The 72,089-nt window shown below is 25.4% G+C and overlaps 1 protein-coding gene across 5 annotated transcripts; it reads left to right on the top strand.

Moving 5' to 3' along the window:
* The first annotated feature begins 31,341 nt into the window (after positions 1–31,341).
* On the top strand, positions 31,342–70,547 carry LOC145841978 (rho guanine nucleotide exchange factor 10-like). Of its 5 annotated transcripts, none has more exons than XM_082949302.1 (29): positions 31,342–31,640; positions 33,088–33,173; positions 34,660–34,867; positions 40,922–41,031; positions 42,461–42,602; positions 44,921–45,045; positions 48,840–48,884; positions 52,065–52,172; positions 56,311–56,460; positions 57,593–57,653; positions 59,729–59,993; positions 60,282–60,447; positions 60,691–60,900; positions 61,308–61,393; positions 61,538–61,653; positions 62,041–62,149; positions 62,389–62,555; positions 63,045–63,198; positions 64,112–64,203; positions 64,807–64,916; positions 65,363–65,497; positions 66,131–66,213; positions 66,359–66,513; positions 66,881–67,022; positions 67,332–67,564; positions 67,790–67,945; positions 68,279–68,408; positions 68,770–68,938; positions 69,545–70,547. In XM_082949302.1, the coding sequence occupies exons 1-29, from the start codon at positions 31,370–31,372 to the stop codon at positions 69,692–69,694; spliced, it is 4,134 nt and encodes a 1,377-aa protein (XP_082805428.1). In that variant the 5' UTR covers positions 31,342–31,369; the 3' UTR covers positions 69,695–70,547. The 5 variants fall into 5 exon arrangements, with proteins under 5 accessions (XP_082805428.1, XP_082805429.1, XP_082805425.1 ...); XM_082949303.1 differs by having other exon boundaries at positions 33,085–33,173; positions 68,773–68,938; XM_082949299.1 differs by having other exon boundaries at positions 33,085–33,173.
* The last annotated feature ends 1,542 nt before the right edge of the window (positions 70,548–72,089 follow it).

The following is a 72,089-nucleotide window of genomic DNA, read 5'->3' as shown; positions in this document are numbered from 1 at the left end:
AATCTATTAATTTGCAATAATTTTGGTCTAGATAGACTTTTCCATTGACAAACACGTGTGACAATAACTTGATTTCATTTAAAATTAAAATTCAAAGTCAAAAAGTTTTAAGTGCTAAAAAAGATACATTTGAAAAAGAACATCAATGATAACTTGTCAAAAAATAGTTGGACCTCATTATTTATCAAGTCAAAAAATCTCTAACATTTTGCTGATCAAATTATCAGCTCAATTCAAACCTCAATTAAACTTTTTACACCATTTTATTCTAAAAATATTTAAAATCAAGAAATATCAATCTCTCATTAAAACATTATTAAAATAAAAAAACTATTATGTACAAAAAAGTAAGATTACTAAATCATATTCGAGATATTATGAAAAAAGTCAAAAAAATATCAATTAGCCGTAAAAAAAATACAACCTTGAATATGAAGAAAAATTCTGCAAAACCCCTAATTCAAAAAACTTCCACAGTAACGTTTAGTCTAAACTTAAATAAAGTACTGCAATAGTTTAGACAAAAAAGTAAGCTCAGATTTTGAAAAAGCCTCACTTTTTAACAGAAGTTTTCAAAATGTATTTAAAAAAGATGATAGCTACAAAAGTTTTAAACTAGCTCAAAAAATTGTAGTAAAATGCAAAGCTATTTTATAATTTATGAAGACATTAAAAATTCAATTAACCACCTAAAAGATAAAATAATTAGAACCCCAGAAAATATCCTGACGTTATTATAAACTATGTATTCTATTAATAATTTTACTTCTTTTATTGATTTTCAATTGCTCGATAGAAATAGCTGAAGTACTAAAACAATGGAAAATATCTTTTGTCATTCCATTTTATAAGAAAGGCAACAAACGCAACGCGTTAAACTATAAGTCAACTTCTTTCTCTAGTGGATTCTCACGACCTTGAACACATTGTATCTGAAAACTTTTAATTCACTTTTTTGACTGTTGTTGCACTTATATGATGCATCTCATTTCGTATCCTTAATGTTTGGTGTTACTATTATTGCACTTTGAAGAATAACAAATAAAAGAAATAAAATTTTTTTTCAATGAACTACATTTACAATTTTAGCTTCTTAAAGAAAAAGATTACTAATAAAACAATGAACTTGAAGTTTTAGACATTCTTATAAAGGTGCTTCAATAAGTATGTAAGTTGCTATTTTTGATACATTACTTTCCAATACAACATTATAGGAACTTAATACAAGTAATGTTGAAAAACAGTCAAAAAACTATCCTAATTAACCATTCTTTTACAAAAAATATATACCAGCTCATGTCAGTATTAATTTTAAAAAAATACTAACTAGTCTTAGTTATCATAAGTGTGTTACAAAACCGTTAGGTAAATAAAGTACATATCATTACCTACTTAAAACCTAATTTAACAAGTTCATAAAAATTGCTAGGTTTAAACCTAGCAGTAGTAAAGTTGTGCATTAACTTAGTTAAACTTATTTTTCTAGTTTAACTTTTAATTAATTAATCACAATTAACTTATATTACTAAAATATTATTAATAGACAAGAAAATATTATTAATATTATTACCAGACAAGAAAAGCAGTTTATAAATGTCTTTAAAACCATAATCAGTAAAAAATTTATGCTTGGTACTTGCAACAATTTTAAAAAAAGTTAAATATTAAAACATTTTCAACTGAGATTTAAAACCATGTTTTTATACCAGACTGTTTTTTTAAGAAGTAATCATAAAAGTAGTACTAAAAGATAAAAACTGAAACAAAACATTTTTATATAAAATTGAATAACTATACTATTTCCGATAAAACAAAATAAACTGATACAATAACTTGGAACCTCAGTTTACTACAGACAAAAACTATTATGCAATTTAAAAAATATCAGTTTGAACTTTAAAAATGAGTTTAAACTTGCAAAAAAAATTTAAAGTTTTCCTATCCAGCTTCGGTTAATTATTATTTCAAAATCTTTTAACTGTCATGGACCTGAGTTTACTCAATCACGGAATAAATTTATAATATAGCTTTTAATATCTGAAAAAATGTCAACTAACAAATACATATTAATTAGAAATGTTTAGCTTAAATAAAAGAGAAAAGAAATTCAAAAATTTTTTAAATTTAAATCAAAAGTAACGTTTTTTAACTAAATATACGTGCTTCATAGGAAACTTAGGTTCCACAGTTGATTTATATTTTCATATAACACTTTTTTAAAGTTTAATCCATTACAACCTACAAAATACTAAGTCTTGTATGGTCCTTTTCTTTTTGCGATTATGATGAAAGTATATAAGACAATAGATACTACTATAAATTGTGTGTGAACATAGTGTTAAGTTAAAAATACTAAATACTGGAATTTTTAAAGCTTCTCTATTTTAAAAGTTATAACTAAATGTAATTTAAAGATTCTGTAATGTTCCAATGAAACAAAAACTTTTATTTAGCTAAAGAAACGTGTAAAATATCCAGTTCTGAATATTTTGAGTTTTGTATTAGTAACTAAATGCTTTTCTTTTTAAAATAACATTAACTTAAATTTTGAACTATTCATATAACTAAAAGTATATAACAATTATACACAAAAAAAAACTTTGCAATTCTAAAGCTAATTTAACGGACTTATCAATTTAAAGTACTGAACAAAAAAACATAAAACAAATTAGCGATTGTTAGTTTTTAAATGACATTTCCAATCTATAGAGGTATGATACTTTTTACCGCACTTTGCAAAAAAATAAGTAAGTTTAAAATGATACTTCATGTGTTTGTTCAAATCTCCTAAAGCATGAAACTTTTTGTTACAATGTAAGCAAGAGTGTTTTGGTTCATAATGAAATGCCATGTGGTTAGTCAATTGATTTTTAGTTTTGAAATATCTGTTATCTGGGCATATATTGCGCTTAAATTTTCTCTCATCACTGTGAGTTGCCTGATGGATTTGTAAATTACTCTTACGAGCAAATTTGTTATCGTAAACAGAACACACAAAAGTTTTTTCTCCAGTGTGTGTTCTCATATGTCTAGCAAGATGTTGCTTTGTACCAAAACCTTTCAGGCAAACTTTACACTGATGAGTTGTACCTTCTTGTGATTACGTAAACTGCTTTTACTAGCAAATTTCTTTTTGCAAGTAGTACATTTAAAAAGTTTTTCATTCCTTTTTTGGTCAGGTCTACTGTCTGAGTTTTGCATGTAATTTTAACACATTGAATAAGTAAGTTACCTTTAGTACTTTTTAGATTGATATAAAACTTTTACTTTGTAACATTTTTCTAATGATCTGTTAATTATATTAAATCTAAATTGAAATTAAATGCAAGTAAGCTTAAAAAAAAACTTAGATTAAAAACTCTAGAACAAAAACAAAAACGATTGAAAATACAATAAGTTGAATGTAAACCACACACAAAGTTTATATTAAAACCTTAGAAGAAAGTAAATTAATTAGTTATTAAATTTCTAGTAATATCTAAAAGACGAAATAAGTATAAAACTAAATAAGTGAAACCTAAAGATACTTGAAAATATTTTTATCATTAGTATTTGTACTATTTTAACTATTAACAAATAATTTTAAAATGATTTAACGCTTTGGTCAGGCTTTTCAATAAGCTAAACTTTTCGCTTATCTTATTTACAGTCACTATTTATAAAATTTTTTTGTCATGTCCTGGGCATGACGTTAAACTGTTTTGGTGTACGACTTGATAACCCAAAGGTTTGTGTACACCGGGTTCTAAGTTCAAACATTTTGAGCTTTATTTTTTGTTGTTAAATAAATAAACAATAAACAACATCAAATCTGGCACTCCATAGTATGCCAACATTTTATAGCAGTCTTGTAACAAGTTGTACTTCTCGTAATCAAGTATGTTTTTTTTCTTTATTTTTAATAAATAATATTTGATTAAACTAGCTGTACTAAAAGGTCAATCTGATATTTCCATGTTACTTTCAATTTTATTGATTAAAGTTTCTATATTAATTAACTTTTAGTTTGCTTGGGTAAAGTGGGTTAGGCAAGAGCATGAAAAAAAACCTTTAAAAATTGCTGACTCTGCAAATATGCAAATCTGACTGACATTTAAGTATACTTTCTATTAAAAGTAAAACTTTAATAATTTAACATGGTAATAACATGGTTAAAATTAACAAACGAACTTGAAGAGTTTAAAAATGAAATATTTAATTTAGTTAAACAAGTAAAATTTAGAAAAACTTATGACGATTTCCAAAACAAACTAACAAATGATTTAAAATTGGTAAATAAAACTAAAAACATAATAGTACCTGCAGATAAAACCACAATTTTTTACAAAATCCCTAAAAATAAAATGTAACAATTTATTCTTAAAATCTATAAGAAAAGAATACAAAAAAAGTGATAAAAATATAGTAAATAACATAAACAAAGAAGCAAAAGAAATTGTAAGTAATCCTAAACTTGAAAATAAAATACTAAACTACTTACCAAACAAACAATGCTACACAACTTTGAAAGACCACAAAGTAGACTTTAACAATAACCCAAAAAACAGAAAAATAAATCCATTTTATTCTGACATAGGACAAATAGGTAAAATTATCATAGACAATATCAACAACAACTTAAGAAAAACAAAAAGAATAGAAAACCAAAGGAAAAGTACACAAGAAGTAATCAAATGGTACAAACACCTAGAAATGCACAAGTACAAATTAATGAAATTTGATATAGAAAATTTTTATCCATTAATAACAGAAAGGTTATTAAAAGATTATCTAAATTTTGCTAACGAAGCCACACAAATTACAACGCAAGAAAAAAAGATAATCTTTAATGCAACAAAATCAGTTTTATATAACCAAGAAGAAGCATGGTTGAAAAAAAATAACAAAAATGAAAACAAACTTTTTGACATCACAATGGGTGGAAAGCACGGGGCAAAAGTTTGTGAGCTAATTGGGCTATACATTTGCAGGGATTAAAAGATATCTTACCAAACTTAATAATTTGATTATATAGAGATGATTGACTTATAGCTATAGAAAAAAAAGCTATCTAAAAATAGAAAAATTTAAGAAAACTTACACAAATTACTAAAAGCAGAGGCATAAATATAATTATAGAAAACCCCTCTTGGAAGACTGACTACTTAGATCAAAACTTCAACTTACTGAACCATACATTCTACCCATATAAAAAAGACAACAGCAAAATAAGTTATATAAATTCAACATCAAACCACCCACCAACAATACTAAAACAACCCCTGAAAATAGTAGAGACCAGACTTTCTTATAATTCAAGTATTATGATTATTTACTCTATTTATTTTGATTTTTTAACTTTAACCAACAATAAGCTCAACTACTATTTTTACTAGTACTTTTTTTTTCTTTTTTACATTTTAAAGCATTATAACACATTAAATCAAACACATCAAAGTTTAACAATTTAATTTCAATTAGTCTTAGATTTGATTTTATTTCTTTTTTTTTTCATTTAGTTTTTGCGAGTTTAAACTAGAGATACTAATAAGATTTACTATTTGAAAAACTTTTCAAATTTTCAAAGCCAGGAATTTTAAAACAAAGTTTACTTTTTTACTTGATTTATAATTACGTCATGATATACTTTTTTAAAACTTTTTATATGCAAGAAAATTTTGAATTACTTTAGTTCTAATATAATTGCCTACTGAAGACGAATTTTTTGAAAGTACTTTAGGAAATGTAACGAGTACTTATAACTTTGTATATTTTTTTGTAAAATAAAAAATACTTTTTATTTAAATCGATTTTGATAAAGACAAAAAAATCACGAAGAACAACACACAACCAAGGTAAGATTTGAGACACTTAAAACTGTAACATTCTTACTGTAATTGATAAAGACTACAAATCCCCTATATAATAGATGTGTTAAACCATCAAGAAATATCTCGTTATTGCAAACTGAAAGAACTCAAAGTTTTCTTGCATCGAAAAATCGAAAAGAAAATTGTACTTATAAAGATAATAATAATAATCTAATAATAAAAAGGGAATAGACCGTGGTTTACTTTTAATACAACAAAGTAGGGAATTAAAGACTAAACTTCACAACATAAAAAATGAAACAAGAAACTACGAATTAAAACTGAAAAAGAAAACAAGCAATCGAGGACTAAAAAAGGTAAACTAATTTTAAGATTTTTGCGAAACAAATACAAAGAACATTATATAAACAGGTTTAACTTTTTATTTAAAAAACAAAAAGATGAAGTTCATTTTATAAACATAAAAAAAGAAAAAACAAACAAAAAGTTAAAAACAAAAAAGCTATCAAAAATACAAAAACCGTAGAAAGATAAATAAATCAGTTTTGGAAAAAATATTTTAGAACAAACTAAAACAACAATAATCAACATATCTAATTATAATCTAAACAATAACCATAAAACTTTACTAATGCATGGTTTAAATTTTGTACCTACACCTAAATGGAATAACAGAATTAAAGATAAAAATGGCCTAGATTTATGAGACATATTAGATCTGTTGAATGGCAAAATGTTTTAAGTAAAGATAACCAAGAAATTGATTTAAACTATATTCACTTACCTAAAAAATTAAAAATAGAAAGATTTGATCGACCCATAAATGCTCTAGTTAATTAAAAAATTGAAACTTGTTCCAGTATAACTACAAATAAAATAAGAAACTTAGAAGTACAAGTTAAACAACAATACATTAAAAGAAACAACTTAAATATTAAACTCAAAATGGCGTTAACTGAATTAAATGAACAAGTAAGAAACAAAAATATAGTAATATGCTGATCAAATAAAGATGGTAAATTAGTAGTTCTGAACTTTAATGACTACAATAAAATAATGGGTCGAGAGCTTGAAATGTTCAAAAAGTTAGACACACTAAATAAAAATAATATTAAAAAGCACTTTGAAAACATACGTGAAAAATTTAATGACTCGTTTATAAATTTACATGAGCTAAATTGCACAGATGATAAAATTTTAAAACGTACAATCGGAATAAAACAAAAAAAAACGGTATTTACTCAAAACTTAAAGGAACAATGACCAAACACTTTCACTGTAACGAACCTGCATATGCTTAGCCACTGTTTAAAACACATAAATTAAATAAATCAGAAGTTTTGAATACAAAAATTTTTGAAATACCAACTCGATTAGTACAAACTGCAGGTAACATAACCACCTCAAGAGTAACAAGCTTTTTATAAATGTTATTTAAACCAATAAGTATTAAATTTGTAAATATGATTTAAATGAATACTATAAGGACAGCAAAAATTATTTAGAAGATTTAGATTTATGAAAAAAAAATTTACCACAAAATTGTTTGAATAGACAAAAAACATTTTTAGTCGCTGCAGATGTACAAGGCTTATACCCTAACATAAGTCGTCGCGAATTAGTTAAAATTAGTTTGTCAAATGCAATCGAAAAGTGCACAAACTATTCAAAACAAGTAAATAAAACTTTAGTCGATCTTACAATGTTTTGTTTATAAAATGTAATAGTGCAAAACGGAACATCATTCTATTCGCAAGTAAACGGAATTATTACCGGAGATAACAATTCTGTTTCAATTGCCAATATTGCGCTACATCATATAATATTACAAGTTAAAACAACTTTAAAAACATCAATACTTTTCAAGCGTTATATCGATGACACTATCTTTTTTACCCAAACAAGAACAGCCACAGATAATATCAAAGACAAAATTAAATTTGTGTTTCAAAAGTATGATTTAAAACTTATTTTTAAAGAAATTTCTCGGCCAAAGTAAAAACAAAGAGTCGGAGTTTTTAGATGTCAATCACATCATAGATGAAAAAGAAAAAGGTGGGTTTTATGAAAGAAACTACATAAAGCCTACCGAATCACTTCTATTATAAAATATACTTTTTCATATTTTTAATACTTGTCAAAGTCTAAAACTGTAATAAAGGAAGGCAAAAAAACTTTTTTAACAAAAAAAAAAGAAGTTTTCTTTTTTTTGCTTTCTCAGTAAACCGTTAATAAGAAACTTTATATAAAATAACATAAGTTTGCTTGTAACAGTTATCTCAGCTTACTATATAAATACTGAATTTTCTGTTAAATTATATGCATCTATAACTTTTTTTTTTATTGACATGCTAAAAAAGACAAATGGTTTGTCAGTATTCTAAGCTTAATTTATATTAGTAATCTTAAAAACTAATCTAAAGAATGATCAGATAGAAAATGCTACAATCTAGACTAAACCACTGATATCGTAACCAAACAAATCAACTTTTGAACAAAAAATCAAATGTTTGATTTGATTGTATTTAAGTTTTTACTTATTATTTTTTTACAAAATACTAAGTATAGAAACTATCCATTATCTTAGATTAGGTCTGGTCACTACTTTTTTAAGTTTACAATAAATAAGCTATATATATATGTACTTATAAATCAAACAATTGGTTTATGTGTGTTTAAATTTTTATTATTTTTTTTGTTTATGAGATCTTGACTATAAAAACTATCCATAATAGTTTACAAGGCCTGGCCAACATTTCATTTTACATTTGTTGCAACAACCTCTTAGTTTTACCAATAATTTAAATTGCATCACATCAAATTATGGACAGATGTAATTGCAGAAATACTACCCATAAAATAGTACCCATAAAAAGTCCTACTGTCAAACATGTGCACTTCTTTATGACGTTGACCATGACGTATGTACAAAAAAAATTGTGTGAGACAACTGAAGCTGTTGGATATTTCTCGTGTGCTAAATTGCCGTAACTATAAGAGAATGAAAACTATATATTTGAGGTGTTTCAAAAAAAAAATAGTTGTTAAGAAAGTTTAAAGTTTTAAAGAAGGCTTTATTACTTTAACAACTTAGATTTAAATCTTCGTTACGATTTGAAATATTATTTTTTAAGTTAAGAAAACATCTTCTTAAAAGAAATATTTTTTTTATGAAAAATACTAAATTTCGTTTATTATTGTGAAAGACTAAACGAAAAGAAGCCTTTCCTTTGTTTTTTACATAAACACCATGAATGTTTAACAATTCAAAGTATTTTAGCGTTTTGTGTAGCTTAAAAATATTAGTTTTACAATTTTCCTATATAAAGATTACTCTTTAATAAATGCATAAAGACTATCATTACACTTTTAATGTGTTAAATTAAGTTTTAACTATCTTCAATAAACTGTTAGATGAAAACTTATAACCATATTTTTTTTTAAACTTAAATTTTAAGTTATTGTAATTAAAACATTGATTAATTTTTTTTTTGTTCTTTCATATATCGCAAGTTAATTTTTGTGTTTTATTATACGTAGCAGGTAAAGGTTTTAAAACTATAACTTCCCTGAAGAGCTCATCTTTTTTATAAAGTTATAAATATATAATTTGTAAGGAAGCAATCTGTATGAAATTGGTTAATCCAATTTTTTTTAAATTAATTCCAGGCAGACTGTTTCGTGGTCAACAAAATTAAAAACTTTGTAACTCGTGTAAAAATTCTACGCTCAAACGTTATAAAAATCGCAAACTACCTCTCAAAGTTAAAGATATAGGAAAATAAATTAATAATTGAAAATACTTTTATTCATAATTTTTTTTTTGATACTGAAGTAGAGATATTATAAGTATTTTTTACAGTTGCTGTATTTAAGTCAAAAGAAAAATCTTAAACGACTTCAAACAGTCCCGACTCCTGAGTAATTAAACACCATTAAATAAGTTTTAAAAATAAAACATAAATTCAGAAGTTAATAAAAATTGTAAATTTTTCACAAAACTAGTTAGAAAATATTTTAAATTTGAACAAGAAAAACTAATTCTCATCAAAGATCCAGGACTAAAAAACCATTTCGATATTTAAAAAATCCTAAAGGTATCTTGAGTTATCAAATAACTAAGCTTGCTTAAGTCATTCAGACTGACTTTGTTGATACCCTAATTTATGATCTTAAAATATTAAAGCCGTTCTTTCTTTTTTTTGTTTATTAGAAATCTAAAAATTTATCTATAGTAGAATTTATAAAAAAAATATATTGGTTTTTTATATTGCAATATCCTTGCTATACTTACTTACATCCATTATTGTTATTACAACACTTAAAACTTTCTTGTTTTAAATACACCCGAGAAAATTTTTTTTCAGTTGAAAAAGGTTAAAAATTAAATTCAAACAATTTTTTAGAAACGGTTAACGAAGTTTTATGTAGTTAAAAATTTAAAATTTAAACATGAATTATAAAATATTTTCATTTTTGTGAAACTTCTATAACAATTAGTTGAAATAACTAGCAAGCTTTTTAAAAACTAGCTCGTCTATTGTTTAAAGTATACTAAATGAAAAAAAAAACACTAGACAAAAGTAAAATAAATACAATCTGCAACGAGTTTAATATCATAAAACATTAATACAATCAACTTTTAGAGAAATAAGTTACCATTTAATATATTGTAAACACAAACAAGACTCAGCAATGTTTTCAGTATTATTCTATATTAAAGAACATTTAAAACTTGCTAACTGCTGACTTATATATAATACTTTAACAGTTTTACTTCAGCTGCTGTTTGTAAAAAACAAGTTTCTAAATAGAAATAATAATACTAACAAAAAACCTATTTACAATTTTAAAATAAATAAAACCTGTGGAACTCAATTTAGTACTTAAAAATTTTAATAGAGAAATTTATAGCTTTAACATTGAACAATATATAAGATAGGAACTACTTGGAAAAAATAAAAGTTAATAAAACTTGACCTTTGATACAAAATAAGCTTTTAAAGCGCTCAAGTTATTTTAAAATTCAAATCGTAAATTTGTAGAGATAGAATAGTTCTTTTTAATATTTAAGGCAAAATTAAAGACTATAAAATACTCGTATTCGTATCATAAAAACATGAAACAAAAAAAAACTATTTAAACGTATGCCTACAAATAGGGCAGGTATTATGTTTAGCAAACCATTCTTCAATGCATTCCTGGCAAAAAGAATGCCGACCATCGCAAGTAAGACGCATCATTTTTCTACCAACATCTATGTCTTCCATACAAATACTACATTGATCACCAACATGTGTTTCATCAGTGGTGAAAAGAGAAAATCTCTGAATGCTTGCTGATGGCAGACCACTGTTTATGCCAGTAAAATTAAGTAGTTGATAGTGTCTATAAACTCTTACAGCTTGTTGTCGAATTTCATCACTTTTCTGACGAAATTTGTTTCTATGTTGGTCTAAAGTTTCTTTATTTTTAAGCCACACTGCTCCACGTTTTTCAAGGTCTTCTATTTCGCTTTTTAACTCTCTTTTAAAATTATCATTGTCATTACGTTGTAACATATTCCTATATTCTTTGAGATGTTTCTCAGAGTAATCAATAGAGTCTTGCAATATATCGTAAATATCCTCAAATGTAGAACAGTATTGACGAAACTTTCTTGTAAAAGCCACAATAAATCTTCTAGCTTGGTCTAATCCTACCACGCTTTGGAGACCACCTTGCCATTTCTGGTAAACTTCTTCGAGTTCTCGTTCTAACACTTTGTAAGAAATCTGTTAAGTTTTTTAATTTAACTACATGATATATTTTAGTTGTTTTCAAATCTGTTTGATTATCTACATCACTTTTTTATGTTTACATAAGAGTCTACCACCACTATATAAAAACTTTCTTTTAGTAAAGTCTATAAACTTGATTAATATTCGAAGTGATCTTTCTTATTGCAAACACAATCGTTATTTACTGACCTAATGGGAAATATTGGTTTGAAAGGTTCATGTTATAGTGTTTGAATGAAAAAGTTTCAGTTTCTTACTCAAATATAGTACGCATTAATTGCAATTAACACAGAGACTCTTTGCATTTTATTTATGTGTCATTTTATAGTAACATGGTTCTTAACTGCAATAATACGCAACTCATGTTAAACAAAGAAAATATTAACCGACCGTAGGTAAGGGTTAAGGGTAACAGTTGAAAGAAAAAGAAAATCAGAGGTTTGGAATTATGCTCGGATAGGAATTACGAACTACCGTCTGCTAAAAACCTTTTCAAAAAACAGCATGATTCAGAGGGTGCACGACTATTAAAATTCTGACAATTCAAATTCCTACAATTAAAATTCCGACAATTCAAATTCCTACAATTCAAATTCCGACAATTCAAATTCCTACAATTCAAATTCGGACAATTCAAATTCCGACAACTCAAATTCAGACATTTCTAATTCCGATAACTCAAGTTTGGACAACTCTAATTCGGATAATTAAAATTTCGAAAACTCAAATTCAGACAACTCAAATACGACAATTCAAGTTCCGACAACTCAAATTCAGATATTCCTAATTCCGATAACTCAAATTTGGACAACTCTAATTCGGATAATTAAAATTTCGACAACTCAAATTCAGACAACTCAAATACGACGATTCAAATTGCGACAACTCAAATTCCGACAATTTAAAAATTCCGACAACTCAAATTTCGACAATTCAAATTCCGACAACTCAAATTTGGACAACTCAAACTTCAACAATTCAAAATTGGACAACTTAAATTCCGACAACTTAAACTTGGAAAATTTAAACTACGACAATTGAACTATTTAAATAAGACGATTAAATTGTACACATATGTTACAATAAATTATGTAATGAGAATAATAAAATTTATCAAGTGTTGGTTTTTAGATTTGAAATTTTAAATTTTTTATACAACTTTTTTTTACTTAAAAAAAAAGCTTTTCTAGAAAATAAATAAACAAATTATCAGATATAATAATATGTAATAGAAATAAATGACTAAACAGATAGTATTTAAAAATTTTTGAATAATTTAAGACATAAAAATTAAGTAATCTTAAATATGTATGACTTTTTTTGTAAGTAAATAAGTTATCATTGTTAATCTTTTTTATTGAACGATAAAAAAAAGCGCTAAAGAGTTTGGTCTAAGGACCTGGTGTACAAAGGAACCTTTCGGTTATCGAGTCGTACACTACATGCTTAAAAAGTTTTTTACGAGCTATTACACATATTTTTTTAATATTTAAGTATCTAAATCTTTAGTAATAAAACAATCAGTAAAACGAAATGAAAGAAAAGCAAACTAAAAGAATATTAACTAAATGTTTTGTTTAAAAATGTACTCAAAGACTTTTTTAGTTAGTTACACAAGAACTAATAAGCTTGTTTAATTAATTTATAAAAAGAGAATACTATACTTATAGCAAACATGTGCTTATTTGAACGATAGATTACAACCTCTATCAAAAAAAGTAAAAATGTAAAACGCAGAAAAACTTAAACGTTTAAATTTATCAGTATTTTGTGCTAAAAGTGTAACTTTTATTTTATCTAACAATTTTACCTGAACAGTAAAAAAAAACTTTACATTTGAATAGATAAATAAACTGTTGTATAGTTTTTAAATAATTTCAAAGAAGTAAATTCTATTATAACTGAACTTAACTTTCATAAATAAAAACATAAATAAAAGTATTGAAATATTTTAGCTTTTGATAAGCAAAAATAATAAATAAATAAAAACAATAATAATAGTAACAACATTAGCATTGGATAAGTATTTACCTAGTTTTAATTATGTTTTGGATTACAGACTTTATCATTCTTGTAATTAGTTTGTTAAAAACTCAACCAAGAAAGATATATTTGTTTATGATAAAGTCTAGCTAAATTGAATTAACAATGCCTAAGATTAAATGCCCTCTTGAGAGTTGCACATATGAAACACCAGAAGTCAATGCTTCTGTAGTTGCCTCTTTGCTTATCTTTCACAACAATATTCACATTAATGCAAATTCTTTAAAACCAAAGCCTCCAAAGATGGATTGTCCTCGAATAGGAACAGACTGCAATGAAAAGGGTTAGAACATATTTGTACAAAAGTGGACTATTTTTAAAGATAGCATGGAGATGACAGAGGTAGAAAAAGGCCGTTAACTGTACCAGTGCTGTGAGGAAAATCTAGTTGATGTTATTCTGAAGGGACATGAAGGTGAAGTAAATTTAAATGAGCAAGAGCTTTTAAGGATGATCAAGCAGCTTGCAGTTATCCCTGTTTCAGTTGATGTACGACGATCAGACTTCCTTAGTGCAAGACAGGGTTTGACTGAAAACACTAGATCCTTTGCTGCACGTTTAAAGGGAAAAGCCAGTACATGCTCGTACACATGTAAATGCCCAAAGGATGGCTGTAATCAAATGATAGATTTTACAGACATAATCCTAAAAGATGTCGTGGTAACAGGTTTAGCTGATGAGATTATCCGTAAAGAGGTGTTAGGATGGGAAAATCTAGATGAGAAAAATGTTAATGAGACAATCGGTTTTATTGAAGGAAAAGAGATGGCACGTGATGCAATGTCAAAACCCGCTGTCACAGTCTCGGTTTTCTCATACAAATCTTCAAAGAAAACCACACAAAAACCAAGTGGTAAAATAACTTGTGGCATATGTAATAATTCAACTGGTAAATTTATTTAGAGCAGTAAAAGTATGAGGTATATTGAGTGCTCTGCCTGTAAACAATGCTGGATAAAGTCCTGTAAAAAACTTAATCAAAATCACTAAAATTATGCTGATGAGTCAAATGCACTTCTAGTTGGTGGATTGTATACACAAAACTTAAATGGCTTTTGCAGTCGAGGTCGTAGGAAAAACATGTTCGAGCGGAAATACGCGAAGAAGAAAAAGTACAGGGACAGAAAAACGTACTTTTACACACTGGTACGCGACGAAAATTAAAGAAGTCATTACCTTATGTCAGAAAGAGTGTTATGACTTACAATAAACCCGCAGATCTCAAAAATGTGGCTTGACGTATGGAGTAAAAAGGAAGAATCTCGTAGTATTCGTTATGTAAAGTCTTTGGAAAATATAGGTGAGAACCCAAAATTGTTGCCACCACCGAATTGTGGTGATCATGTCGTGATACTAAATCAAACAGGCAACTTTCCTAGCAAGTGGGGAAAAAGTGGAGTGGTGGTGGAAGTGAAGGACTGCCATCAATGTGTTGATCAGGTCGCTTTACTGTTCAAAATCTTAAGTTTCTAAGAAGATTTACCCCTCCTGTTTGCAAATTTTATAGTAGCATCTCTTATCTGAGAAAAGCAAACATACCACTGTAAAAGTTTGTCTTTTCTGGCAAAGTTGAGAAAAAAGATGTCAAACAAAGTTTTAATGTTCTGTGTTTCCAAAAGGAAAATTCTTTTTAAATAAGCATTGTGTTATTTAGCTCTGTACTAATGACTTTCTTCAAAATCGATGTTGAACTGGAATGGCTCGGATTTGCTTTGATCTATATTTTCTTGACTTATATTTTCTACAGAAAAGCAAACAGACCACCAAAGTTTACTTGCGAACAAAAATGTGTCCTGAATGAGTGTGTGAAATTATCAGAATATTTGCAGTGTTTCCGTGTAAGACTTTATGATTCTTCGTGACACCGATGTTGTTGATATTCATTTATTGTTAAGTTGAAATGTTCACTGTAAATTAATGTTTTATGGTCTAATGAATGAGTTTTAGTCCAAAGGTGACGTCATAAAGTTTGTAGTTGACTTTGCAGCAGACTTGTCTAACAGCCATCTGTTTAAAGTGATCTTTGATGAGGACGCAGAGATTTACTTTCAAAAATTCTAACTGAAGGTCGGAATTCGGATTGTCGGAATTTAAGTTGTCCGAATTTGAATTATCGTAGTTTGAATTGTCCGAATTTGAGTTTGTTGCTATCCACGAGGCTGTTCTATTTATATACTATTATTGGCCTGGTTTATAAAGCAACGTGCGCTCTAACTTATATAGTAGATGCCCCAAGATAACGCTTAAATTATAGTTGGCTTAAATAAACTAATATGACTTACTTACTATTTACTAAAGGTTTAATAAATCAGTTACTTATACTAATTTAAACTTAGTTCGAATCTGTGATAATGATTATATTTACAATGAATTTGCGAAACGAAAAGATGATAAAATACTGCACAACATTACACTAATAAATCAAATTATCAATTCTTTTAAAAGACAACAATACTCGAATCAAAGAAACTAAAAACTAAACGTTTAAAGCAAGCTCAAAAAGTGTTTTAAAATCGAAATAAACTCGACAACAAGATTGAAACCATTAAAACTTAAGTGCAGCGAAGAGCTGCACTGACTTCAGTCCGCTGCAACGAAGCAGAAACTAAAAAGAACTCTAAATTACTAGAGATTATTGAATTTTTACTCGCTTGAGAAAAAAGAAGAAAGTAAAAAAGAGACAATTACCGCGTAAGCGGCATAAGTTGTCGGAATTTGAATAGTCACGTAACCGTTGCAGAGTATTAGCACATGTAAGTTGGTGTAAAACTTGCCAACTAAAGCTAAACAAGAAGATTTTCAACGTTTTACTTTAGTTCACAACTACTTACCATCATGGTTGTAAATGTACTTTTAAAAACATTAAAATCGAATACAGTTTAAATAAACAATTTATATAATATTCGTAAGAAAATACTCTTTTGCGAAAATTTCATAATAAGTTTTGTTTTTTGTGCAAGTAAACCTGCATTATTCTTAAAATGATTCATATTTAATTTTTCGTTAATAGAAATTAGCTTGTTAATAAGGCAAATGTTAAACAATCTATATATTTTCGAACCGAAGTAACTATAGTCTAAAAACTTTAATCAATACCAATTTTTTTTTTACGATTCATACTTTGTAGTTAGATTTCACGTGAGACAAAATAAAACTGAAATAATTTTATTGTTAGCAATTAAATTTATTTATTTTTTTAGTTAAGTTTACTTTTGAATAAGGCAATACGCTCAACTCATTGTGACTTTTGTGCGTGGTTGTTGTAGGTTTCGAGTAAGGGAACTTTACACTAAGGGACACTTATACACTAAGAGACACTTTTGCTCGAAGGAACTTTTTTGCTTTTAATGCTTTTACACAAAGGGTCATCTATGCGCGAAGGTTAATTTTAGCACGAGAGTAAAATAAATGATAAATTATAATAAAAAAATAAAAAAACAACAAAGATTAAGTAACTGAACAAAGGTAAGTGTTAAGAATGACAGTGATAATTAAAAAAGTACTAATTTATGAATACCAACAAAAAAAAATGGACGGATAAAAAATAAATAAAATAAAAACAAAAAAAAGACTTACCGACGGACAGTAAGGGTTAAGAGTAACAGTGATAGTAAAAACAAAAAGCAAAAAATTACTAATGAAATTCATTAAAAAAAAACAACAAGAAAATTTAAATAAAATTGAGTAATTAATAAACGAAGAAAAAGAAAGAAATAATTACTGATGAAGGGTGAGGCTTAGGACTGAGGATTAAAACTGACAATAAGAGTAAAATCAATAATAATTAACAATTTATTTATCCAAAAGTGTCTTTGAGCAAAAATGACCCATTATGCACTTTTTACACTTACCTATTAAATTAATTTCAATTCAAAAGTTAAGAGTTAGTCTGAGTAGACTAAAAATATAATTTTTATATTTTGACCCCAAATAATGTGTAATTGTTTACTTTTAAATTTAAAAAGTATCATTGTTTTTACATTTTGTTTAAAAACATACTATATTCGTTAGCTTCAAGTGATATATAGTTTTACCTGCTTTTCTAGGAGTTTTTACTTAGGTTTATTTCTACAATGTGTTAAATGTTTAAAATTGTTCCCCATAGTAATTTTTATACTTTATATTATTTAAGTACTATCACATTGCAGTAGTTTATAATAAAATTAACTGTTATCTACTTATACCAACACTAACAATGTAAATCAATAATATTTTGCATACCTCATTGTCCTGACTCTTATCTGTTGAAGGTTTTACAATATTTTGTGCTTGGTTGTCCATGACTTTTATAGTGATTACAAAAGTTTAAAAATAACTGTGAACAAAAAAAACATTTTTATTAGTAAAATATTTCATTAAAAGAAAATCAGTTACAAAAAATGGTAATTAAAACATACATACATTTTGAAAAATTAAAATTAAATATTTATTAAATATACCATTATAAAAACGGTTCTCTTTACTTTTGCTTGTAAAATTAACAAAGCTAAAATTTTTTCTAGTAAAAGTACATACTTTAAGCTAATTCTTTCAAGTTTTTTCAAGGAATTTTTTTTTCTTCAAGTACTTTCATTATTCTAAAAATTCCTAGTTATTTTATAATATCAGAATAATTAGCTTGCCTGTCAGAGTGGCCAAAAGTTTTTTATAGGTTTTTCCATATATTTTGATATTTTTGCAAGATTTTATTGGTGCAAATTTGCTTGTCAGTTGTGAATATAAAATTAAATTTCAGATAAAAACACTATTTCAAATAGTAGAAAAATATCAAAAAACATAGTGTATTACTACTTTACAAGTGTTTTTTAATAGTAAAGTTTTCAATGAGAAAAATGTGTAAAATGGAGTTTTTTTGTTTGATATGAATTTCACATTTTTCTATTTAAAATATACTAAAGATTTCATGTTTTACCAGGATTCCAGGTCAAATGGTCCTGATGATAATTTTTTCATTTCCATTGTTATTTGAAAATTTATCAAGATTTTAGATAGGTATAATTTGCATCAAATTGAAAATTTAAAAGTTAAATGCATCAAATTTAAAAAAACAATGTAAGAACTTAAAAATATGTATTGTTTGTGTTCTAAAAATTTATTAAAAAGCTTATAAATAACAAATAAAATTTGATAAAAAAATTAAAATTAATACTTTTAAGTTTTTTCAAAAAATTTTTAATTTTTAAAAACCAGTTTTAAATGATAAGTTGCAATAATTAATTCTGTGTTTAAATACAGTAAAATAAACCATTATAAAATAAAACTGAAGTTTTTAGACTTCATAAAAAAGTACACTTTTCTAAACAAAAACCAAGATAAACTAATATTTAATCTTTCATGGAATTTAACTTTTATATCCTGTGGTTATTTTAATATTCACTATTAAAAATATCATTATAAAACTACAAGTATTTAAAATAACACAGGGTTGCCACTGACCTAAAGCATTTTTCTCCAGGTATTCGAAATCCTTCCATGTTTTAAAGATAATTTTTTTTGGGTCTACTTTTAGATTAAACTTTAGTTTAAAGTAAAAAAACTGTGTTAAATAGTATAAAATTATAAAAAAGATATTGGAAAATATTTCAAATGTGTTTTTTGTTAGAAAAATTTTGATGATGACACGAAATATTTATATACATATTAAATTTTTTGTGTCAAATCAATTTTTTTTACTTAACATGTAAAAACTGTCTAAAATTAAAGGTTTTTGAGTTATTTTTGTTCAAAATTCCAGTTTTTCCTATTTCTTTTTCAAAATTTCCCAGGTTCCAGGTTTTTACAGATTGATTGTGCCTAAATTGTAAAATTACAGGTGTTTCCAGGTTTTCAGGAAAAGTTGCAATCCTGGTAACATAGGTATAGTTTGTTTATAAACTATTTATTTTGTGTCTATTTTCAGTTTTTTCTTAAATGATAGAAACTAATAATGACTCAAGATAAACAAAATAAAATCACAATTTAAGCATTAGGTAAACTTAAATATCATTAATAACAACTTATTTTGAAGATACTATACCTAACTATTTCTAAGAGTCTTTTATTCCTAATCAGTTTTGAAATTAACAGTATTGTTATTAATTATATCCAAAAACTACCCTTACAGACCAAATTTATACTGAGATATCTTTTTTTTTTTGGCAATCTCACTTAAATCTGTCTTGAGTGACTTTGGACAATATTAAACAACACTTAGTTATCCTGAGTTTTTTAATCCTTTAACATTTAAAAAAAAAAAGTTTATATCTATAGAATATTTTATAAAAATAAAAATTTTGTTTTGAACAAATATGGTTATATAATATCTTTTCAATGAATATTGAACAACAGTATCTTATTAATAATTAAGAGAATTAAAAATGAAATATGGTTTTTTTAAATATCTAAAATTACTCTAATATATTTTTTGATAACTTCATAATGGCTTGAATCATCCTGAAAATAAACAAACTAGCTGGAGTTGCACTAAACTTTAAAATTTTTACATATCTCTAGAGTATCTAACTTTTAATCAACCCTATTTCAGAATAATTACTTCAAGGTTTACCAGTTTAAATTGATTTTAGTAAAATGAGATTAAAATGTTATATCCTGTGGTTTTTCATTATTCACTGTTCAAAAAATCAGTTAAAAACCATATTTAATCTAACACAGGGTTGCCACTGACTTTAGGCAACTTTTCTTCAGGTTTTCTAAATGTTTCCAGGTTTTTTGAAGTACTTGTTTTTGGGTCTACTTTTAGTTTAAACTTATGTTTAAGGTAAAAAACTGTGTTAAATAGTATAAAAACATTAAAAAGGTATTGTTAAGGTATTCTGAATGTGTTTTTTAAACATAAACTATTTTTATTATCTAAAAGAGTCTTTAGTCCTTTTTAAGTATTACAACTAACAGAATTACCATGTTTTAGTCTAAAGTTTACCAATAAAGACCAATTTTATTATGACTTATCTTATGTGTATGGCAATCTTACTTTGAGCTGTCCTGAGTGACCTCAAACTGTCCTGAGTCATCCTGAATTTATTAAATCTTTTATATAAATCTAGAATAATTTTAACTTTTAGTTTTTTTAAAGGTAGACTCCAGTAAAGACTTAAGTAAAATTACAAGCTTAGCTTATATTTAATATTGAGTTTCTAGTTGCTTGAGCTTATATTTGAAAAATACACTTAAATATAAAATGTTTATAAATAATAATAATTCTGGCATAAACTTCAGAAACATGAATAAATAAAATGCATATTTTATTTTTTACTTTTGAAAATTTACACAACATTGTGAAATTTCACAACATTAATAACCTGATCAGTAAAAATCAGTTAATTTAATAATTAATAATTCTAGCATAAACTTAAGTACTAAAAATTTATGTTTTTATTCATTCTGTTAAGATCAAATGGTTTATACTAAATCATAATCACAAGGTCTTATAGTTACTTAATTATTGATCATGTTATTATTATTGTGAAATTTCAAAATAATGTTTAAATTTTTTAAAGTAAAATTTTTTTTTTATTATTTCTGAAATTTATGCCAGACTTATTATTATTTATAAACATATTCTATTTTAAGTGTTTTTTTAAGTTTTTTTCATGTCTTTGAAATTCACTTAAAAAATAATCTAAAAGAGGTTTTTCCAAGAAAAAAGATCAGAACAAATTAGGCTGTTATATATCTCAACATTGGATAGTGAACAACAACATATCATTCATGATTTAGAGATTTTTTAAATTAATAAGGTTTTTAAAAATATCTATAATTACCCTTTTTTTCTGAATAACACCATAGTTGCTTTAATTGTCCTGAATTAAAAAAACTAGCCTGAGTTGCACTGAGACCTTAAAATTTAAATTAAACTGAATATCTAAATTTTAATTAAAGCTATTCCAAAATTATTGCTTCAAGCTGTACCAGCTAAAATTATTTTTACTGAAATGAGATTAAACTTCATATCCTGTGGTTATTTTAATATTCACTAATCAAAAAATCATTGAAAACCACAAGCATTTTATTTAACACAGGGTTGCCACTGACTTTAGGCAATTTTTTCCAGGTTTTAAATTCTTCCAGGTATTTTGAAGTACTTGTATTTGGGTCTACTTTGAGTTTAAACTTATGTTTAAGGTAAAAAACAATGCTAAATACTATAAAAACTAAAAAGATATTGTAAAGTTTCTTTTAGTAGACAAAATTTTGATGATGCAGAAATTTTCATCAATATGGTAAATTTTATGTGTCAAATCAAGTTTTCCTACTTAATATATTAAAATTGAATAAAATTCCAGGTTTTTCAAGGTCTTTTTAAAAATTTCATAAATTCTTTTGTCAAATTACAGGTTTTCCAGGTTTCTAGGTAAAGTAGCAAAGCAACCCTGTTTAAATATATGTAGTTTTTTGTTGAAGAACTTATTTTGTAAGTATTATCTTTTTTTTAATGGTAGTAACTTAAGAGAAAACTTATAGTTACTATAAAATATGTGCATTTCAATATTTTTAACATTTATTTGTAAACAACTATAGTACTTATGTTAATGATTTTATTAATACTTGAAAAATGGTTCACAGAGTAAATTCTTTTCCACAATTTTTGTGTCATGGAACTAATTAAAACATTGTCAATTTAAATCATCGTTTGGACATAAACTTTAGATATATTTTTATAAATAAACTTCATTATTTAAAAGAGTCTTTAATCAGTATTAAAATTAACAGAATTACCATTTTTTAATCCTAAATTTACCAAAAGAGACCAAGTTAACTATGATTTATCTTTTGTGCCTGGCAATCTTACTTAAATCTGTCCTGAGTGACTTTACACTGTCCTGAGTCATTTAGTTGAACTTGCTAAATCTTTTGGATAGTTCAAAAATGATTTTAATTTGTTTTTTTTTTTTTTCAAAGGTAGACTCTATAAAACTCTAGGATGTCAATTTCAAAAACACAAGCTAAGCTTTAGGTAAACTTGAAAAAAAACCACTTAAAAAAACCACTCTTTATAAAAAATAATATCTCTGGCATAAATTAAGAAATAAAAATAAATGATAAAAAATTATATTACTTTGAAAAAAATTTAAACAATGTTTTGAAATGTCACAATTTTAATAACATGGTCAGTAATTAGAAAATTACAAGACCTTATAAATATGATATAGTATTAATCAATTAATCTAACAAAAAAAAAACAATCTTTAAATTAAAAAATATATATCATTTGTTTTTATTACTTAAAGTTGTGCTAAAATTATTATTTTTTATAGATATTTTTAAACTTTCTAAAATAAAATTTTTAAAATGTTCTACTAAACAAACAAAAAATTTTTATTGGAAAGAAGTCAGAACTCTTACTTGGTAGAAGTTGCATTGTTCACAAACTTTGTTGAAAAGGAATTTGAGACTTACATTTGATTATTTATACTTCTCAATAGAACTTTCTAGAACTTTTATCTACAATATGGCTCTAAAAATTTTAAGAACGTTCAAGATTCATTTAAAAATTCACAACTATCTTCTTATCAGGTCCAAAAATTAAGGTTTAACGAAGCTACTTAATTAATTCAAACCAGTAGTCGTCAAGGTATACATAGGTGCAAACTACTGTACGTAATTGTTTTTTGTTTTTTGGAGTGCATGAATTATTTAGGTATCGTCAAAAAATATTAATCTAGTTTAATAATGAAATTTAGTATTGCAGCTAATTCTAGCCCTGATAAAAATATTTGGACTGTTTTATTGAAAAACGACCATTTTTGTACTTCTAATACATTCAGTAGTTTAATACATTGTAGTTTAATCAATAATGTGAGGTCTGTTTTCTTGGAAAAGCATCTTTTAGAATCTTATTAAAGTAAATTTCAAAGACATAAAAATGGTTAGTTTAGAGCTTATATTTAACTTTATTAAGTTTCTAGTTTAAACTTTGTGCTACAATTGAAATTAATAAATATAGTAATAATGAAATATATTGTATATAATCATTGTTCAAATACTTTTTCAACATACATAATGATTTTAATGAAATAAATACGAATAATAATATTTTTAATATGTTTAATGTTAAGAAATTAATAACACAGTCAAAATTTTCCTATACTCAAATCTCTTTGGATAACTCAGTCTAGTCTTAATTTATTTAGGGTTGTAGCACCTTCAAATATCAGGGTTGCTTAATAACTTTGAAACCTGAAAATATTTAGAAACAAAACTTTGGGCAAAAAACTTGAAAATCCTAGAATTTAGGAAATTAAAAAAAAATCTTTAATTTTTAACAAAAATCACTAAAAAACCTTGAATAACCTAAAAATTTTAAAAATTATAACATTTAAAAAATTCAAATTAAGATTGACATAAATCTATCATAGAAAGTTTTCTTTTCTATTCCATATCAATAAAATATTCTTTTACAAACAACATATGATTGTTAACTTTACAGTGTCTTATCCCAATCTTTTATTATTTAAGTTAGTTATTTACTTAAAACTTTAATTCAAACATGAAGTAGACTCAATAATTTGTAATTTCACAAACCTGAAATAAAACATGCCTGGAAGAAACTCCTTAAAATCATATGGCAACTTTTGGTCACTTAATGTACTAGTACTAACTCAAAACTTTAAAATTTGGAAAAAATCAGTATGACTCTGGCCAGTGTGATTTTTTTTTAAACTCTGGTAGTTTTGTTTAGGTTTTTAAATTCTAATTTTATAAATCTTAAATAAAATTTAGCTATTCAAGTTTCAACAATTTGATACTATAGAACCAATAGTTTTGAAGGTTGACTTAATTTATTTGTTAGTTTATTTAAAAGTTATTAAAGGACTTCTAAAATCTTAGGATTATCGGAGCGTTCTTTCAGGACAGTTTTTTGACCAAAAGAAAAGCAGTCTTTTGTTTTTCAAAATTACAGGTCAACACAAGCTCAGGGTTGTATCTCATTCACGATACTCCGGATACTAAGAAAATTTGAAAACTTCAGGATGATTTAGTATAAGTCAGGATATTAGAATATGTCTATTATACTCTGGATGGTTTTGATTTTTTAAACAATTAGGGTAGCTTTAAGATTTCTAAAAGCCTCAAGTTTCAATGTTTTCTTATTTTATAGAAAAACTTGTTGAAAACTTCATTTTCATTGATTTCGAAAAGCTTTTAGTTTTTATTTTAAATTTCTTGGTAATTAAAAAACTATGAAGGACAACATACGGTCACCTAGAACAGTATTCTTTTAAATTAGGTTAGTTAACATTGTTTTGAAGTTTTAGGTTTTTTTTTCATTCTAATTGTGTTTTTATAAAGTAAATATTGTCAAACATTTTTACAGATTACCTACACCATGGTCAAAAAATTCTACCAGGGATCAGAACGCCTGGCAACTCAGTAGGATAAGAAGGACCTTTGATGAGAGTTTCCCTTCAATGAAATGTGAAATTTTATCTGATGGAGGTCACTTGTTTGAATTTAAGGTAAGTTTCTATTAAACAAATTAAAAAGTAATCAGTCATTGTGGAGTTTTTAATTTTGTAATCTATTGTTGTTTATCATAAGTTATATTTAAAGTGTACATACGCTAAGGGCTTTCAGGTAATTTTTTTTAAATTAGGTCAACTAAGACTAGTTTTTTTACCAAGTTCACCTTGAGTAAGAGTAGGTTTTTTTTTGTAAAAACTAAGCTAGTTTAGAATTTCATTTGATATTTTTTTATTAAGTCATTATGGTATTATTTATATTTAATTTTAGGTATTTTAGGTAACATTGTTGTTAGTTTTTTAAATCAAATATTAATTAAAAGTCATTTTAAGGCTTCCTTGATTAACTTGGTATATTCTGTAGTCACCCAGGGTAGCTTTTTTTCGCTTGTAGCCCTGCTCTACATAAATACTTCTTTTTATCATGGGTCTTAATTAATATTTAAAATTAAGATTTATCAATATTAAATAATTTAGATAATGCATCTATGTAATATCTAGTGTTAGAGGCTTAAATATATTATTTTTTTTAACCTTGTACATATATATATATATATGTTCAGTTTTTTTTTGTAAAACACCGGGTAATTTGATAAATTTGCTAAAACCATATTTAGTTTTTTCATAACTACTTATTAATTTTTTTGTATTTAAACCTGATATATTGTATTGGAATGCTATCCATCATTTTAGTAGTAGCTTACCTAATTATTTATGTACTTATTAAAAAATTATAAAACTTTATAAGTTAATTATTTTACAAGTAATCCTCTTCATCATATGCTTAAGTCTTAACTTCATTCCGTTTAGAAACATTAACTTTAATTAGTTTTTAACTTTTTATTCTTTAAAATCAAATATTTAAAATACTTAAAATTTAGGAAAGAGAATAAGAAATATCATATGAGCTCGTAATCACACAAGCAGACCAGGGCAGTAGGCAAAAGTTTAGTAAAAAGATGACAAAGAAATATAGCTTTTAATGGACTAAATTAATTATTATTTTTTTTTTTTAATCTATTTACCAATAAAATAATAATAGATTACAAATAAAGTAAAAACAAATCAAATTCTTAGTAGTTACTTAACAATTTATACTAATATGAATAAGTATCATTAAGGTTGTTGTTTTAGTATTCATTTATACTTATTTATGCACTACTGAGAGATAAATTTGACATGTATGTACTCTTCAGAATTTTTAGTGTCTTAAAAATTAAACAAATAAAATACATCCATCCAATTTGTAACATTTAGCGCGTTAAAGCTTTAAATTGTCAAAACGCTGCATTGCAAAATTGATTCTAATGGAAGCTGTAGCTTCAATAATCAAAATCATACAATTTTATGTTACAAAAATTTGCATAATCTGTAGTAACTATTGACTACGTTAAATTTTTAATTTTGAAAACAGCATTAATTGTTTTTGAGCTAAACTGATTTTTTTATACTTTTTTTTAATGAATGTTTTCTGAGTGTACACAAGTGGCATAACATAAAGAGTCATATGGGGTGGGAGCAAAAAAATTGCCTTGTATACAGTTATCACTCGTACTTCAACATTCCATTTTTGATGTATTAACATAACTGCATATTTTCAGATTAAAATTTATAACATTAGAGGTAGTTTAAATTGCTGTGTTCCCGCTAGGACGTTATTATGCGTTACTTCAGATGTTTTAACTTTTGCAGATTCGTAACTTTTTATAGCTAGCTACGTCCCTGTTACGAACTAATAATGAAAAAATGCTGTTACAATGATAAAATTAATTTTGAAACAACGGAGCAAAAAAACAAAACGACCAATAAAAGTAAAAGAAAGCGAAATATAATTTGGTATAATCCCCCATTCTGTACTTCAGTTAAAACAACCATCGGCAGAGAATTTATAAATCTGGTAAAAAAACATTTCAACAAAAATAACCGATTATCAAAGATAATTAACAAACATAATATGCGAATCAGTTATTCATGTATAGCAAATTTGGAGAGATTAATTAAGTCACTTAATCAAAGGATTTTAAACAAAAGTAATTTAATCAAAAATCAATGTAATTGCGCTGGTAGCAGTAAATATAATTTGAAGGGGGGTAATTGCCGTTCATAGAACATTATTTACAAGGCAACAGTTAACTCTGACCTTGAAAAAATGTTCTACATCGGCTTATGCTCCACTCAATTCAGATTTCGGTATGCCAACCATAAAAATCCTTAGAAGGTGGTGTATACGAAAATGAAACTGAGCTTTCGAAGTATGTTTGCGGCCTTAAGCGCAAAAACATTGATTTTAAATTAACTTGGGAGGTGATAAAAAGAGCACAGCCAATAGCAGATGGTAATAACCCTGTTTGTAGGCTGTGCTTAAAAGAATCATCAGCCATTATGTATGCGTTAAAAAAGGAAGGTTGTTTAAATAATAGAAGCGAATTTATATCGTCTAGTCGACATATGAAAAAGCGCCTATTAAAATACAACAAATTTTGAACTATTTTATAGTCAATTAACTGTCGTTTTCGTTAACTTTAGTTGTTTGATTAGTTAGATGGTAGATCGATTTTTGTACTGAATATTTGTAATGTACAATGTTCAATTCTTACGTCATATTGTTTTTGTTTTTTTTTGTAAAATTTTGTATCTTTGTTTACCAAAGTGTTTTTTATTTTAAATTTGAACTAACTAAAGATTAGAAACAATCTTTTTTGTCTTTATGAAACATATGTTCCAGTATTTTTAAAATCGTCATTTCAATAAATTCTTTAAAAGACCTTCATGTGGGCTCAGAAGGAGGTGTTCAAGTTTGAATATTAACCTTATTAAAAATATATATATATAATAAGGTTAATAAACTTGTTAAACTTTAAAAGCGACTTTTTTATATGTCTACAAGACGATACAAACTCGCTTCTTTTGTTTAAACATCTCTTGTCTTTCAGTGCATATACAACGGCTGATGCTTCTTTGAGACACAGCCTACATATTGGGCTATTGCCGTCGGCTATAGGCTGTGCTCTTTTTATAACTTCCCAGGATATTTCGTAGTCAATGCCGCTGCGCTTTATCATAAAAAATCTTTTAAAGGCGGCATATATGAAAATGACACTGAACTTTCGAAGTATGTTTGTGGCTTACAGCGCAGCGGCATTGACTACGAAATATCCTGGGAAGTTATAAAAAGAGCACAGCCTATAGCCGACGGCAATAGCCCAATATGTAGGCTGTGTCTCAAAGAAGCATCAGCCGTTGTTTATGCACTGAAAGACAAGAGATGTTTAAACAAAAGAGGCGAGTTTGTATCGTCTTGTAGACATATAAAAAAGTCGCTTTTAAAGTTTAACAAGTTTTAATTTCATCTTAAAATAACCTAAATTTCAATTTGCATCTTAATTTTATTTTATCTCTTTCAATTATCTGTCCTAATATATAGTTACTCACTGAGGTTATATAAAGTTTTGCTTGTTTATTGTCTGTTGGTAGATTGATTTTTGCGCAAGCCGTTTTGCATGAATTTTGATAGTTTCAAAATTACGTCATAATCTATTTATGCAAAAAATTTTTTACTTTCATTAGTGATTTTGTTTTGTGCTTTATTTTAAACTTGTTTTGAAGCTGATGAGTGAATAGTCACGAAACTCGAGTCCTTTGAGTTTTGCATCTTTAAATAAACCTTTTTATATATATATATATATATAGGTTATAACATGCATAATAAAAATTAAACTTGAAAAAAACGTTTAGTTTACTACATATTGTAGTGTGTTAATGTATAACTTGGTCAAAATATGATTTAAAGCAATTATGTTTTTTGTACTTGTGTGAACTTAATAGCATCAATATTTCAAAATTATTTTTAAAACGTTTTAAAATATTAATTTTTAAACAGTTTTTCTCTACAATCGTCAGTTTTGCACAATAAAGCTTAGACTTACCACATTGAATGATTTTATTGAAACAAAACTAATTTTTTTTTACCATAAAATATTTAAAGTATTCACCTAAAGTGAGAAAATCTTGTTCATTGAAGCATGCATCAAAATGCAGCTTTTAGCTGTAACACTACAACAACTACAGCTTAAAACATGTAAATCAAACATCAAGAGCAGATTTACTCAATTTATTTTTTTTCAGAAGGCCCCTGTTAAAGAACTTTAAAAAGCTATGGACCCTTTCAACAAGATTTCTCAAAAAACTATCATATAGACCACCTAAGACTTTTTTCGCTCTTCATCATCAACTCCAAAATTTCTAAAGAAAGTTTCAAGTTATGACCTCATAGTCACCTCTGGCCCCTTTACTGCTCATGCCCCCCTTGTGGCCCCTTTGATGCTCATGACCACTAAATTTATGTAATGGCCCTCAAGGAGGTTACTTGGTTTACTTGGGAAGCGTTGATCTAGAGCTACTCAACACATGTTATATAATTGTTCACAATTTAAACTTTTTAGTGATGTTTTGTAACTACTTGAATTTTTTTAAATGCAAATTTGAAATAATTTTTAGTCTAAAAATCTATTTTTCAATGGAAAAATTATCTGCCACTCCAAAAACTTATATGAAACTTTACTTAATAAAAATTTAACCTTCCCTTATAAAAAATTACCTTGTAATTGAAAACAATAAAGAAACATATTAGTGAAAAACAACTTAAAGCTTGTACTGTACAAACGTATTAAGTACTCTTAGTTTTTGTGAGTCACACTTTTAAATGAGCTTTACTGAGTGTTTTAAATGTTCAAATTAAAGCAATGAAGTTTTGAAAAAAGTTTAATTAATGTTATGATAATAAATATAAAAAAACTATCTAAAATGTATATCAACAAGTCAGCAATAATTTTCAAAGTTTTCAAGTAATTAAATTTCAAACTTAACTTAAAGTTTAACTAACCTTGATTCCAAAAGTAAATTAATCTTAAAACACGTGAACTCAATTCAGTTAAAGTTTTATGACATGTTTAAGATATTTCAAACAACTATTTGTTCAAACCAGGGGTTAGCTACAACCCATAGTTGTATAAAAACATATTTTGGACCTGGTTAAAAAAAAAGTTTTATTCAGAGAAGTTTAAAAATATTACTCGTAGAGACAAAAAAAAGTTTTCAAATTCAAATTTTTTATGGTTTAACTTAAAAAATTGAGTAAATAATTTAAAAAAAAAAAAAAAAATGAAAGTTAATAATTTAAAAGTTGGTCTTTCAACCCCTCCTAAAAGAAAAGGCAGATTTTGTTGTTAGTGAAAATTAAATATGAAGCATATAGTTTTCTTTTATTTTTGTACAACACTTAAAATTCATAAGTTTTCAAACAGTTTGGTTTTCTCCCCACTCAAGCTTGCCAGTTTGACTTAAATCAGGTTAAATATTGTAAAAAGGTGGCTTTTTTTAAAGTGGCATTTTTGTGTAAATTTGAATAAAAAAAGGTTTTTATTACAAATTATATAGTTAAGCTTTTGTTACATAATTTTTCACTCACAGTTTCATTTGGTATACAATCGGAAATGATTTCTAATATACTTTTCATAACTTTAACACAGCAGAAGCTTTAAAAACTGTATAGTTGCTCTAATTTTCAAATCTATCTAATAGCTATCAGTAAACCTGAACAAACTTTTTTTATTTTTTTTTTATAAAATTTTTGTTTTTTAATGTTTTTAGATTTTGTTGTACCAGAATTTTCTAAATATTGCAAGGAACATTTCCTAAAAGTTTAAAGTAGTTATCACAAAAAATGAAGGAGGAGATATATTTTTAGTGAATTCTAATTATTTACTGTTTTATTTTGCTCCTCCCATAAGGAGCCTATTGTTGCTTCCGAATTTCGACCCCCTATATCTCAAAAATTATTTAGATTTATTAAAATCCATAAAAAGTATCTTGTAGCTTATTAAAAACTATATAATGTAAGATCAAATTGTGAAAAAAGTGTTTTATCCCCCCTATGCCCCTATAAGTATTTAAAAGGAGTGGCTACCCTGTAAAAAATAGGTTCACATAATAAAAAACATGTTAAGTAATAATATTATTTTAAAAAAGTAATACTTCAATTGTGCTGCAAAATAGTAAAAAGTGTTTTTTTTTCTTTATGGAGCAAAAAAATGAATAAGTAAAAATAAATTAGTTGATAAAAATGTTTAGATAAATCATGTACTGTACAAAACTGGCAAAACCAAACTTTATTGCTGTGTATCTTAATAGCAGAAAATATAAATCAAATCTTAACAATATGTATATATATATATAACCTGCAGAAGCAAATAGAAATAAGATATAACCCATAACAAACATGGTCGATTTTGTAAAAAAGTTCAGGAGGTCCAAATCGGTTTTCAGGGACGAAAACCCCCCGTTGAGCAACTCAAACAGCTCAAACGAGGGACACAACAGCAATGAGACCATCTCAAACAATCAGGTCTCATCCGAGGACTCTCTTAACGAGGGAGGATCGTTGAGGATGCCCAAGTCGTGGAGGAGGTCATTAAGGAAGCTGGCCTGGAAGAAGAAGGATAAGACGGAGGGGGGAAAGAATGAAAATAGTAAAGAGGAAGAACAGAAAAGTTTGTTTTGTTGTTATTACAAAGTTTGACTTAAATTCTATACAACTGATTTACATAGAAATAAAAATTTTCAAATTATATATTTTTTACTACCAGGTTTAGGTGGCAAAAAATTACGTATTTTACAAGTATAATAAAATAGTAAACCATAGAGCAATCTTTTTAGTTAGGAAAAATAACCATACAACTGATTTACAAAACACTGTTTTGTTTGTGTGGTCTTTTTGGTAAAATTTTTACAAAAAGGACAAACGGTGCTGAGAAACAGGTTGAATATTTAATTTATATATTACTCTTATATAAGTATATTTAATTTTACTATTACACTTCCACCTAAATGGGTGCAACTAATTTTGGTCAATTTTTGTTTTTTAAATTAATTTCTTTATGACTTTTTTATGATACACTTCAGAAAATAATAAAATAATTTTAACAGCAATAAATTACTTAATAGTTTGTTTTTTATTTTTACTTAATATATGTTTTTTTTTGTAATGTCAGTTAGCTTTTGATATTTTAAAAATCATATTATTAAACATGAGTTAAAAAAAATTCATCATTTTATAACAAGTATATTTCTTTTAAAGTGTAAAAGACTAACTTTAATTTTTTTTAAAATATTTTCCTAGATATTAGATATAATTGTTTAATATATTTAAATACTCACTTTTGTAGACAAAACAATCAAAATAAGTTTCCAAACAATATTAGTTTATTTACTATTAACTCTATGATAAATTAGTCTCATTAAACATAATCTATTAAAAATTATGTTTAAAAAAAAATATTGTTTCACTTATAAAAACTGATTATAGTTTTTGTCAAATATTTTTTTTCTATTCAAAAAAAGACAATTAATTATATACTCGTTTAGAGAATAAATAATATTCTAATAAAATATAATTGTCTTTTAGTACCAAAACAAAATTGAAAAAAAAAGGTATGTTATTAAGTACCTAAATAACATTATGTTGTCCACTAGCTTGAGTTTCTTTCTTTTGTGAAACATATTAAAAGATGAAAGAATTTTTCAAGTAATTATCAGTTTCACTTTTAGAACACAAATCACTTTTGTTCTTTAAAATTTTTGAAACAAACATTATAACAAAATGGTATTGTGTCATTTGTGTTCTTTCAACATGATGTAAGTTTATCATGCATGTTAGAATATAAAGTTTTAGTAACAACATAGCTTCATTTAACCTTTTAAATATAAGCTTTTTTTCTTACTGCTACCATAACCAAGTTTTTAAACTAAAATGTATTTTCTTAAGGTTTCCAGTAACTTAATGATTTTATAACCTCGAAGGCACTCAAATAAAGTTTTTAATCTAGTACAAATGGCTATAATATTGTGCTTTAGAATGGAGTATGATTTTTTCAAATTAAGGTTTATTTGAATTTTATGAATATCAAAATATTTTTACATTTTTATAATTTTCAGCAGGTAACGAAAACATTCATGAGCCACTCAGCAATAGATGGTCATATTCAACTGGAATTTGTAGTGACAAAATACACAGCAGTAATAAGGTTTGTGAAAAAATTTCTTTTAAACTTTTTTTTTTTTTGCTTCACATTAAAATGCTGAATGCTTTTAAAAATTTGTTTTTGTTTCAAAATTTTATTAACACATTAAGGTTTGTATGAACATGAGAATATACTTATATCTAGTTTCGACATAACCAATTTTTCATTTCATCACACTAATGAAATTTTTATTAAGATTTTTTTTAATTTATTTTATACGTAAATATACTTTTTTTTTAACTTTTTTTTTACCACTCTTGAAAAAAATATTTTCTTGATATCACTGTTAGCACATGTTTATTAATCAAGTATAAGTTTTTTAAGATTCTTTTATATTTTAAAGAACTACTAACTTATTCAGTCATCTAAAACTCTTTGAATAATTTAAGCGCATTAAATTTAAGATAATTGAAAAATGCTTGAGTATTTTTATCTAAGAAAAAAAGTAGAATTTTTCTTTTTCAAACCTAAGAGATAAACTAAAGTTTATATAATATTAGGCGTTTATGTTTTATGGTTTTAAAAGTAATTTATAAATTAAAAACTTCTTAAAAAATTTAGATGTAAGTTCAACAACAACTTAGAGATAAATGTATTAAAATAGTAGGATAACAATTTTATTTACTACAGCTACATAACTACTAAAACTAAGACTTAAAAAAAAATCGGCTCAGCTTTTTAGGTATATAGTTTTAACCTTTAGGTACAAAAATTTAAAATTTTCTTTATAATTGAACAAGTAAAACGTTTTAAAGTCATTTGATTTAATTTTTTATATAAATTGTTCTTGAACTGTTTCTAAGTATATTGATGTAAATAGTTTAATGTTAAATACATATTTTCTTTATTTTTGGAATGTATTTTTTATATAAAAGAGAAATATATCAATTTATTTGGTCCATAAAAAAACTATTTTAAAGTTTTATTTTTTATTTTTGTTGACGGTTTAGGTAATCAAACATTTAACAGCAATTGCTACTTTAATATATTTTTTCCAACTTTTTAGTATAGATTACATACAAAAAACAGTCTTAAAAAACATTTAAATCTTAGTTTACTTTTTGTTGTGTGAAAAGGAAGTCATAAAAAAAAAGAAAATAAACAATATTTACAAAAATGTTTTCAAATTATAAAAATAATTATCATAAAACTATAAACACAAATTTTGTTAAAATTTCGTTTTTTTTCTTGGTCAAAAATATATCTAAAATAAAACTTTTTAATTTTACCTCTTCAATTAACTTCTAAACTACTATTTTTTAAACAAATTAATAATAATTCAAATAAAAAATTATGATCTGTTTTTAAAAATTTCAAGAAAAGCTTTTAAAATTGTACATAAATAAAATTATAACATACTTTTCAACATAAAAAAAAGCTCTCATAAAATTGTTTTACAAAAGTTATTATATTTTACTAAATAACCAGGCACTGATCAATATGAAAACACACTGAACTTACTTTAATTCAATTTACATTTGTTTTATAGCCAGTTGAAAGAAAATCTTCTCAGAAACGGGTTACAAAAAGCGCCAGTATTTTGGACGATGACGAGTTTCAAAGTTTCAAGGAAAAAGTGGACTTTAACAAGGATGGGTCCATATCGTTTAGGGAAGAATTCTTCAAATCGTTCGATCAGAAAGTCGGAAGATCAAAAATTGAAAAACAAGATAAAAACAACGAAAATTTTCTCATCGGTTAGTGTCTGTTTTAAAATGATATACAGTTCAAATCAGAGTTTTCGATTTAAGTTTTATTTCGCTTATTTTATTTTCATTTATACCTACTTAACTCTTTTTAGCAGTTATTTTTTTACTAAAACAAGTAGAGTGAAGCTAGTTCATTTCAATTTTGCTCTTTATTAGCGTAAAAACTAATGAACTTATAATATTTTCACTGTTTCAAAACAATAGTTATTTTTTTCGTTTTTGTGTTTGGATTTTGAAACCGAATAACTTTTGAAAAAAGTTGTGGGATAAATAAGACGTTGTCAGCTTTCGTTATACTATTAGTCTGGTGGTTATATGTTTCTATTTTTAGAATTGTTATTTATATCAGCTTATTATGGATTTGACAAGAAATAAATTACAATGCAATAAATCAAAATAAAACACATTCCAAATTAAATATTTCTTACAAGTAATATTTTCACACAATCCTTATATAGAAGTTTTTCATTTGTTTTAAATTTCTAAAAGGTTTATGTGAAATAGCACCTAAAAAACTAAAAACAAGTTTCGAAATAGTTTCTAAGTTGTTTAAAGTGTAACACAATAAAAGGTTTGTATTGTGGCCTCATTGCAATTAAGCTTCGGTAACAATTATAAAAGAGAAAATTACAATGAAATGTTACATTGTAAGAAATAGCATGATTGATTAAAATTTCACTAGTGTCTATAAATAGTAATATGTGTACCATGTGTAGTATTTTATCTTGCACAAATATTTTTATGCCAAATTTTCTCATACAAACTTAGTAATAAGGTGTTTTTATATTTAGTGTAAATAATTATTTACAAGTTTCAAGTATCTTTAAGGAAAATCTACAACTTAAAAGTTAATATTAAAAGTAACAAGTTCTTGTTTTATGAATAATATTAAAAATATAAACAACATAAATGTGAATTAAAATATAGTATAAAGTAGTTTATTTACAAATAAATAAAAGTTTATTTTTTGACTTTATAACCCTTTTTAAAAGTTAGTTTTGTTTGTTTTTCTTTTACTCCGAGTATCCTGTTTCGTACAAAACACAAACATACAAAAATACTACATGTATTTTATATAATCCTAATTACTCGTCATAAAACAAACACATTAGAGCTTACACATGATTTTACAAAAAGTTATTCATTAACACAACTGTAATATTATACTGCTATGTTTAAAAAATAAACTTTTATTTTTGCAGTTCATAAGTTAAGTAAGTTTGTTTGTGTATTTTATACCTTTTGTTCAGTTATTAATTGTATTTGAATTTGTATAGTTTTTGTTGTGTTTAAAAGATAATAACCTTATGTTAAGTTTTTTATCTTTGAAAGATTATTTGCGTATTAGTTTAATGACTTTATAAAAAAGTATAAACAGTACAATAACTTTCTTACAAAGTAGTTTAGAATATCATAAACTTATTTATTTTTATAAGTAAACGTTTAGAATTAAATAGTGTGTTACAAATGTTATAAAATGTATACCTCCTTTGGCTGTCTTAAAAATACAACAAAAAATAAATTTTGAAACCCCTAATATAAAGTTGTGTTTAAAAAACTGTATTACAGTGTAGGTTACGTAAAATTTTTACTTCAAAAAAGTCGAGTATTTAGCTGATTTGAAAAACTGATAACTTTGTAATAGTAGCGAGAAGGTTGATCAAAACAAAAAGTAGCTTGAGGCAGTTTAGTTTCGGTGAGAAAAATCAAAAATTGAAACGACAAACTTCATAAACTGAACACTTCAACGTGAATAAATGTTATTTGTCCTGAAATGATAACCTTTTTTCTTTTTTTTGTTGATTTTTTTTCACACAAAAATAACTTTAGGTCTTTGATGATTTACACTCTTTGAACAGATAATAATAAACATAGATTTTTTTTTTTAATTACCATTAAAAGTGAAAACTTGTACAAACAAATTTTGAAAACAAATGCTACTTGTCTTAAAAAGTTTAAGTTTATAAGTAACTAAAATAAATTTTACCAATTTCATTTTTCAAAACTTTTTCTAATAGAGTCGTACTACTCAAAAAACTGACAATTATTGCTGATATATATGAAAAATTAAATATTTTTTGAAAATGATTAAACTGTAAGCTTGTGCCAATACTTTCAATTATATTCCCACGTTAAATAGAAACAAATTATCAGTTTACAGGAGGCATTATTTCAAAGTAAATAAATATTTTTTGTTCAAGGAAGTAGAGTTTTCTAATAAAACTTTATTGTTTTAGAAAAACATCTTAAGGATTTCTTAAATTAAACATTTAAAGAAGATATTTAGTTTAAAGAAACCCAGTAAATTTTTTTAGACTTTTATGGAAAATATTTAATCTGAAATGGCTGCATTAATTATTCAAGCCAAATTTTCCACATATTATATAGAACAACTACTTTGAGTACATTTACTATATAAAACTAAAAACAAAAAGATTTTTAAATTAAAAAACAAATTTAATCAAATAATTTTTTCTATAAAAAATTTGCATGTCAATCCTTAACATATTTTTTTGCATTTTCGATTTTTTTATATTTTTTGTATAAGTTACACATAAGTTTAAACTTTATTTAAACAAATAAAAGATAATTTATTTGTAGATTAAATTTAAATTTATGTTGGTCATGTTTGCAGTTTTTTGAAGTCTGTTATATCTTTTTTTATGTTTTTTTTTGATTAAATGTTAAAATAAAATTAATTTAAATTATTTTTCCATTATTATAAAAATAACATTAAAATTTAGTAGCAGTTGTGTTTGCCAACAGTTAATAGAACATTTATAAGTGAACACAGTTGACCTATAAATTTTATAAAAATAATGTATACCAAAATACGTTTTTTAATTATTTATGTAACAATATTCTTGTAATATAAATTATTTCCCAAGTTTTTTAAAACTAATCGTTCTGTAAATAGTTTCATGTAAAACTTAGAGAATTCAACTCAATTTTTTTTATATAATTAAGTAAGTAAGTTATTCTTTGTTATAATACCTATAATAACAACCTTCATAAGTTTTTAGTGTTACACGTTTAATAACGACAACAGACGTGTATAAATTAATCGCTAATCAATGAAGATTGTATTGTTATCATTTATTTTGTTTTACTGTGTCTAGTTTTTTCAAGAGTTTATTTATAAAGCATAGTATTTTTTTGAGTTTAAAACTAAGCGTTCTAATGTTTATCCTCTTACATACCGACGAAAAAGAAAAATTCACTTTAGGAATATTTTTTGTCAGATTAAAATAACAACCAATTACTTCGAGCAGTTTTCTAAAACTTCAAACAAAAACGCCGCGCTTTCACTATTATGAAGTTAAAAAACATTTTCTCGAAGCTAATACGATTGTGTAAGATATATTAATTAAACATTTTCAGACAAATAAAGTTGTTTTATTTTTATTGCTTTTTAAATAGTTAAGTTTTTACAAATTTTCAAAAAGCTACCTACTTGCTTTATAGTTTGTTCACCTTGTAAAAACAACCAATTATTCCTGGCGCTTACCAAACGAAAAATCTCAAACTTCAAACAAAACGCGCCCGTCTAAGAAGCTTGGAAAATTGAGCTCGTTTCTCTTAATCAGATTAAAATACTTGTTGCCTCGCTTCGACTTGTATTGCATAACAAATATCACGTCAGTTCAGAAAACAACACCCCCCTATGTAGTTTTTCAAATTGAGTTTAATTAGATATATTTTTGGTGTTAAACTCATCAGTTATAATTATCGTGATCGCAAGCTAACTTCAGATGTCAAAACTTGTTGATGATTGTGATTTATTTGTTTGTGGTATTATGAATATTTATGCGTTTCTAACTTTGTAAATACTGTTGGAACACAGCATAAACTCAGTTTTAACTAAAATAGCACATACTAATTAATGTCAAAACCGGTTTAAGAAGGTTGATTTATTTGCAGATGATTTTAAAATATTTGTACGTTTTATACCTGGTAATAAGTGTTTTTTAAATAAAATTTTTAGGGTTCTTAACTTTGAAAATTGAACTAAACATAGTTTGGCAGTTGATAAAAAAGTGTAGTTTATACAAAAGTGTTTAGTGTCACTACATAAAAGTTTTAAAAATGAGTTTATTGGTTTATAAAAACAAATTGTACAGTAATCTTCCTTTATTGTACCAACATATGTTTCTGTGTGTTAACGAATCAACACACTTCAACTGGGTTCTGTAAAAAATAATTACTGTAATGAGAGAATAGAAGCATAGAATAAAGTGGGTGTATACATGTTTTTCATTGAAATAAAATAATCTCTACAGATAATAGTTAATAATAGATATAATACTTAATATCAAATCCGACTGTTATAAAACTATATAATATTTTAATTATTAAGTCTAAAACAAGTAAAGTAAACTAAAATACACAACAAAACAACAAATCATAATATAAACATTAAATCATAAATTACTTAACTTTTTTTATTCTATTCTACTTTATTCTATGCTTCTATTCTTTCATTATAGTAATTATTTTTTACAGAACCCAGTTGAAGTGTGTTGATTCGTTAACACACAGAAACATATGTTGGTACAATAAAGGAAGATTACTGTATAATTTGTTTTTATTTATATTCCAGTGAAGTTACTTCACTAGGATCTTTTATTAACAAACGATTAAACCTATATTTTGAACAGTTATTGGTTTATATATTTTTTGTGATATAAGAACATTTTAATTTTAAATTTATGCTATTTATTAAAAAAATACTTTTTAACATAAAAAAATACTGAAAATAAATGAAAAAATAAAACATTTTTAGCCTAATGATGTGTGTAGAAATATTTTTAAAACTTGTTTTGTTACAAATAGTTACTTATTCAGTTACTTGTTACAAATGTATTTTAACAATGATAATGTATCAGTGCACTCAAAAACATTTTACATTTCTTGCTGTTTTTATTGCATTTATATAACAAAACAAACATGTGATTGTTCTTGTTTTGTTCACAAGAAAACTGTCAACTTAAAAAATAAATCAAAGAAATAAGTTTTTTTTTTTTGTTAAACTTCCGTATTACGTTTGATCTAGTTTTTTTTTTCTTTTTAATGTAATTAATAATTAAAACGAGGTTTGCTTTTACGTACTCTACTGACGTGCAAGCGAATTTAAATAAAAAAGAGGTAATTTAAACTTATTTTACATATTAATTAAAAATAATGAAACAGTATTTTGTTTTAAAAAGTCAGTTTTTTTATAAATTACTGTTTTTCAATTTAATACATTTTTAATGTCGAATAACAGTTTTATTTTTTGCACAGCTTTTTTGTAGGAATGTTTTTGTAAGGAAGTAGTTAATTTAAAATATAGTAACTTAAAAGGTTGTTGTTGTAAAAAATTCCCATTAAAAGGTTATTTGATATCACGTTCTTTCTACAGTTTAATTGCAATAAAAAATACATTTTCATAAAATTTAATGATTTTATTTTTTTGTCAATTTAAATATTAGTTTTATAAACTTTTTATGCTTGTAATTCATTTAGTATTTTGCTTTGTAATAAATATTAAAAAACGAACATTTTAAGTTTTGCTATAAATATATATAATAGAAGTAAACTTATATACCTAAGTTAAAAGTGACAAATTAACAGCAAGTTTATCAAAGCTTGCAAGACTACTGTAAACCAAGTGTACTAATTAAGCCCAGAAATTAAAGTAACATGCACAAAAAACTGGTATAGAAAGTTAAACACTCTTCCCTTACTTCTTTTCAAAGTTATTTTCAGCAGTTATTAAAATTTTCCAATATGTTGAACAATAGCAAATTTAATTACAATGTAATAACTATAAATTTTCATAAAAACTAGTATATATGCTTAACATCTATAAACTATAATTTTATTATATGATGTATACTGATCTAAATAACTTGGATAAGATTGTAAACCTTTAGGAAATTGCTTGAACTTTTAAAAATAATAACACCACAGAACCAAAGTTTAGTTATTTGATAAGCCCCAAGTCGTTATTGCGACGTAAGTTTTATACACCCTATATAGATAGTTATTTTATTTTTGCAGCAGCAAATATGAATGCAGATGAGATAAGAAGAAGTTTGGCTCCTTCAACATCGAGTTACCAATTGGTTGATTCGGATGCTTCAGATACTGAACAACCAAGTGATCTTCAAGTTAGATATTTGTATTTATTTATTTTATTATTTATTTTACTTCAACATCGAGTTACCAATTGGTTGATTCGGATGCTTCAGATACTGAACAACCTTCTGATCTTCAGGTTAGATATACTATTTGGTAATTATATCATTTTTTATTTTTAATTATTTTTCCAATAAATTTTCAAAAATAGGTAATAGTTGGTAAATCAAATTTACTTACAAGTTAAATTTTTGAACTTATTTTATTTAAACATTTTAACATCATTTCTGTTTATTCAACTAACCATTTTTCACTACTACGTTTATAAAAAAAATGTGTTATTTTTTTAACATATCAGTGATTTTTAAATACGCTGGAGGAGGCAATGCAGCAAAAACTAAAATATTTTTTTTAGTCATAGTTTTCATTTTAAAATACTTATTCAACTGGACCGTAAAATATTTTTTCAATTCCAAATAAAAGTAATAACACTTGAGTTTGTTTACATTGCTCTGCTCCCATCCGGTGGTATAAAATGTATATTATATTTTATTCCAAGTGAGTGCTAATAAGATTTATATATCTGAACTTGCTCAATAATAAGCTGGGGCGTTTTATTTTTTGTTTTTTATATTTGTTTAGAGTCTTTCAGAGAATTTAGTTTATTCAGTTCTAGGCTTTTGCTTTTTTAAGGATGAAAAGTGTAAAGGTATCTTTAAATAGAAATAAATTTATATTTATTCTCAATTCAATTCAGTCTTAACTTATACCTAGGCTAAAATAGGGATCGAAAAAATAAAATATAACCAAGTTTAAAACGAGTTTAAAAGTTTTAAGTTTAGAATAACTGAAATAAGTATAAAAAAAGTTAAATTATGTAAAAACCTTCAAAGCAAAGTCTCAATCAGTTTCATTCAATTATACTTTTCTTCTGACACCCTTCAAAACAAATCAAATTTTTTTTGCTAAAAGACTTCTTCAAAATTTTAACAAAACTAAACAAGTTTTCAGACAATTAAACTTTACCCTTACAAAATGCTTTACCCTTAAATTTAATTTGTTTTTAATCACCAAAAGTCTACATGTTTAGTCACCTTTAAAATATTTTTTATTTTCTTAATTGTTCCATCAACCCCAAGATGTTTGTGCATATTTTTTATTAAACAAAAATCTTGGTTAGGAATTGTGATAAACACAGAAAACAGCTGGTTGAATTTTATAAGTTTGTATTTTGTATAAAATATGATTAAGAATATAACTTATGGTAGCATATATGTTTAAATTCACAAATAAAACTTGAGTTTGTTATCTAAAACTAGTTTGTTATATTAATCAAACCCAGGTTGATTGTATGCACATATATTTTTTAATAATTAGTCTTTTATTTACATGTGTGCCACAAAAGAAGTGGGACATTCTGTGTTAATATATATATTTATAATTAAAATACTTTATATTCAGGACATTGAAGAAGTGCTGGACGGAATGACGCTTCGGTCGGGAAGGTCGGCGACTTTCAGCAGGCGGGACGGGAGAACTGATACGTTCAGCAGGAGCGACACTTTTAACAGCAGGCACGGCAGAAGCGACACTCTTTCGTCCGGTCAGTTGAAATGTCGTTACTGAGTTTTTTGTATATAAAAAATATGTAGGCTAAACATAATAGCTAAGTATTAAGTCTGTTTTTTATAAATTTATTTTTGTAAAAATTATTAATAGTTTAGCTATTTTGTTTTAAAAAGTAGAAGTCAACAAAACTTATAAAGTGTTGTAAAAAATTTCTATCTAGCCTAAACGGTATTTCATTTTAAAATTCGATTAGCTCTTTAAGTAAGGGTTGTACTGAATAGTACGTTTTGTATGAATAAAAGTCTTATTTTAACAACAGTAGCTGATATATTTGCAAAAAAAACTTTGTTTAATTATTTTGAGGATTTATAGTCAGGTATTAGTTTTAATAAATGTTTAAAATAATAAAATGAAGTTTAGAAATATATGTTGGAATAAAAGCGATTGTGAAGCACCACTTCAAATTTCTTTGTTGTTTTGAATGTTTCATCGCTGCGTGCCACTATGCTCTTACATAAGTTTATCATAAATTATTTAGTTGGTAGTTTTTTGGCTGGAATAAATTTTTATGGGGGTTTAGTTTAAAAACAATTAAATAGTAACACTTAATTATTTTATGTAGTTTTTAATTTGTTAAAATTTATTAACGTTGTATTAAAAGTTCAAAAGTGTAAAATAATATTTTGGACCGTCTGATATTACTCATACAACTTCTATGTTATACAACACCACTTTAAAAAATGTGACGAATAATTCAGTTTTAAGTTGTATATATAATTTATGTATACCATTTTAGCCTAAAACTGAAAAAATTATGTAATAGTAGATTTGTTATAAAATTATTAAATTTAGTTACTAAAGACATCTCTGTAAAATAACATGTAAAAAATTTTAAAGTAGTTTAATATTTATGAATTTAAAGAGATTTATAATAAAGTTTTTATGTTTTATAAACTAGCAAGCTTTAAGACTTAAAAAAAAGATAACGTATTATTAAAACCTTCAATAACATTCATTTTAAATGTTGTTTATATATAGTTTTTTGATTTTCTTATAATTTTAATTAAGTAACTAGATATACTTAACTAAGTTAAGACAACATTGGTGTTTAATTAGATGTTTTTGTGTCTCGTAGTTTTTTACACGAATTGATATATATTTTAATGACAGATAAAACAAGTTAATAAACAGTTGTAGGGTACAAATTTTTTGTATAATATTTAAACTATATTTTACTAAGTTAAATAAATAATTTTTAAATAAACTAAATAAACAGTTGATATACATTTTACAAACTTGATCAGTGAGTTGTAAATAAATGAAGCAAAAAAAAATTGTAAGTTTAAGTTTTTATTAAAACATAACTGTTTTAGTTAAACACATTGCAGTTTTCAACTCATTTTTCCATACCTGGTACAACTGCGAAACATATGTAAAACAACTTATTATATAAATGTCACTTACGTTTATATAAAAACAAAAACCTTGTACACGTGAAAATCGTTGTATAATTCAAAATATCTATAAGTGACATAAAATGTGGACAAAGTATTTTCTACTGATACAATTTTCACACTTTTAACACTCTCTAAACTTATATAAACTTTCACAGCTGTATGATATTAAACACTTTGATGTTAAAGGAAGTTATTAAAAAAGCACACGTTTGTATTTCAAAGAAAACATAAGAAAAGTGTTATATAAATAGTAGTTGTTATCTGTTATTTTGTCTACTTTTTATTAGTTATAATTTTAAAAGTCAGTTGGTTTATTATTCATTTTATTATATGCAACCCTGTAATGCATAAATCCTTTCCTAAAGTATTAAGTAAGAAATGCTAAAGTTAAAAAGCGTGAGATCTTAAATAATCTTTTAACCTTTAAGTTCTTTTAAACTCGGACAAACTTTAACATTTTTGTAATCTTTAACACTTTGATGTAGTGTGAAATGGAACAAATTCTTGATAAAACCTCATATATACTAGCTTTTGAACTGTTGCAAACTCAGACCGTTTTTAAGCTTATGTGCTTTAAAAGAAGTTACAAAGTATTGACTAAAAATTGTGTTCTCAACTTTGATAAAAAAAAAGTATAAATTGGGCTACTCGCAGTAGTTGTAAAACTTGCTATATATATAAATTTGTAGAAAGAATAAAAGAAAACAAGTAAACATAACAAACTTACCATTAAATATTGATGCAACCTTTTACACTGTTTTAAACTCATGCAATTTTCACACTTGTAAAATATACTAAAGCGTGTGAAAGTTATCTTGAAACTGTATAACATTGCAACATCTTGTTATTGTGACGTAATGTGTTTGCATGGTAAGAAGTTATTATGACGTAACAGACGCAGTCAACCGCGAAGGGACGATTTACGAGCAAGACGCCGAAAATGTGCTGGAAAATTTGGAAGAGGAAAATTTACAAAGTAATGAAATTGAAAATAACCAAGACGAACAACTTAATTCTTACGTTAGTTTTTTTAAATTACTAGCTAAATATTATGTAAGTTTATTTAGTAATTATGCTAGTACATTTTTTTATTTACCTGAAAATTTTTTGGACCAAAGTTGTAAGTATGCATTATTAATTATCTAAAAAAACTGATGCATATTTTAAAATGGTTAATTGCTACCGTATCTTACCTGTCAATTTTTTTTTTGGATATGGAAAAACTATTTTTTGTCTTCAATTTAAAAGTATTAAACATAATATTATTCGAAAAAACATCTTTCATTTCAACACGCTTACTAGTGGCTTGATTAAGTTAAGTTTTCAAAAAGCTCCGTTTAAAATAAGTTATGTTCATATTTTCATGCCACAAACTATTTTGAATATTTTTCATGCTTCCTTTTCCAAGTATCAGCTCCATCATGTTCGTCACTGAGCCGTGCAAATTTTGCAACATCAAGTTTGTAATACACAAAATTGTTTGTTATGTAAGGTTTTGTGGTTGCCACTTTGTAAGTCCTGTTTTGTATATCTGTCATTTATATCCGCACTACCTTTTGTATGGAATATAAAGTAAACAGTTTGGTTTTTCTTCGAACAACTTCTGTTTGACAAACAGTATTATTTTTTTAGTAATAGTTTTTAATAAATTTTTACCTGTTTGAAAATTACCTATCATAGTATTTTTGAAGATATTTTTTGATAGGTGTATTGAATTTTTTTAAATTGACCTTTAAATTTATTTATTTTTAGAAAAACTTTCTCATTTTTTGTTATGTTATATTTTCCAACAAAACCCAGTACTCTTATGACGACATAAACCTCGTTGACGACGTCATGGGGTTTCTCGATGACGTCACTGAAACCAGTGTGACGTCAGGCGAAGAAATTACTTCACAAAGGCACGATAGTGTGACGTCACAAGCAGACGAGTATTTTGAGGACAGTTACTACGGAAGCCTCACTTACCTGGTTGAAGACGATTTGGAAGATTACTTGTTTCAAGTATGACGTCACAAAGAGCTATTAATTTGTTTTAATTTTTGTGGTTTTGAGTAAATTGTTATAATGTTTTCAATCAATTTTATTATTTAAATAATTAATTTAATTGTTTTGTGGAGTGAAATAATGTTTGTTACCAATTGATTAAAACTTTACGTTCAAATTGGATGCTTAAACTTTCAAAATAATTTTTTTTGTGCATAATTGAAATTTATTTTTCATGAAATCCTATTGTGTATAGTTTTTATATAACTTTTTTTTAAAGGTTTTTGACAATGAACCTTAAGTGACAACGGAAACTATGTTTTTGTTTATGTTTTAATTCATTCTTAAATACTTTTTACTGATGTATAAATTAATTTTTTTGTTAAATAGAAATTAAATCATTTTAAACTGTTTTATTTACTTATGGTTGCCAACGAGTATGTATTCAATTTACTATTTCAACTTTGTTTTTACTTAATTTAATGAATTCTGTTTGAGTATTTCGTTCTTGTAATTTGTTTATAATCAATTTTTTTCATTTAGATTTAGTAGTTCGATTTGAGTTGTAATTATCATAAACAAGAATAAAATTTATACTAAAAGTTATATGTACTAACAACATTGCCGAACGTAAACACATTAAACTTTTTGTTGTGGTATTTTGCTCATAATTCGTTCCTAATGACATTTGGAATACAATCAAACTTACTGTGTTTTTACATCAATAAAAAAGATTTTTTCTATTTTCCTTGCCAAAAATCCTACAACAAATCCCAAAATACAAAGTAAAAGTAAAGTTTTACTAATGTATTAAAAATTTGATGAATTAAAAAATCATGGTTCATTCTAATTTTTTTTAGTGATTTATTTCAGAGAGACAGCCATTTAAGTGTGTATTTGTTTTATTCACATAAACATGATTATAATGTTTTTATGCGATGCAATATGTTTAATCTTGTCATTTTGAAATTTTTGTGTTCTATACACAATTTTTCTCTTTGATTTTTGAATTAAAAGTATAATTTAAATATAAGTTCTATTTGTTTGTATATGTGAAATATTTATCTGATTTGTAACATACTTGAAAACAGTTTTGTACAGGCAGTGTTGACATATTTTTCATTCACATTTTAATTAATATGCAAATGATTCCGGAAGGTATGATTTTTGAATTTAATTTAGACTTTGTGTTAAAAAGAAGTTTAATGTTATAGAATAAGATTGAACTTTTGGTTAAAACAGTTCATTAAAAATTTGTTACTTTTATGAGAAAAGAAGTTCATTTTCATATGGCATTCGAATTTTATTTTGGCCTTTGTTTGACACTTCTTGACAGTATAAGAAAATCAAAAATTTAAAAAGAAATAACTTTAATTTAAGTACACAAAATAACGCTGGTTTTTATTCATAACAACAGTAAAAAGTTTAAAGATTAAATATTGTGTTGACTTTGCAACATTATAACTTTTTTATGAGATTTTGATACATAAAAACAAATACTGGTTTAAATATTACTTACTTAATTCATTAACTACTTGTTTAAATATATTTTAAAGTCTTGTATTAAAGTAAGTGCCTAAGTATTGTCTTTTTAGTAGCTTGAAAGTATTACAATACATTTAAATGTAATATTTTATTGATTCAACTTTAGCTAAAAGACAAGAAAACTTAAAAGCAATGCTTTAGTTAATTTTTGTTAAAAAGGTGTACAATTGAATGGAATCTAATCGTTATGCCTTCTTTAGAAGTATTTTGCTAACGACAACATTATTGTTGTATACAATAAAATAAATTGGTAAAACAAAATAAATAAAAATAGACATCAATTGAAAAATTTTTTACAAATTTAACAAAAAAAAGAAAATAAAATAAATATGTTTTATTACTTTATTCTATGAAATGTACTAAAATATAGTGTAAGACAGCTTTTTTATGTCAAAAGTAACTTTAAACTTCATAAAAAATTTACTTTCATGGGAAATCAAACTTTTGACTTGGTTTTGGCAGCGCTTAATATATTGACATTTGGTGACAAATTTATGCACGATATCAAGGTTATAACCTGGAAATTAAATTTTGAACTTTTCCACGATGCGCGACTTCTAAATTTTTAATCCGGCAAGATTGCGTTAAATATTCATTAAATAAATTTTATTTGTTTTTTATTAAAGTGCTTTTATTACAATATTTTTTTAGTACAATGGTATTTATAGGGTTGATTATCCTAAGGCTTAAAGTTCAAAACTGAAATCTTAAAGACACTAGCTAAATATAATTTTTTATTTGTAATTTTGTTGTTGTTTTCTAGTGTGTTTTAATAGTGTATCATATAAGTTTTTAGTTAAATAAAAGTTTCAAATTTAAAAGGAATTTGTTTCTAACCACAAATCTCGTTAATAAAAACAAACAAATTTGTCTACCAAATTAACTGAAAAAAAATTAAGTCTGTTTCGTAACTTTTATTTTTTAATTTTAATTCGCAGTTTAAGTTTCGTGTGCATAACAAAGCGAAAGATTACAAGAAAGTGTTTTGTTGTGCTTTTTAATTCGATTAATTTTTGTGAAATCCGATTATGTCAAAGTTTTGTGTTTTGTATATGCATGCGTAAAATTAAAAATTTTTAGTTTAATTTTTATTTTTTTTATACTTTAGTTAAAACTAAACTTTTACCATTCGTACTAACATTTTATTTGATTTTGACTACAATTACGTACGCATTTTCAACGTATCTTTTTCAATTCACTCCTTAAAAGCTTGTATTAATCTTTATTTAGCTGTTTTTAAACTTTTTTTTGTTTTGATTTTTTAGAAATATATCATTTTTCAGTATGAGGGCAATGAAGACATGGGTGAAAACTCGTTTGAAAATCAAGTTAGTTTTTATAAACTTTAATTATTTGTTCGTTATCATAATTTATTTTTCATATAGATATTAAAAACTGATAATATGTTGGTTATAATTGAAATAAAATTAATAAAATAATGTTAAAAATAAAGGTAATATGTTGAATTATATTTTAAGTAGAAAAAGTAGTTCTCAATAAAATGTATTTATTTTACCGCATAAAAGTGATAAAACTTCAGGTGTTTAGTTCTATTTATACATAAAATTATATATATTATATTATATTTAAAATTTACTTTAAAACAAAATTACTATTGTAATAGCAGTTTGATAAGACCTTATCACTGACATTTAAGCACATTAAAAGTAAGTTTGTGAAAACCCAACAAAATTTAAATATTGTTTGAATGTTTTTAGAATTAAAAATTCGACTGTTTTTGTGGTTCCATAACCGCACATAACCATTATTTCAAATTAATTTAATCGCCACCCTTTAATTTTGAAATATTCATAATTTAATATGTATGCTAATTATTCTCTTTTAATACATACATGACAATATTTTTTAATTAAAAAATCTAAGTTTTTATTTGTTTGAAAGTTAATGTCAAACAAATTTTAATTCTGTTATATAAAGCTAGCTTTTTTAATTCTATTTATGTAATACATGACATTTATATTAGAATAACCCTAAACTTATTTTCAACATAACTTTATACATAAATAAAGTAGTTTTGAGTTAGAATTATATTAACACAAAATAAATATTTTTTATTTAGTACAACTTCTGATTTTGTGTTTTTACTACAAGTTCTTGATATTTTAGTATACTTTATTTAAAACACATTACCCATTAATTTAAGATTTTTTCCTGAGGTTTTTATCAATTTAATTCAACTATCGTCTATATATTTTACTTTGTTAAAATGAAAACAACGTTTTTTGCACGAGACAACCGTTTTTACGCTTTTAACTACTACTGCGGGTTTCGTGGTCTTGCTTTTAAAAGGGTTGGATTTGTTTTTGTGTATTTTACGTAACCATACCGCAAAAATTGTGCTTACCAGACTAAATAATTGCGCTGTTTTAAACAACTTATTTTCAGCTGTTCAATTATTTAATGTTGTGCTTTTATTAAAATGAAAAAAAGAAAACAGTAGTCTTATGAATAAAATATACACTACGAATTTAAAAGAAATTGAGCAATTAAAATAATAAATTTTAAATCTATTAATGTAAGTTTAATTTTTTCAAGAAAAATTCTATAAGTCTAGGGATGTAGTGTTTAATATATTATTTCAAGATCTGAAACTGCTTAATTATTGATGTACATACAACAACAACTGTAATGTAATATAGAAAAACAACTGTATTATTCATAATAGTTTACTTGTATAAATTAAAAGTATACTTCTCTTTTTAGTCACAAGTTCACAATTAAATATGTTTTTATAGAATTCTCACCCATGCAATACTTGAAATTTTTTTTAAGCTTCATATTTGGATAACCTATTAACAATAAAATGTTTTTATTGATTCTTGCTTTAATAAAGAAACGAATCTAACAACTTATTATAAGCACGGCAATAACTTGTTATTAAATTACACAATGTGCACAAATATTAACGAAGAAATAAAAGTATTATTGATTATATATTTTACAAGTGTATATAAACTTAACACAAACTTACTTTACCTAACATAAAAATTATTCTGAGTGATATAGATCACACAATTATCAAGTGTGTGTCAACTCAGAAAAAACGTTGAACTGCTTTGTGTTTAATAAATAAACTAAAATACTTTATTTTTTACACTTTTTATGTATATCGATTGTTTAGACTAAGTATGAGTTTATATAAATTCAGCGGGAACCTTTCTTACGCCTATTACTTTACAAAATTGTTTTTAAAACCATATTGATTAGATAAAAACCAAGTTCATACAGCTTATAGCACACTCTTCCTACACTAAAAGCTTTATTATATAAACACAATAGCTTAACAAAGAAGTTATTGTATATTGATTATATAGTGATTATATACTAAAATAAAACATATAAGCAAGCTTTCGTACAAACATAGAGAACAACTATACAACAAGAGCTAACTTTTGGTAGTTGTATCGATTGTATAAGTGTAAAAGTTTATTTAAATTATCGCAATTTTTTCTACATATAAAGCATAGCGCGTAATTATATAACTAATATATAACTTTGATTATTTCTCGAAAGTATATCGATTGTAAAATGTAGGAGTTAATACAAATTAAACAACTTTCCCTACATTCAAAGCGTTGTAGAATGTGTGTTTGTTGGAAACAATGCACGGTGGTGTATATTGAAGAATGAGGCTTATGAATTATAAATAGCTGCTCGAAAACCACTTTTCAACGCTACTCACTGTTTTAAAAGTTGGAATTAATCAATTTGCATATACGAGCGTTATTCTCTTCGTTAATATGTTAATATTTTTTTATTTTTAAAACTTATTTACAGTTGTGTTTATGTGAGGGTAGAAAAGAGGTTTCCTTAAAAACATTTTTCGAGTTTACACTCTTTGGAAAAAAATTTCAATTATAATTATAACAAAATAATTTTTAAAATAAAACTGGTCAAATTTTTCATGGAAGCTAGCACTACTTAGTGTGGCCACTTTCAAATCATTTAAAGAATTGTTAATTTAATAAAGTGTTAACAAAGCTATAATTGCGTTTAATGGATAAATTTTAGAGTTTAACATTAAGCTTATTGTTTTTATCAAAAAATAAAAATTTACAATATTTTTAAAGATGAACGTTTCTAAAGTTGTTTTACACAAAAAACTATTAAACTTACTTAAATGCCTAGAGTATTAAGGAATTTTAAGTTGAAAACTGGTCGAAATATGTAGTCTAGCAAGACATGAAACTTAATAGACAACAATTTGTGTTATTTATGTCAAAGTTTAGTGTAATTTATTAGCTTTAACATCTATTACAATTAATAAAATAGTTAGTTTTTTAAGAAATCATAAGGAAAATATTTTAAATTCTCTACAAGAACAAAACTTTTTATACATAGCTGTTTAAGTAACTAAACTACTATTGAATTTGTTGTCCCTTTTTTATTAGTACGTTCTATTTTATTCTTTAGCAATTAATTCTACACATGTTTTTATTTATATGTAAGCGTTAAATTCGTTTTCATTAAAATAAAAATAATCACAGAACAATGAAGAAGTAGATGAGAGTTCCTACAGAAGTTTTCCGATTGACGAAAATATAAATCAACCAAGTAGTCGAAATGTTACTCTGGAAAGACTGAAAGATGAAAATGTTTGTTTAGTTAATGTTTATTCTATTTGTTGTGCATTTTTATGTATAAATGAAGTAATATCATAAAGTTATTTTGTTTGTAATGCAAAAATATTACAGTATAAAGTTTAGTCTATGTTAGTGTAATTATTGTACTAAAACAAAGACAAATACATACAGTTTAAAACAGTTTATCTTTTTAAAGCGTTTAACTTGCTACATATCTTACAAGGTTATTATAAAATGTAAACAATATTTTAATAACGAATACGGTGTAAGAAACTAGGACATTTAACTCTATTAAAATTCTATTATCAAATAACTTAAATATTTTTTTTATAATAATGATAAATAAAAACAAGTTTTTTGTATGCAAAAGCAATTTTGAAATTGAAAAAAAAATTGAATCTAATCAATTTATATTTTAGTTGTCATAGTAATACAATGAGTAATTGTAAATAGGTTAATAAGCATTGAAATTAAATTAAATTCAAAATAAAACTTGGTAAAACCTGAAATCATGGAAAGATTTAAAAGCTACATATCTGATGTTACAAGTTATTTTCAAGTTTGTTTCTTAATAATACAAATTTGGTTAACGTTTCATTAAATGTTAAAAAAGCAGAAAGTAAAAAAATATGCAAAAAAGAAATAGTAAAACAATAATAGTTTTTAGTGTTATTTTTTTTATCTTGTTGTAAAACTTGTAGGATTAAAAAAAACTATTTTAGTTAATAAGTTATTATTTTGAATTTAAAATTGTATTTTAGGTAAACTAGTTTTTTATATACTAACCTAAAACCAACTTATTAAAAATTTGGTACAATCTTGTATATAAGTAATAACCCTCTTATTTCAAAGTTTGTCAATATGCTAATCATTTTACTAAAGGATCATGTAATTAAGAAATAAAGTAATTAAGTAGCTTTAAAAACTAATCTCTAAGCTTTAATAAGGATAATCTTTTGCATACACTTTTATCTCATAAATCATCAATTAATCAAAACCTCTTGTGTTTCTTGTTTAGGCATTATAATATTATGGTCAATTGTCAAAGTTTCATTTATTTCAAATCTCTAATTTAAAGTGCATAGCATTATTTAAGACATATTGAATTATTTAGTAATGTAAATGCTCGTACTATAAATCAGTGGTTATAATCTTTCTTTCGTTAATAACGATTAAATCCAAAATGCCATTATAATTTTACACTGTGGGTTTATTGTTTTACTGCGTTTATACATGTGCATCTAAAATTACTTAAGTGCAAGCAAAGAAATTTCTTGCTTTTTACAACATTAAATGTACGTTTTTTTTTTATCGTACTAAAACATTTGTGGTTTAGTATTAATATTATGATTCAAATTTTTTAGTCCAGATTTTTATTGTTAATAATATAAAACTTTATGCTAGCTACAAAAAAAAACATTAGTTTAACCTTAAGTTTTAGTTTCTATTTGTTTTACAATAAGAATATGAGTTTCTAGGTAAACACTAATTGGCTGTTTTCCGTTTTCAATTAATCTTTTACAATAACAGGTCCAAGTGTTAAATATTTTAAGTGTCTAGTCTGCCTATTATAACAAGCAACTTAGGTCAGATGTCTGGTTTAGACGTGATCATTATGCTTAAGTTTGACATAGTATGTCAATTGTAAAAATTTTAATAATTTGTCATATAATTTGAAACTTTAAGATGCAAACACAGAATTCCAAACACAAAACGTTTCTTGTTCACACAAATTGATCGACTAAATATTTATTTAAAATATTTTTTTTAATCCTGAAACCACTTAGTTTTTAACCAAGACTGGTTTTGAAGTTATTGATTATGTTTACTTAACTTTAATAACAAAAACTTGGTTAAAAAAATTCACTAAAAACTATATCTAAAAATAATTTTCTAATAACTTGTAAATTTAAATGCATGTACTTTAGAATTTTTTATAAAATAAATATAATAAAAGTAACATAATTAAACATATTACATAAACCTAAGTAATATTAAAGTTAGCTTAAATTTATTTTTACTCTACAACAATGCTGAAAATAATTAATGACTATCAACTAAATTTAAAATTGTACATTAGTTTTAACTGACAAAGTTTTAAAAATTAAAAATGTAAAGGTTTTTTTAGTTTTAAATTTTACTGTCACAAAACTGTTTTAAATATTTTATGAAAAATTAAACAAACTCCTTAATTCAAAAGGTAGCAAAAAACTTTCAAAAGATAAAAAGTAATACTACCAACCTTTTTTATATCTGTTTTACCACCTGTATTTTTCTTTTTGATCCTTCGTTGATCATAGTATCAGTGTCTTGGTTTCAATACAGTTCAAGTTTTAATCAAAAGTCAAAGTTTGAAATATTTCAGATATATTGTCAAGCAAAATACATAGCTTGTCTAAACATAAGTTTTTTTTTGTAGCTGTCAAAAAATATCGTAAACCACTTCTTTTTTGTTTTGTGTTATAACTTTTTCTAATAGATATTCATACTGTGTAGGGTTTTAACTTTCTAGTTTTTTCTATTAACTCAATAGTTCCTTATTGGTATTAAAGAAAATAATAAGTGTATAAACTCGTAGATTGCTTCTATACTGTTCAACTTTTTTTTTAACTTAAACTGTTTTATTAGGATAAATTATTTATTTGCGAATTTGTAATGTAATGTTTTTGATTTTATTTGAGACTATAGCCCCGAAGACCAAAGTCTGCCAAAAAATCAAAACCAATATTTTTTTCAAAAATGTTATATTTAATTCACAAAGTTTCACTACTCATAAAACATGATTAGCTTTACGGAGTCTTAGATTTTAAGTATCACTTGATTACTAATGATTTAAAATTCAAGACTCCGTAGAATTATTCTTCTTTTATAGAAAGCGATAGTTATTTAGTTGTGTAAAATATTTTTCGTTTATAGAACACTTGTTCATCCAAACTCTACTTACTTCCTTATATGTAAATACTATTATTGTTTTGATGCAAATTACATACTTAATGTGTCATAAGTTCAAAAACAGATCAATCACTTTAAACCATCGTAAAATTAGGATGTTTGCCCTAAAAATACTAAACTGTTTTTACTTTAAAGTGGTCAAAACACAGATGCTTATATAAACACAAAAGCAAGAAATTTAATTATCTCTCATTAGTCTGTAACCTATGGTGAAACTTATATAAATTTTAAAAACAATAAAAAAAATTCTGAACTTTCAACAGGTTTCGAGATAACAGTATGAAAAAATAAAAACTTTTTTACAACTTAAAATTTTTTTTTTTTGAAATTAGTGATAAAACTTTAACTTTTGTTGATGTTGAAAAATATTTAGTCCTAGAATTAAATATTTAAAATATAGAAAATATTTAAGAGTTAAAGTTGTATCATATAGTTATATGTAATAACTTTAGTTTTGTTGTTTTGAATAAAAATTTTGAGATAAAGTTGTAAAATGTATGCATTGAAAGTCACAGAGTATGAATAAATAGTAGATTAGTTTTAGTTTGCATTTAGCTTTTGTAACCAAGTTTTTGTTTTTTGAGTAACTTATGAAGTATTGAATAAATATAATGTACCTATTTTTATCCAGTCTAAATTCACAATATATAACTACTTTGTTTAAAAATGAAAAAGTGTTTGATGTTCAGATATAGTTATATATCAAAAGTAAGATTATAGTTGTAACTACTGATAAATTTACTTATTAAATAACGTGTTAAAAACAGATTCACTTTAATAAAACTAAATTGTTTAACTTTGTAATCAAGTACAATAAAAGCTCTAATAAATGTTATTTAATTTTTTGTCCTAAAATACGACTATACTTGTAAATATAGTTAGTATTTTTAATCATTTCAAACCAGTTTCTATGCAAGCATTTAATTCACTATTCAAACATTTTTACAACTATAAATAATGTTCATATCTATTTCTACATTAATATATTATTTCCAATGTTGTATATTTTAAAACTTATATAAAAGTTTAAACTACTATTTTTTATTTGTTTTTTAATTTTTGTTTATTATGGCTACTCGATAAAGTTTTTTTAAAAACCTAAATTTCTAACAAAGATTTCATTAAGTTGAACTTTAAAGAATTTTTATGATAAAAACTCTTAAAAAATGAACTTACAGCTTATATTTTTATTTTTCAGAATTCAGATGATCACAGGTCTTGGGCGAGCAGTGAATGGGACAACTCTACGGACGATGATCTCGATAATGACGTCATAAACAACATTAGTGACGTCACAATCAAGAAGAGAGCGTCATCTGATGACAACTCCATGAGGTTCCAGAACAGGGTTAATATTTTTTATAAGAATATATCTAAGTTGATGATAACTTTTTTTTAAAGCTGAGTTTGTTTTGAATTTGAAAATAATTTTCATTAGAAATTGTTATAACTTTATTTTTTAATGTAGATAAGATTTATCCTCTATGTAGTTTTAAATAATTAGTTTTAAGAGTATAACTAAAATACTTTTTATTAAAATAAATATCAGCTTCATATGTATGCTGAAATAAAGTTTGAGATACAACACGATAATATATAAAGGTTAATTAAGTTCAAACAAAACAAAGAAAGTTTAAAAATACGAAATTATTACTAAACTGTTTTTAATGTGTCTAGAAAAAAATAGTACTAAACTTAAACTTAAATAAACATAAAAAATAATGTAAACCTCTTAGTTTAAAAAGTATGTCTTAAAAACTTTAACACAATAATTCTGTCATAAAATAAAGTTTCTTTTAAACTCTCACCTACATAAAATATAATTTTAAATAAAAAAGCTTTGATTCCAACTATGTTTTGTATAAATATTTTCATAGTTTTAATCTGTTAAAGATTATAAAACTACTGTGATGGTATACATAGAATAATTCCTTGTTTATACCAAAACTAAACTGAATTAAAAATGGTTAAATATTTTTAAATTAGCTTTAATACATAACAACAATAATTAAGCAGAAATTAAACTGCATTGTACTAACACTATTAAAATTCGTAACCAACTATTGAGATAAGGAAATGTTTCAAAATGTTTACTACAGTAGATTTAATTTATGTTTATCTTTTGTAGTAATAGTTTAATTCAGATTAATCTGTGCTGTAGTATTATTTTTACGTTTCTTACTGTTTTTGTAATTTTTCAGCATTAAATAATTTTATTTAAACAAAATTAGATGTCATGTTTATTAGTGTAAGTACCTAATAGTTGTTTATAAAAATTGTGTTTTATACTTTGATACGATTTTTAACCATAATAAAACTAAAAAGTAAAAAGGTTTTCGCTAAGATTTTATTTTTATCTTTTAGCAAATAAGTATGTCTACAGTTTATTAACTTCAAAAATTACTGAGATTTAACTTGAAGAATTTATTTAAAACACTATTTTATGTTTAAAACTTAAAATAACTTGATTAAATTTGCAGATGAGCAGAAACTTTCAGTCGTTCAGATTCTGGGACAGGTCAAGAAATCATAAAAAACAAGGTAAATATGTTTATTTTTTTACATAATCAAGCAATGAAATTTTATGGCAAGTAAATTTAGAGTAAAAGTAGTGTTGTCGTTTTCTTATTATTTTTTTTTTAGTTTTCTGAAAGGCAAGTTCGATTTTTCTTTAATTTTATAAATTTTAGAAAAAAAAATATAACTTGTTTTTTATAAAGTTTATTGTTTTTTTATAAATTTATATTTTGGCTATCAACTGTGTGTGTTACACAGGCAAAAAACTATTTTTCTTTGTAGTAATTTATTACAAAATTATGTGAACTGAAAGTTGGAAGGTCTTGTACTTTAAATTTAATAGATTCTGAGTTTGCTGCCAGGAAATTATTCCAGCCATTATATTGTTTTTTACCTTTACTTTTGTTGATGAAATATATATATATATATATATATATATGTTTATTTCTTGAATTTTTATTGGTAATGATTTTCCGATAACTTCTATAAAACAGATATTTTTAATTTTTCTACGGTATGTTAAGTATATACTGTTTTACTACATTTTAAGAACTTTAATTGTAGGCATGGAATAAAAACTAAGTTTAAGAATTTTATTTATTAGTTTTTTTACAAAAGCCAGTTCACTAGGTAGTTGTGTACAAATACCTTGAAAAAGTTTTATTAAGGTAAATTTTGTTTATTTATAAATGTAATTGAATTATCACCACATGCCTTATGATTTAATATAAAAACTAAATATACTAGTGGAAAATTTTATGCTTCAGAGGCTATAAAGTAGACTATTGCAATGATTAATTGAAATATTATATTAAATTTAGTCTGGAACATTTTTTTATTGGAAAAGTTTCAAGTCTGATGCTTTTGCCAAAAAATATTTATAATTTTATTTGATATAACTTTTTCGTTTTTCAATTTTGTACTGGTTTAAACTGTTTTAAATTTTCATTTAAAAGTATTGAGTTTTTATTTTAGTTTTTTTTTTATATTTTTTAAAACTATAGTTTATTTTTATAAGTCACTTTGGACTTCTTCTTATAAGATAAATTAAAGTTTAAATATAATATTTTTGTACAAGAAATGAACATAATAATATTGTTTTATTTAGTCTGGAATTTTTTCAGTCTGAGACTGATGCCAAAATATATATATTTGTTCTATATATATATATATTTATGTTCGCTATTTGTAGTTTATATTGTTATAATTTTTTATCTATTTTAATTTGGAAAATACTATTTAATACTTTAAATACGTTTGTGGTGTTGCTCCAAAAAAAATAAAATGTTCTTTCTAATCATTATAAATTCGTATAGCTTTTATTAAAGAAAGATTTTAAATCGTCGAAAAAAAATGTATACTTATTTTTATATAACACATAAAAACAACGTTATTATATCTTTCTATAAAGGTAAACAAACGACGCTAAATTTTTTTTGTTTGTTGAAGTAAGACTTATAAATTTCTTAAATTTAAAGTCTTTTGATAGAATGATTAAAAAGCATATATAGCTTTAAAAAAAAAAACTTTTAAGAAATTTAAAATTTGTGATATCATTATTAAGTTTGGGATCAAATATTAAAAAATTAAATTCTAAAAGCTCATTTGTTACATGCAATTTTTTTAGCAATCATATATTAATTTAATCAATGAACAAAGGTTATATTTTTTTTTGTAGAGCGATAAAAGAGTAATGAAAATTCTTATTGATATAAGACTTTTTTAACTACAATAACTTTAAAATTCGAACTGATCTTTTTATTAACTAATGTTGACGATGTTAAAAAATAGTCTAACATATTAAAACATGTTAAGCGCTTACACGGTCATATTGTATTTAGTGACGTCATAAACGAGTTACTTTGATACTATAGAGAAATAAAAACAATCATAACTACTGATATTTAAGTATATTTTAGAAAACCAACAAAATGTTTAATTCCAATTTATTTTAAAGTAACTTGTTAGTCTATATTTAAACAAAAATATACGTCAAATACCCGAATTTATATACAAATTGTAATACTCTACTGACTTCAGACTACTTACAAGTTTATTTATATATTATAGCAAACTTATTAATTATTTTCTCCTTCCAGATTCCTCCCCACCCTCGCCTCAGGACGACCCCTCAACCGACAACTTCATCTCATTGAACCACTCCCGGACCCTGAAAAACCTGAGGAGGGCCCAGTTACCCCCAACCCCTCCCGACACACCCCAACCCGAACCTGAATCAGGAGGTCAACCTGAATCAAAACCTGATTTGAGGTTCAAAAGGAAAAGGAGGTACATTGTCAAGTCGATAATTGAAACTGAAAATTCCTACCTGGATTCGCTGATCAGACTTGATAATGATTACAAGTTGGTATAAGTTTGAAATTTAAATTAATTTAAATACTGTTTTAGTTTTTATGGAAAATACTATTTTAGGCTCCTTCATCATACTACACAGTAATTTGAAGTTTTATTAGTTTTGGTGAATTATTTTTTAGATGATTTCAAAAATTGCACTGGATTTTTAATAACATTTTATACAAATTTATGGGTTATTTGATTAGTTAAAATGTGCTTATAATTTTTTATCAATGTTCTTGTAAAAAAGTATATTTTTTATATACAAACTTTCATAGTTTTTTTTTCCGCATACAGGCACTCCTTACTGGAATCGAAGATGTTGCACAGTGACGTCACAGAGAAGATGTTTTACAAAGTATCGGATATACTGCAGTGTCATCAGTTGTTCCAGATATCACTCGCACAAGCGGTTGAACAATGGGATGATACTGAATGTATCGGGGAGACATTTGTTGCGAGTGTGAGTTTTTTATTGTAAATAAAAAGTATGCTTTTTTTACTAATTTATTTTTTAACGACATTTTTATTTGACACTCTTGTTTACCCCTGAAGAAGCAAAATAATCCTTGCTAAAAAAATTTATTATTTTGCAAACTACAATGTTTAACTAGATACATTTATTTATTACACAATACAAACAAGATACCCTAGCTGCTAATTTTAAAACTTGTCAAAACTGAAATCAACAAAATACTTTCATTAGTTTTCAAAATCGATGGTGTTGGAATGTTACGGTGCTTACATCAACAACTTCCCCGTTGCCATGGAAACTGTCAGAAAGACCTGCGTCAGAAAGCCCCAGTTCCTTGCGTTCCTGAAAAGAAACCAGGAAATATCTAGTTCAAGGGTGAATTTGTACGGATTGATGCTGAAACCGGTGCAGAGATTCCCGCAATTCATATTGCTCATTCAAGTTTGTTATTATATGTTTTGTTGAAATAGCTTCATAAATGGAATACATACTATAAAATATAATTTGATAATAAAAAGTTTTAATAATATTCTGTTGTTTAAAACTAGCTAGACAACTTTGTGCGGAGATTTCAATACAACTCTTATTGCTTGTACAAGTTTGTTTAGTCTAGTTACGTTAGTATAAGTCATAAAGAAAAAAACTGTTTTACTTTATATAGTGTCAGTGTAGTAACTTGATCTTTTTTCTAGTTTAAGCTAACGAAAAATCATTAAAAAGGTTCTACTTTATGACGAGATGTAGTCATAACTTAAACTCTTAGTAAAAAATAAGCCGTAGGTTTATACAAAACATTAACGACTAAACAATTTATGTTGTATTTTTTTATAATTAAGAAATACCCACAGGATTTACTGAAACACACGCCAGAGGATCATCAGGACAGATTGCAACTTCAACTTGCCCTGACAGAATTGGAAGTATTGACTGATAGGTTTGTTGTTATAGTTTTAAAAGGAATCTTTTTGAAGATATTTTGGTTCAACTGTTTATTATGCAGTAGCATTTCTGACTATATTTTGGCAAACTAGAAAAATTTAAATTAAACATTGCAAATTAAGTTTGTAAAATATTTTAGGTTGAACCAGCGAAAAGCAGATGAGGAGAACAAGCAAGACCTGAAATTCCTGATTGAAAATTCTAATTTGAAGTTACCACCTAGCAAGGGAAAAAAGAGAAAACTGCTGAGGCAAGGTTGGTAAAAATAAATATAGTAAAGTAGTATTTTAATTTTTTAAAAATTAGAACTTCTCAAGTAAAATATTATTGTATCGATAGTACATGTGTCAGTAAGTTAACTAAATACTATTTTATGTATAAAAAGAAAACTTCTGCCGCATAGTTTTCATACTAAATAGTTCAATAAAGTATTTCTATAAAAATTATTTTTATATATTTTATATACATTTTAGACTGCAAAGTGCTAAAGTATCAATACAAAAAAAGTTCAAATACTTTGACGATTACATAAAAATATATTCAAATATTTATTAAATTATAAAGTTTTAAAAACAAATCATCTTAATTAGTTTTTTATGCAACAATTATTTTTGTCAATGTGTAAATAAAATTTATCAACAGGAGACATTCAAGAATGTGAGCATAATGTAGACGGATTATTAGAAAAGTTAAGAAATTGCTCGTTAATTTTGACCAATGATATGCTTATTTGTTGTGCTGTTAGCGCAAGGTAATTAATAACAGTATTGTATATAAAAAACATATAAATTAATAAAAAACTTAAATACGATTTTTTTATATTAACCAATGATATGCTGTGCTTTTGGCGCAAGGTTTGTAAAAATTGTTTTTTATGTCCTCATACTTAGTATAAGTTAATATAGTTCAAAAAAATTAAGTTTGTTATTTTTTGAACATGGTCATATCTTCTTAAAATTAACTAACTAATCAAATCGAACATTTAAACAGAAACAGCATGAGAATCGGATCAACAAACACTAGAGACAATCTTACGTACAAGTTGAAATGGAGGATTGATTTGAATGAAATAGAAGTGTTTGACGGAGTCCAATCTCACAAGCAGCAGCATAATATACAACAATTGCATCAGGATTATATTACTCTGCAGAGAATGAGTTGGTGTTTATTAAGTGTTATTCCAGTAAAATTACTACCTAGACAGAAAACTTTGTTAGTGTTTACAGAACTTGATTTTGCACAAAAAATCTAAGAATATAAGATAATTATTTAATAAAGTAAAACCTTTGAGATTTGCTTCTTCACTAATTTTATGATTAGTTGTATACATGAAATTTAACTTTAAAAAGTCCTTGTGTTTTTAGAAACTTTTATTCTTTAATTGTTTTGAAGGAGTTATAAACCGTATCATTAAAAATTTAGTTAATCATTTAAGTGTTTAAAAACTTTTTTTTTGACATATACCTCAAAGTTAATTGTATAACTATCTTATTTTAACAGTGACAAACTGTAAAACTGGCATGTTTAGTTATGAAGAATTTAATCATCTAAATATAAAAATCTTACCTAAAGCTTAGCTTTGTATCAAAACTAAGAATAAAAAGTTTGAATAAAAATATAAAAACAATAAAATTTCATTATAACAGGCAAGTTATCAGGAAAGTTGAAGCTGGATTACGACGGAATTCAAACTTCGACATTCGAAAATTCAATGAGAGAAGTAGAAAAGATGATCAGAAAAGCGGAGCAAGATGCAAGGAATCCCAAACATTTCTCAATAAGTGTTACATTTCCCTGGAAGTATGTTGTTTTTTTCTTTGTAAATTGAATTTAGAATATTTTAGGAAGAGTTTTTCAATTTTTTTTGTTAGAAAGATTAGTTATTCCTATAAATAGACAAATACCTGAAAGTGTTTTAACAAACTTAATGATAATATACAATTCCAAAAATCCTTCACATCGCATCAAATAACCCTGATTTAACATGTTGTTCAATGCACATCTAAGGAAAGTTAGCTTATAGTTGATAAAATATTCGAGGAATTACTAAATCCAAAATTAGTGTCACTATTAGACTTCAGTCGGTACTTATTTATCTTTGGCGAAAAATGAAATTTCTAAGTTTAGATGAAAGCATTTTTCATTAAACTGGAGAAAATTATGATTTGAATACAAATGAATTCTGGATAGACATAAATTTTTTATAGAAAATAAATTATTAATTTAAGCCATAAAAACGCAAGTGATTTACTTTGACATGTTAATTAATACAGTGCGTACTTATAAAGTAGTAAAAAATAAAGGCTTGATTTTGTTTATTTTATTTTGTAAAGAAATAAAGTGGTCTTAAGTTTTCAAGACCTATAGTTCATTTATAATTTTTTCACTGACGCAATAAACATATTTTTTAATGAATAAAAATAAAATGACATTAATTAAATTTTCTTAGCATAAATAATTTAAACAACATATCATTTCTAAGTGTGTTCAAATACCCAAAAGCTTAAGACTTTTGTCTAGTTTTCTGTGCAAAAAAAAATTATGTTTTAACTCATTACTCAAGTATATCTATAAGTTAAAAAAAATATTAGCGTGTTTACTTGGAGATAAATTAATGCTAATAAGTATGTTTACACTTAATAAAAACAAATAAACTAAATTATTTCACAAAGTAGTTTTATTTTCTGTAACAAAACATCATATTTTTTTTTAGGTCAAGTTTCACGAATAGAGCTTTGGTATTTTCGTGTGTTACTCAAAAAGATGAATGGTTTGAACAAATTAAAAATGCGAAACTTTCAATTTGTAAGTTGCTTTACATCTAAAAGTTATATTTTTTGTTTATATATTTTGATGTAATTTACTTAAACATGTATAAATTCAATGTATAAATTAATTACATAAAACATATATCTGTAATAATGGTTTTGTTAAAGTTACATGCAAACTTACTGTTTTTAAGAATTGTTTAATATTTTTTAATAAAGTACTTTTTAAATATTAAAGTTATAAAATTGTAAAAGTTTAAGTCTTCGTTTACTTAAACTTTAAAGTATATATTAAATTCATTTAAACTATACCAACAGCTGTGTATTCTAACTAGCCTGTGAATTTATTTATTATTAAGAGTCAAAAGTTTATTAAACTAATTGAATTAATACATATTACAGTTTTTATAAACTTCAACTTATAACCTCTTTTGCTCGCCAATTTGATATTAGATTTAATATAAAAAAATACAAATAACAAATTATTTTTATATTCTGGTTTAACTATTAACAGAATAAAGTGCTATGTATTTTCAGTTCACTCATATAAACCTTTTTTTAAACCTATATTACAACTATGAATATAATCTATTATTTTACACTTCTTGTAACCCAATTAAACATATTTACCACTTAACAGCGCCAACTAACGTTGATTCTTGGCACACTTGTGACAGCGTGGCTGATCCTTGGAAAAGTCCCTTGTACATAAGAACCGTTCCCGCCCATTCCACATATGACACGTTACAGGTAAGAGTGTTTGTTTGAAAATAAGGGTAAACGTTTTATAAACAATTAAAAGTTCTTGCTGAAGTTTGTAAGGTTTAATTATCTATAAAAGATATAGTAACAATTTTATTTTGTTTTAAACAAACAATTATGTAACTTTTTTTCATATTTTATCGTTTTAACCTGTAAAGCTTTTCAGAACTTTATAAAGCCTCAAGTTTTAATAAAAATTTATGTTTAGTATATAGTTTACAGTTAAAATTTAGTAGGAGCAAAGTCAAAGGTCTTTGTTCAATTTTAAACATAATCTATATCTGTATTCACAATCTTCAATGACTATTGACTACATTACTTTTTTTTTTTTTTTTGAACTTTTGGAGAAAAATGAAAAATTTTGATGTAAGCCAAAAAAATTTATATATTTAATATTTCTAAACCATCTGAAATTAATATATTCTATCCACAAGGTGGAGTGTGGTCACGCATTCATGCAATCGCTTCAAGTGACACTTTTATGGTTGTCATGCCAATCGAGCGTGGGGTCAATCGTCAGTGTTTATTACGTCACAGAACTCACAATCGAGAAAGTGCACGTCATGCAGGTGATTAAGAGTAAATTTTAATTAGTTGAATATTGAAACATAGATAAGTATTACTATTTTTTGATTTTTAAAATGTGAAGCATATTTGATATTCAAATTAAGAATTTTTTTTTTACATACTTAGATCGATGTCATTATCTACTATTTTATTAACTTGATTTAACTTGTATAGTAACGACAAATCTCATAACATTAGAGAGCAATTTCATATATTTAGAACACTTGTTTCGCTAATGATAATTAAACAGATTGAAAGTAGTTTATTTTTTCGAATTAGTATTTAACTGATAGAGATAAATCTAATACAATACTACTGAAGATAATTTAATAGATCATAACTAATGCCATGTATTTAGGACACTTATTTTACTAATTTAATAGATCGAAAGTAATGTTGTGTGCTTTGAAAATTTAGTTCCACTTATATGAATTTACTAATGACAATTTAACAGATAGAAAGTTAAGTAATGTATTTAGAATATTTTTTGTGTATATTTTTTCGCTAATGACTTTATAACAGATCATAAGTAATTTTAATTGTTTTTACTATTGACAATTTAACAGATCGAGAGTAATGTCATGTATTTAGAATATATGTTTGTATATATTTTTTCACTAATGACAATTTAACAGATCGAGAGTAATGTCATGTGCCTGGAACATTGGAATCCTGACGGTTCAGGTGACACTGTTTGGTTGGGACTCGAATCCGGATGGTTAGTATTTATGACGTCATATCAAATAGATATAATTTAATATAAATTTTCAAGCAATTAATTTTATCATGGCTAAGTTCTTTGATTGAAAATTGCTTTACGCAACCTAATTTAAGAAAAGTAAATAATAACATTATTTCTACAGTTTACTGGAATACACAACCACCTGTGGTCAGTACAGGGCAATAAGCGAGGTCGTCATGCCAACAGAGTCGTCAGTGATGCTGTTGAAATGTCACGAAAATTTACTGTTTGTCGGATTGTTAGAAGGAAAACTGCTCATGTATAGGAGGGAAAGAGGTATGTGAAATTTATAGTATAAAAATAAACTTTAATTACAACAAAATCTTGTTTTTCAATTTCTTAACGTATCACTTTAGCTATGTTACATTTTTATTAAACTGTAGAAATAATTCAACTTTTATCCAATTCAAAATAAAACAATTATGTTCATTTAGTATATTTTTATGCCTTTATGAAACAAAATATTAAAGTTTTGCACATAGATGAATTTTTAGATAATATTTAAAATTTGTGAACTGACCTATGTTTACTTAACAAAGTGTTTTTTAAAGCTAGTTATAGATTAGTTATATATATTTATTAGTAAAATTTTATTTGATGGGAGCACCTGTTGTATCATTTTAAAAACGAGTACTTTATATAGGTAGCAACGGACTAGATCATATATCGTCAATAGTAGCTGGAAACAAACCGCTTTCAAATATTTTCATTATTGACAAGTTTTTGTGGGTTTTCAGCGGAAATGACGTACTCAAAATAAATACTGATCAGTTTGAAGTAGTCAGGTATGACTTCATTAGTTCATTATTAATAAACGAATTATATAATGCTTAACTTGATAATAAAGGATTACTTGTACTAGTAAATCTTAAATCTTTGAAAGTTTTTTGGTCTGTGTTTTAAAATAAATTACTACTCAAAAACTTGTTTTTTCAAAAACAGTTATAAGTAGCCCATGTCAAATAAGATTATTGAAGTAACTTAAAAAACAGCTAGCTGACAAAAAGCGTTTAGTAAGTAGCTATTTTGTATAAAAATTGAAATTGCTATGTTTTTCAACTAAAACTATTTTAAAATCTATTAAATAATTTTAGCACAAGAAACATCCCAGTTGACAACGACGAATCAGAATCACTTAGCAACCGCCATGACAACCACCATGGCAACCAGCATGGCAACCAGCAAGTAGTCACGTGTGTTGCCAGGGTGGGAAGCGGTTTGTGGGTGGCGTTCGAGGGAAAGTGCACCATATCCTTGTATTATTTGCACACTTTGACCAAACTTCAGGAAGTAAACCTGGCCAGGAACGTTCAGGACTTTGTTGCAGGTTTGAAAATATTTGTTTAAACACTTATTATGATAAACAGCTTACTTAATAAAATTAAAGTTTGTATGCTTTGCTTTTTACTTATAACATAATTAAATTGTTGCAAGTTTGAAAATTGTTTTTTGTTACTTTTTTAAAAGGTGAGTCAAATGCGAATTTATGGTTTAAATAGAAAACATAATTTGTCTTTATTTTTTTGTAATTTGATTAAAAAAATTTTTTTAGGTGCTGATTTTTCAACGATCAGGCAGATAGACGAGGGTTCTCACCACGTGGTGTCGCTAGTCGCCCAAAATTCCCACTTGTACGTCGGCATTAGCAACGGTTTGTTGCTATGCATGCCGCTACCCAAGCTGCCCAACTCTGTGCCAAAAATAACAGGTTGATTGTTAATATGAACAATATTTTATTAGTAATTTTCACAAAGTTATTTAATAAGTTTTAATATTCTTTGTTCTGAAAGGACTTTACAATTAACTTTTTCCAAAACACTTGAACAAGTCGTAGCCAATACACTTGTTTTTGTTATTTAAACTTTTGATAAAAAATATTTTAACATATCCTGTAGGTTTCTGCATTACTTTAAATGTTTTTCAAGAGTATAAATCTTTGCAGAGCATTTATTAAACTCAGGTATTTTAGTAACTACGTTTTTAATGATTTAAATATTTTCCTAAAATGTAATTTTGTTTAAATGATAATTAACTAAAACAGGACCCTGCAAAATATCAAAGTACAGTTTGAACGGACCCCTGAAGTTCCTGTTCGCCCCAAAACCCAGTTTTTACAGGGCCCCCGACACCCCCTGTCTTCCTGAAAACCCTCCTGAAATACCTGATGACTGGTTTGTTTACTTGATGTAGTAGAATTGATATTTCAAAAGGTTTTTGTATTTGACCATAAGTTTATATGAGTATACAAAGAAACGTTAATAATTTGTTTGAATATAACAAAAGTTTATAGAAATAGTTTATTCCTAGGATAATGCTTTAATTTTTGATCTAGTTCTATTTGTTCACTTACAGTCTTATAAAGTAATGAAAGCAAAGTACTGAAAAAAAGTACACCCTTTATTAGATTTTCTTAAATACTACATTACATTTAAATTTACCTTAACTTTAACAAAAAGATCTTTTTTTAAGTATTTAACTCCTAAACAAATTTCCAGTTAAAGTAAAAATTAATTAAAGTTATTTTTTTAATAGCAGTTTTGTTGCGCCTCCCGACAAATCGTCCCTGCATCTCCCGCTCTCACCACCGGGTAGTTCCCTAAACAGAATATCAACAGAAGTTGAAGTTATCGAGGAGCACCTGAGTGAAGATGACAGTTTGTACGATTGCAAGGAGATACAATCAATTGTGTCACCACAAAGGGTTAATATTTATTTTGTTTTTATTACCTTATTTATGTGTTTTGTGCTGTAGCAAGAAAATAAAACCCATTGTTTTGGCACAAAGGGTATTTTTTTTATATAATTGCAAGGATTCACAGTCCATATAACTGTAAAAAATAGAGCCTTGTTTTACATACAACCAATTAGAAAGAGCCTATATATGTAAAGCTTATTATACTTCACGCCTACTAAAGTCATTTTTAAATGTTAATGTTATCATTCTGGCTAGCGCAAATGGACTTGAAGAAATTAGCATTTTAATAGCATGCAACCTTTTTGAATTTATGTTTTTAAGTGCTAACAGAGCAATCTTCTGTAACTGATCATTAATAATTGTCAACTTAAATTAACTTTAATACTTTATTTTTATCACAGTTACACAAGTAGACTAAGTTTTTTTAAGTTTTTATAGTGAATTTTTAAGCATGTTTACTGTGTTAACTTCCAAGTTAGCGCAAACAGGCTGGGAGCACTTTGTTTTACATTAGTTCGAACATAAGATGCTTAAATGATGTGACTGATCTAGATAACACTATCATAATCAATACTTTAACAAGCATTAATATAAATATTTATATTCACACAGTTGGCGCAATTAGACTGGGAGCAGGCGATGAAGTCCTCCCACCAGTGCTCTGTGCTGCTAGCGTGCGGAAGAGGTTTCAAGTGGTGGAACGAGAACACCACCAGGCAGGAATGTCAGCCCACCATACTGTGCTGGAAGCACGTGTTCTGAACACATGGAGGGGGTTTTACCCGAATCGAGAGTTTTATGAGAATCAGTAGGAGGAATTAAGGATGCTAAAAAAATAAAACGCTCATAGATAGTAAAACCAAAAAGAAGTTTGTTTAATATTAAGGGGCTGACCTGAGCTAAAACGTTGAGAATGGGCATTTTGAATGAAGTTTTTTATAAATTTTCTTGTTTATACAAATCGCATAAAATTAATTAAGCTTTTGGTTTCATAAACTATAGCTCTCACCAAAACTAATTAAACAATAATAACTGTTAAACAGGCTTTTTATAAGCTAGTTAAATTTTATTCAAAATTTATAAAAACATAAGACAAAATTAGTTTTTGTTTTACTTATATGCAAAAGCCTGCTAGAAAAGGATATTGAGTGTTTTAGAGTTTGTAAAAATTAGTAATAAATTAAAACTTTTTTTGCAGGTAATTATTTTTTTTAACAAATCATTTAATGAAAACTATTTTTAAGCACTCAAAAGCTATAATACACTTAAAACGATGTATGTCCTCAAATAATGATGTTGTAAAATTTTTCTGCTATACAAAAAAAAAAGCTTAAGTTTTATTTACTTCATCAACTTTTAACCAAATTTTAGCAAAAGTTTTTATTAAAATCAAACCTTTTTATATACTTTTTTTAATTGTGAACCTTTTGTTTTTTTTTCCTAACAATTTTAAATGATATTAACATAATTGGGTGCTCTGTTATTTTCTAACAATGTTTAAACTTTTTATTTTTTATTACTGCCGTTCAATCAATACTGTAACATAATTCACCTTACCAAATTTGTATATGACAATTAGTTACTTAACGGTATATTTTGCATAAACTTATTTTTTTTAAGTATCTTAAATATTTTGTGAACACGTTACAATTGACTAAAGAAAATCTTTTTTTGTTTTTTTGTAATCAAGTTTTTTTAGTTTTTTAACGTTACACTGCCAATTTTTTAACATATTATGCGTTGCAATTTGTTTTATTTTTACCTAGAATACATTATTAATCTTGAACTGATTTCGTTTTTAGCTACTAATAAACTATGACTACTTGATTTTTTGTTGTTTTGTTATATTTCTAAATTTCGCCTCCAGTTTTATTTTAATAAGTTTTTGTAAAACTTTAGTATTTCATTCTGTATAAATAACAGTTTACAAAATCGTTTAATTATATTGGCTCTTTAAAAACCTATTAAACTTGTTTTATAAAACTTGAGTTTGAAACTGGCATTTAAAAAATAACGATATATAGTTTTACTTCCATTTATTATTTTGAATAACAAAAAATATTGGTTTTGATTAGCTATACGACACTAATAAATATTGTAATTAAAGTTATCATCACTTCAAACTACACTATTTATATGTTAAGGTATAGGATGTTAAATGTGTATATTCAAAATAAAACGCTTTAACTTCTTTCCGAACTAGGTTAGTTTATTCTTTTCTACTTATTAACTATCATAATCACTAACTAATTTATTTACAAAATTAATAGGATTACCAAAACCGTTATTAATCCTAATTATTAGTTACTTTTTTATAAAAGCATGTTACAGCCGAAACTTTTAAAAAGTTTAAAGTAAGGTATTATTTTTTTTAACAAAATCAATGTTTTCTGAGCTACAAGAATGTTTTAGCTTAAAAGGACGTTCTGTATGAAAAATTTTAATAATACATCAACTGTAAGTAAAATGCTTAGATTTTGAAATAAATTTTGGTAGACACTTCTACAAAATTGAAAACTACTAAAAACATGAGAATAAAAAATAGTAAAAATTTGTTTAATAAACTAAGTAAGCCAATTTATATAGGAGAGTTAAACTTTGGTTTATAAACAACACTGATTAAACGTTCAAAAATACTACCATATTTTAAAAATATTGCAACTATAAGCAAAAAATATCTAATGAAAAATATAATTTAGATAGTTAAACTTGATTTAATACCTAAGCTTCGTTTTTCAAACTAATTTTTATATGATAATAATTTTAATAGCTAGTTCTTTAAGTCGTTATATACTTGATTTTAGTTGAGAAGATTTCAATATGGTAACAGTAAAGTTTAATTTCTATACTAAGTTTTTATAATCAATTTTATCTTAAATGTTTGCTCTTACTTGTAGTACATTTTTACATGGTGTTAATATTTATCATGTTATTTTTTTTCTTAATTTTTCACTTTTTAGTTTAGTTTATTTTCAGTTGAAACAGCATGCGTTTTTAAAACCCAATAAACTTGCATAAAATCATGCCAAAAGACAATTCTTTGATAAGAACGTTCTGAAGTTTTTGGTAATTTAATGATTAATATTTTAAGTGGATATTTTGTAATGACCATAGATTTTATGGGTTTTTTAATCAAATTTAAGACTTTTATGCTTAA

This window comes from Thalia democratica, chromosome 8, assembly GCF_965202585.1.
Source record: "Thalia democratica chromosome 8, ktThaDemo2.hap1.1, whole genome shotgun sequence".
Taxonomy (NCBI): domain Eukaryota; kingdom Metazoa; phylum Chordata; class Thaliacea; order Salpida; family Salpidae; genus Thalia; species Thalia democratica.
The sequence above is the reverse complement of the archived record's forward strand: the minus strand, read 5'-3'. Positions and strand labels throughout refer to the sequence as shown.

What these genes read in the sequence shown, in the direction of transcription:
- LOC145841978 (XM_082949299.1), top strand. Translation starts at nt 31,370, where the DNA reads ATGGTCGATTTTGTAAAAAAGTTCAGGAGGTCCAAATCGGTTTTCAGG. An exon ending in GGGAGACATTTGTTGCGAGT is followed by an intron (nt 60,448 to 60,690) that starts GTGAGTTTTTTA and finishes TACTTTCATTAG; the next exon opens with TTTTCAAAATCGATGGTGTT. An exon ending in AGAAAGTGCACGTCATGCAG is followed by an intron (nt 65,498 to 66,130) that starts GTGATTAAGAGT and finishes ACAATTTAACAG; the next exon opens with ATCGAGAGTAATGTCATGTG.